The following is a 72,089-nucleotide window of genomic DNA, read 5'->3' on the forward strand; positions in this document are numbered from 1 at the left end:
AAGAAACTAGCAAGAGTGAGGGGTCCCAACCAAGGAGGTATGGCCGTTGCAGTGTCTTCAGCAGTACGTGTGCCCTAGAAATAATGAAATACTAGGTATAGTAAGTGGTCCCTGAAGCGGCCTTGTATAGTTATATGGAAAGAACTCAGTGCTTGTGAGAATATCTGTGGTGCCTCTAGCAGACATGATACTGGTGCCCATAGAATCTAACTTCAACTCTATAGGAAAATTGAACTTGGGTATAAATAAAGCAGTTTCCGTGGGCTTTAGGCCATTTAATTCGTCGGGCTTTAGGCCATTAATTTCGTCGATTATCGTGCTTACGGCTTACCACACTGTATCGATCTATCAATGCCTTTGTAATGAGTAGTTAATATTAAAAAAAATACTCTATAAGAAAAGAAGTTTTTGGACAGTCTCCATTTGTGCCCATAGAGACGTGGAAGAAAGTTTTTCAAGTTCCTTGGTGCCCTTAGCAACTAATGACGAACTCTGAAGATTTAGCAAGGCATCTTCTGGCATATCTGAGAACAAATCTGTCTTTAAGGACTTGGGAGGTTTGTCAAGCAAACCCTTGACTCTTTCTCACAAGAGGTAACATTTGAAAAAGAAGAATAGAAATAGACTTTGATATGCCATTTAATATATCCCAACCATCTACGTAGGCTTTGACATGTTCAACGAGTCACTTCGCCTCAAAATTTGAGTAAACTGTTTCTGCTATGTGTTCTTCTTCAAGGATGTTTTTTGGTGATTTAAGCTAACATTACACGTATGGCGTTAAGTGAGTCAAATTAAAATTTCAGTTAGTTTGTGTCCCAAACAACAAAAGTCATTGAAGTGTGGGCCATTCGCCTCACTTGGAACATATTTGTAGTCAAATAAGATATAACCATCTTTTTGTAGATCATTTTGTAATCTGATGTCGTGGTGTGCATGAGGACAATATGTAGGAATGTTTAATCTAATATGCAAGTTGAAATGTTGTCACCACGTATTCTTTTTCATTTGAAGAAGTCAAAATTCCATGCATAGAGAGATACTAAAAAACATCCTATAGATGATGAGAAATCAACTATGGAGAAACGTTGTCACCACGTTTTATCGATGACATTTTTGAGAGTAATAAACTAAGATTGGCTGGTCAAAACATTCGATGAACTCAAATTGCTACTTAAATGAAACCTAAACAACAAAAGTAAGAAAAAAAAACACTATTAGCGTTTCTAACTAAGCAAGCTTCAAATAGATATGAAGTCATGGTACTGCTTTATGTTTCTACAACTATTTATCGACCTCTCATGTTGGTTTGTGTTAACACATTCATCATCTGGATTCATTCAGATGAAACCCGGTTGCCATGCTAAATGCGGTAATGTTATGATTCCATATCCATTTGGTATAGCAGTGGATCAAGCCCAAATTGGGTGTTCCGTAGCTGGAGTTGGGCGCGGCTTCAGTATAAACTGCAATACAAGTTATGATCCTCCAAAGCCCTTCCTTGGAAAGAGTAACATTGAAGTCTTAAGTATATCAAACACCGAAATTCGTGTTAATCGCCTTATATCTAAGACATGTTATAACAAGTCGGGTGGGATACTGCTGGATGAGGGTTTCAGCGGTTTGAACATGAATAGGACACCTTTTACGTTTTCATTTACCCAAAACATGTTCTCCACAGTGGGTTGTGACTCCGTAGCAATGATTCTGATGTTTGACCAAAATGGTAAGAATCACTCTGGAATTTGTTTTTCAAAATGTTACAAAAAGGAAGATCTGAAGGAGGGGAAGTGCAGCAGTGGCGGGGGATGCTGCCAAACAGCCATCCCGAAAGGGATAAATAGGTATGGTATGATTGTCGACAGCATATACAACCATACAAATGTATCTTCTTTCTCTCCTTGTGGACTTGCTTTCTTGGCTGAGAATGACCAGTACTCATTCTCTGCTTCCGATCTTCTTCAAGGCAAGATCATTTACAGTCTACCTTTGGTACTAGACTGGGCCATAGGGGATAAGACTTGTGCAGAAGCTCAAAAAGACCTGTCTACCTATGCCTGCAAGGCTAATAGTGTATGTAACAACTCCGATAACAATCTTGGATACCGTTGCATCTGCAATAGCGGTTACGAAGGAAACCCTTATCTTAGTCAAGGATGCCTCGGTATGTTCGATTAATTTAATATAATTATTTCATACATTTTCTATCGTGTTAGATATTTAAAATGAGTTGACAGTTTCGTGATGAGAAGGGTGTATAGATGATAACTGCTATAGCTCTATAAAAATAATTTCTATTTCCTACGTTATAAACCTAATACCGGTGGGAAATGGACAGATATAAATGAATGTAAGGATCCAGACAATACACCTTGTAGTGGAGGTACCTGCACAAATACCATTGGAAACTATACTTGTTCATGTCCAAAGGGAAGTTATCTTGACAGAAAAGCATGCATTGATTCAAAAAAAAATGAATTACCCACAACAGGAGTCACTCTTGGTAATATTCCCGAACTAACTAGCACTTCGAGTATCTTACTCTACTTTTCTTTTCTTTTTTGATTTATTAATTGAACTATGTACTATTGTTAATATAGGTATTGATTCGAAAAAAAAGAATTCCCCAGAACAGGAGTAACTCTTGGTAATATTCCCGAACGAACTAGTACTTGAGTATCTTACTCTATTTTTCTTTCCTTTTCTTTTTTTATTAAATGAACTATGTACTATTGTTTATACAGGTATCGTCGGGTTAACACTCTTGATTTTAGTCATTGGAATTTCTTGGTTACGATGGAACTTAAGGAATAGACGGTTAACCAAACACAAAGAGAAACTCTTTCAACAAAATGGTGGTTTGCTACTAAAACAACATTTATCTGTAAATGGAGTAGGTGTGGAATCTGCCAAGATTTTTACAGCAAAAGAACTTGAATTGGCGACCGATTATTATGCGAAGGAAAGAATCCTTGGTGAAGGAGGTTATGGTACTGTGTACAAGGGAACCTTATCGGACAATCATGTAGTCGCAATCAAGAAGTCCAAAGTTGTTGATCAAAGTCAAATTGAACAATTCATAAATGAAGTAGTCATTCTAACACAAATCAATCATCGAAACGTGGTGAAGCTCTTAGGGTGTTGTTTAGAAAGTGAAGTTGTAACACCCCTATTTTCTATATATATATCAAATAAGGTGGGAATAGCAAAACTCTAGGTCAATTTGGGGTTGGGCCTAATATGAAGAGTAAGTTAGTGTGGGCTTGAGCACCATAAAATAGAAATGGGTTAGAAGGAAAACTAGGGCTGCTTGAGTTAATTATATAAAAAGGGGTCTAGAGCTCTTTTTGTAGATCTAGAACAAAACTTAGAGAGAGAAAGAGAAATGGTATTCTTTAGAGAAGATTTTGATGAATAAGTTGAAGAAATCTATGTATTGTTTATGTTATGGTTAGTATATCTTCAACAAGCCACTCTTAGTGAATGAAGAATGGATAAAGAAGAAAAGAGGTAGAGATGGAGTTCTCTAGAGAGAGAAAGAGACATGATTGTGTTCTTAATGTCATCTAAGGCAAAAGAGGTAGATTTCTTATCTCCTAATTCTTTTGTAGGCTTTTTCAATTGATTCCATGATAGGTTTAGTATTGCTAATCACATAAAGTTCTATAAAGAATGATTGAATGATTTAGATATTAGTTCTATCTTGAATTCCATAAAATATCTATATAGGATAATATTTTGGTCTAACTTCAAAATTAGATCTGGATTTATTGGTAACGAATCTAGGTGTCTATCTTATATGGTTGGAAAGGTCTGTTTGTCTACTTTCTAGTGGTTCAAACGGTGAGTTAATTGGAGTTCCGAGCGAGGAGTTACAATAGTTTTCGTACGAGGTGTCAGAACAGTCCCTACTGTATTTATGTCTAGATTAAAAGTAAATCTGGTGTTGATTGGTAATGAATCTCGGTGTGTATCTTATATGGTTGGAAAGGTCTGTTTGTCTACTTTCTAGTGGTTTAAACGGTTAGTTAATTGGAGTTCCGAGCGAGGAGTTATAATAGTTTTCGTACGAGGTGTCACAGCAGTCCCTACTGTATTTCGGTGTAGATTAAAATTAGATCTGGTATTGATTGGTAATGAATCTCGGTGTGTATTTTATATGGTTGGAAAGGTCTGTTTGTCTACTTTCTAGTGGTTCAAACGATGAGTTAATTGAAGTTCCGAGTGAGGAGTTACAATAGTTTTTGTACTAGGTGTCGATACAATCTCCAATGAGCGAATTGATTGAGATAATTCACATGGTTTCTATTCTTTAAGCAATGTATTTCCTAGGTATATGATACCTTATATTGGTGAGTCTATATTTGTTAACTATTATTGTTATTTGTTTGTTTGAGGTTGTGATCCATGTGGGGATCTATCATGAGCATCATCCATTTTGACTAGGTATGTGTTGTTGGCTTGAATGGTTTGGTGAACTTGTTTGTAATTCTTTATTAGAGCATATTTGTGGTGTGATGCTATTATGATTGTATGATGCTATTATGTGTGTGATGCGATGGATGTGATGGAGGGTTGAATGAGTTTATGTGGTTGGTTCGACCCTCTCTACCGAAGGTGATGTAGGTATGGAGCGTATGGGGTCGGCGCTAACACAATGGATAACCTTGTGGGCCACACTCTCATTCGACTTATGTTTGTTGTATGATGCTATTATGTGTGTGATGTGGAGGGTTGTATGAGTTTATGTGGTTGGTTCGACCCTCTCTCCCGAAGGTGATGTAGGTATGGAGCGTATGGGGTCGGCGCTAACACAATGGATGACCTTGTGGGCCACACTCTCATTCGACTTATGTTTGTTGTATGATGCTATTATGTGTGTGATGATGGAGTTGATGGAGGGTTGTATGAGTTTATGTGGTTGGTTCGACCCTCTCTACCGGATGTGATCGAGGTATGGAGCGTATGGGGTCGACGCTAACACAATGGATGACCTTGTGGGCCACACTCTCATTCAACGTGGACACCAACTTGTCATATCATTCGACGAGAGTTGGATGATTGTGTCTTTTGGCATAATGTTTTGTCGACTTAATTGTCAAGTTAGGGTTCTATAAAGGTCTATCTTGGTGAATAGTGTGATCTTTTTATACCTATTGAAAAAGATAAAAAATTACTATCACGAGAGTTATTATTGGATTAGAATACGAGGACGTTGAAAGCCTAATAACCAAGAACATAAATTACTAATTTCTACATGCGTGTGGTAAATCTCGTTGTATTATGTTAGTTATCACGTTAAATTTCAGATAACGCCAATAATGAACATGAATAAAATACTTCCTTGATTGGGGATTGAGTTTGCCTACCCGAGACTTAGGTTTGAGGAAATCTACTGCAGTTGGGTTTTAACCCAGCTATTTCGTTTTTCAGGTATTGATTGTGCACTCATGGTAGGTGTCGCTCGTGGATCCAGTTTGAAGGTCTCAAATCTTCGATTTCAAGGCGGCTTGAGATTTGGGATTTGGGGCGCTACAAAATGGTATCAGAGCTCTAGGTTTAGTGGTCCTAGGGTTGTATTGTGGATTTGATTGTCGACGTTAGACATGTAATTATTAGAAACACTTTGATTAGTGTCTTGCACAACCGGTTGAATCTAGAACATGTATTTTTGGAATTATTTTCTTGTGAAAACTTTAAAGAAGTTTGTTTTGTGTTTTCTGAATCTAAATTGTGGGTGCAATTTTTCATATGAAGGATAATGCGTATTGATGTGATGTGTTTTTGTCTGTTTACGTGTGATCAAATGTCTTATTTGAATGTGATGTCAAACTTAAAGTATGTGATCGTGATTATAGCAATCTATATGTTTATGATGTACACAAGGGTAGTAAAACTCTCTACTTTTATGGGGCTTCGAATTGTTTGAAAGTATGTTGTCGCTAGTGTATCAGTTGTTTATGAATTAGTTAATAATTTGATTGAGTGAGAAAATGTTAACCGGAATAGAGGTCGCCTCGACGTAAAGGTTGATACGAATACATGGCTACTTTGTGGTAGACTATCTAGTGGAGCATTGAGTTGGATGTTTACTCAATGAGCAATGTCAGAAGTTGGCTCGCTTCCTGCTCATAAGAGGTGCGATGACTGTAGGGTCGCATGGTTTATTGGAGAGGATTAAGTCGATGCAAACATGGATAACAAGTGAAGCTATTAAGTGAATCTCGAAATGGGTTATAACCTATCAAAAAGAAAATTGAAATGTACGGATATCTAGAATTGCATAATATATCTGGTTAAAAGACGTTGTTATGAAAGTTTTGATGTCATATGAGTTTTCCAATTATGATGTAGAGATTGTACATCGCTTGTGCCTTGTATCGAGTCTGATAACTTATGATTTGTTGTAGCGAGCTTATACATGTTGTTTGTTTAAACCTGTGGGTACAGAGTGCCTTATGTTGTGTTGTATTTCTTGTGCTTGTATAACATATACGTTTTAGCATTTGGTACACTTGATTACATATTGTTTGTGATTATGGTATGTTAGATTTCGAGGACGAAATCCTCTTTTAGGGTGGAAGATTGTAACACCCCTATTTTCTATATATATATCAAATAAGGTGGGAATAGCAAAACTCTAGGTCAATTTGGGGTTGGGCCTAATATGAAGAGTAAGTTAGTGTGGGCTTGAGCACCATAAAATAGAAATGGGTTAGAAGGAAAACTAGGGCTGCTTGAGTTAATTATATAAAAAGGGGTCTAGAGCTCTTTTTGTAGATCTAGAACAAAACTTAGAGAGAGAAAGAGAAATGGTATTCTTTAGAGAAGATTTTGATGAATAAGTTGAAGAAATCTATGTATTGTTTATGTTATGGTTAGTATATCTTCAACAAGCCACTCTTAGTGAATGAAGAATGGATAAAGAAGAAAAGAGGTAGAGATGGAGTTCTCTAGAGAGAGAAAGAGACATGATTGTGTTCTTAATGTCATCTAAGGCAAAAGAGGTAGATTTCTTATCTCCTAATTCTTTTGTAGGCTTTTTCAATTGATTCCATGATAGGTTTAGTATTGCTAATCACATAAAGTTCTATAAAGAATGATTGAATGATTTAGATATTAGTTCTATCTTGAATTCCATAAAATATCTATATAGGATAATATTTTGGTCTAACTTCAAAATTAGATCTGGATTTATTGGTAACGAATCTAGGTGTCTATCTTATATGGTTGGAAAGGTCTGTTTGTCTACTTTCTAGTGGTTCAAACGGTGAGTTAATTGGAGTTCCGAGCGAGGAGTTACAATAGTTTTCGTACGAGGTGTCAGAACAGTCCCTACTGTATTTATGTCTAGATTAAAAGTAAATCTGGTGTTGATTGGTAATGAATCTCGGTGTGTATCTTATATGGTTGGAAAGGTCTGTTTGTCTACTTTCTAGTGGTTTAAACGGTTAGTTAATTGGAGTTCCGAGCGAGGAGTTATAATAGTTTTCGTACGAGGTGTCACAGCAGTCCCTACTGTATTTCGGTGTAGATTAAAATTAGATCTGGTATTGATTGGTAATGAATCTCGGTGTGTATTTTATATGGTTGGAAAGGTCTGTTTGTCTACTTTCTAGTGGTTCAAACGATGAGTTAATTGAAGTTCCGAGTGAGGAGTTACAATAGTTTTTGTACTAGGTGTCGATACAATCTCCAATGAGCGAATTGATTGAGATAATTCACATGGTTTCTATTCTTTAAGCAATGTATTTCCTAGGTATATGATACCTTATATTGGTGAGTCTATATTTGTTAACTATTATTGTTATTTGTTTGTTTGAGGTTGTGATCCATGTGGGGATCTATCATGAGCATCATCCATTTTGACTAGGTATGTGTTGTTGGCTTGAATGGTTTGGTGAACTTGTTTGTAATTCTTTATTAGAGCATATTTGTGGTGTGATGCTATTATGATTGTATGATGCTATTATGTGTGTGATGCGATGGATGTGATGGAGGGTTGAATGAGTTTATGTGGTTGGTTCGACCCTCTCTACCGAAGGTGATGTAGGTATGGAGCGTATGGGGTCGGCGCTAACACAATGGATAACCTTGTGGGCCACACTCTCATTCGACTTATGTTTGTTGTATGATGCTATTATGTGTGTGATGTGGAGGGTTGTATGAGTTTATGTGGTTGGTTCGACCCTCTCTCCCGAAGGTGATGTAGGTATGGAGCGTATGGGGTCGGCGCTAACACAATGGATGACCTTGTGGGCCACACTCTCATTCGACTTATGTTTGTTGTATGATGCTATTATGTGTGTGATGATGGAGTTGATGGAGGGTTGTATGAGTTTATGTGGTTGGTTCGACCCTCTCTACCGGATGTGATCGAGGTATGGAGCGTATGGGGTCGACGCTAACACAATGGATGACCTTGTGGGCCACACTCTCATTCAACGTGGACACCAACTTGTCATATCATTCGACGAGAGTTGGATGATTGTGTCTTTTGGCATAATGTTTTGTCGACTTAATTGTCAAGTTAGGGTTCTATAAAGGTCTATCTTGGTGAATAGTGTGATCTTTTTATACCTATTGAAAAAGATAAAAAATTACTATCACGAGAGTTATTATTGGATTAGAATACGAGGACGTTGAAAGCCTAATAACCAAGAACATAAATTACTAATTTCTACATGCGTGTGGTAAATCTCGTTGTATTATGTTAGTTGTCACGTTAAATTTCAGATAACGCCAATAATGAACATGAATAAAATACTTCCTTGATTGGGGATTGAGTTTGCCTACCCGAGACTTAGGTTTGAGGAAATCTACTGCAGTTGGGTTTTAACCCAGCTATTTCGTTTTTCAGGTATTGATTGTGCACTCATGGTAGGTGTCGCTCGTGGATCCAGTTTGAAGGTCTCAAATCTTCGATTTCAAGGCGGCTTGAGATTTGGGATTTGGGGCGCTACAAAATGGTATCAGAGCTCTAGGTTTAGTGGTCCTAGGGTTGTATTGTGGATTTGATTGTCGACGTTAGACATGTAATTATTAGAAACACTTTGATTAGTGTCTTGCACAACCGGTTGAATCTAGAACATGTATTTTTGGAATTATTTTCTTGTGAAAACTTTAAAGAAGTTTGTTTTGTGTTTTCTGAATCTAAATTGTGGGTGCAATTTTTCATATGAAGGATAATGCGTATTGATGTGATGTGTTTTTGTCTGTTTACGTGTGATCAAATGTCTTATTTGAATGTGATGTCAAACTTAAAGTATGTGATCGTGATTATAGCAATCTATATGTTTATGATGTACACAAGGGTAGTAAAACTCTCTACTTTTATGGGGCTTCGAATTGTTTGAAAGTATGTTGTCGCTAGTGTATCAGTTGTTTATGAATTAGTTAATAATTTGATTGAGTGAGAAAATGTTAACCGGAATAGAGGTCGCCTCGACGTAAAGGTTGATACGAATACATGGCTACTTTGTGGTAGACTATCTAGTGGAGCATTGAGTTGGATGTTTACTCAATGAGCAATGTCAGAAGTTGGCTCGCTTCCTGCTCATAAGAGGTGCGATGACTGTAGGGTCGCATGGTTTATTGGAGAGGATTAAGTCGATGCAAACATGGATAACAAGTGAAGCTATTAAGTGAATCTCGAAATGGGTTATAACCTATCAAAAAGAAAATTGAAATGTACGGATATCTAGAATTGCATAATATATCTGGTTAAAAGACGTTGTTATGAAAGTTTTGATGTCATATGAGTTTTCCAATTATGATGTAGAGATTGTACATCGCTTGTGCCTTGTATCGAGTCTGATAACTTATGATTTGTTGTAGCGAGCTTATACATGTTGTTTGTTTAAACCTGTGGGTACAGAGTGCCTTATGTTGTGTTGTATTTCTTGTGCTTGTATAACATATACGTTTTAGCATTTGGTACACTTGATTACATATTGTTTGTGATTATGGTATGTTAGATTTCGAGGACGAAATCCTCTTTTAGGGTGGAAGATTGTAACACCCCTATTTTCTATATATATATCAAATAAGGTGGGAATAGCAAAACTCTAGGTCAATTTGGGGTTGGGCCTAATATGAAGAGTAAGTTAGTGTGGGCTTGAGCACCATAAAATAGAAATGGGTTAGAAGGAAAACTAGGGCTGCTTGAGTTAATTATATAAAAAGGGGTCTAGAGCTCTTTTTGTAGATCTAGAACAAAACTTAGAGAGAGAAAGAGAAATGGTATTCTTTAGAGAAGATTTTGATGAATAAGTTGAAGAAATCTATGTATTGTTTATGTTATGGTTAGTATATCTTCAACAAGCCACTCTTAGTGAATGAAGAATGGATAAAGAAGAAAAGAGGTAGAGATGGAGTTCTCTAGAGAGAGAAAGAGACATGATTGTGTTCTTAATGTCATCTAAGGCAAAAGAGGTAGATTTCTTATCTCCTAATTCTTTTGTAGGCTTTTTCAATTGATTCCATGATAGGTTTAGTATTGCTAATCACATAAAGTTCTATAAAGAATGATTGAATGATTTAGATATTAGTTCTATCTTGAATTCCATAAAATATCTATATAGGATAATATTTTGGTCTAACTTCAAAATTAGATCTGGATTTATTGGTAACGAATCTAGGTGTCTATCTTATATGGTTGGAAAGGTCTGTTTGTCTACTTTCTAGTGGTTCAAACGGTGAGTTAATTGGAGTTCCGAGCGAGGAGTTACAATAGTTTTCGTACGAGGTGTCAGAACAGTCCCTACTGTATTTATGTCTAGATTAAAAGTAAATCTGGTGTTGATTGGTAATGAATCTCGGTGTGTATCTTATATGGTTGGAAAGGTCTGTTTGTCTACTTTCTAGTGGTTTAAACGGTTAGTTAATTGGAGTTCCGAGCGAGGAGTTATAATAGTTTTCGTACGAGGTGTCACAGCAGTCCCTACTGTATTTCGGTGTAGATTAAAATTAGATCTGGTATTGATTGGTAATGAATCTCGGTGTGTATTTTATATGGTTGGAAAGGTCTGTTTGTCTACTTTCTAGTGGTTCAAACGATGAGTTAATTGAAGTTCCGAGTGAGGAGTTACAATAGTTTTTGTACTAGGTGTCGATACAATCTCCAATGAGCGAATTGATTGAGATAATTCACATGGTTTCTATTCTTTAAGCAATGTATTTCCTAGGTATATGATACCTTATATTGATGAGTCTATATTTGTTAACTATTATTGTTATTTGTTTGTTTGAGGTTGTGATCCATGTGGGGATCTATCATGAGCATCATCCATTTTGACTAGGTATGTGTTGTTGGCTTGAATGGTTTGGTGAACTTGTTTGTAATTCTTTATTAGAGCATATTTGTGGTGTGATGCTATTATGATTGTATGATGCTATTATGTGTGTGATGCGATGGATGTGATGGAGGGTTGAATGAGTTTATGTGGTTGGTTCGACCCTCTCTACCGAAGGTGATGTAGGTATGGAGCGTATGGGGTCGGCGCTAACACAATGGATAACCTTGTGGGCCACACTCTCATTCGACTTATGTTTGTTGTATGATGCTATTATGTGTGTGATGTGGAGGGTTGTATGAGTTTATGTGGTTGGTTCGACCCTCTCTCCCGAAGGTGATGTAGGTATGGAGCGTATGGGGTCGGCGCTAACACAATGGATGACCTTGTGGGCCACACTCTCATTCGACTTATGTTTGTTGTATGATGCTATTATGTGTGTGATGATGGAGTTGATGGAGGGTTGTATGAGTTTATGTGGTTGGTTCGACCCTCTCTACCGGATGTGATCGAGGTATGGAGCGTATGGGGTCGACGCTAACACAATGGATGACCTTGTGGGCCACACTCTCATTCAACGTGGACACCAACTTGTCATATCATTCGACGAGAGTTGGATGATTGTGTCTTTTGGCATAATGTTTTGTCGACTTAATTGTCAAGTTAGGGTTCTATAAAGGTCTATCTTGGTGAATAGTGTGATCTTTTTATACCTATTGAAAAAGATAAAAAATTACTATCACGAGAGTTATTATTGGATTAGAATACGAGGACGTTGAAAGCCTAATAACCAAGAACATAAATTACTAATTTCTACATGCGTGTGGTAAATCTCGTTGTATTATGTTAGTTGTCACGTTAAATTTCAGATAACGCCAATAATGAACATGAATAAAATACTTCCTTGATTGGGGATTGAGTTTGCCTACCCGAGACTTAGGTTTGAGGAAATCTACTGCAGTTGGGTTTTAACCCAGCTATTTCGTTTTTCAGGTATTGATTGTGCACTCATGGTAGGTGTCGCTCGTGGATCCAGTTTGAAGGTCTCAAATCTTCGATTTCAAGGCGGCTTGAGATTTGGGATTTGGGGCGCTACAGAAGTTCCCTTGCTTGTTTATGAATACATTTCAAATGGGACGCTCTACCAACATATCCACTCTCGAGGGAAGGAAATGACCTATATTTCATGGCAAAGTCGCTTAAGGGTTGCTACAGAGACAGCAGGAGCACTTGCATATTTACACTCTGCAGCCTCTGTACCCGTCATTCATAGGGATATCAAGTCTACGAACATACTGTTAGACGAACAATATAACGCCAAAGTATCAGACTTTGGAGCATCGAGGTTAGTTCCACTGGAGAAAACACGATTTACCACATTAGTACAAGGGACTTTAGGATATCTTGATCCGGAGTACTATAATTCTAGTCAACTAACAGAGAAGAGTGATGTTTATAGTTTCGGTGTAGTTCTTGTTGAACTCTTAACCGGACAAAAACCCATTTGTTTAGAAAGATCTCAAGAACAGAGGAATCTTTCTGCGTACTTCATTACAATGTTGGAAAATAATGATTTCTTTCAAATTTTTGACGATCGAATAGTAGATGAGGCCGACCCAGATCAAATCCTTGCAGCCGCAAAGCTTGCAAGGAGATGCCTAAACTTGAGGGGTGAAGAAAGGCCCACCATGAGACAAGTAGCAGCAGAACTAGAAGGTCAGCAAAAGATAAAAGTGAATGCATGTGATGAACAACCAAACTTTGAAGAGGAGATGGACTTAGCTTTTGAGCCAGTAGATCTCTATAGCATACCAATGAGTTATTCGACAGATATGGATTCTGGAGGGCGCTCTAGCTTGGGTACAAATATATTTCTATCACGATAATTCTGTAACTTTTAAGCTTTCCGTGTTGCATGACTATTACGTTAGTTGTATTTATTCTGAACCGCATGTTTTACTTACTAAGTTAGCTGATTCGAGACTAACCATGTGTAAAGTTTCACAAGTTTCTTAATTTAAGAGAGAATTATATTCTCCGGTCACCTTCTTCGCCATTTCTCTGGCTATCTTCTCCAGTTAGCTTCTCTATACGAAAACTCGTCGAGTTATGAGTATGATAAGTAGTCATAATAAATGAAAACTCGTTGGGTAAACCTTGGCTCTAGGGTGCTCATTGGTGGTTCACTACATCGTTGCTATTACTAAAGAGTCGACGCTGTGCAGTTGCTTTGCTACTTTGCTAGTTCGTCGTGAGTGGGCTCAAAAACTGGCAATGCCCACACGACAGTGTCTAGATCTGGTTCGAAACTGCAGTATAAGAACCATATATATATAAACAGCAGGAGAGTAGAAAATCATCTTTAGATTTATTCCCTGGATTTGAGTACCCACCTCAAGCAGAATATCCTTTAATTTATATCAAGCATAATCTCATCAAAGTTATTCTCCGGCCACTACTTTTACATCAGCGTAACTCTGCAGCACTCAGAATAGGATGGAAAAATCGTATCAGAGAAATAAGTTGCCAACTACATCAAATGTTAAAAAGAAGCCATACACTCATACACTTGCCACTTTTGGAATTGGGTCAGACTTACGAAAACCTTAATTGCTTTCCAAGAATTTTTCCCGAATGCCTATGTGGAAGAAATAAAAATGATAAAGTTGAAAACGGAACAGGGCTAAGCAAATGAAACCTTAATACTGTCCAGGGTAACTTTAACGTTAAGTAGAAGCTTCTTTGTGTCGTAGTTTGCTTTGTACGCACGAACCTAAACACGAATGAAACACCATTAGACAGTTTAGATCTCCAAATGAATGGAGTAATTAGAAAATGACATCAGGAAACGTTTTATAAGGAGATTAATATTACTTGAGGACCATCACCACTAACATCGAAATCTGAAACTTACTTGCTCTCAGCACTAAGTACACGCTTAGCTTCTTTCAATGTGGTTATGTTGTGAACTCCAAGACCTATTTTCTTCTTAATCCATGTCACACTATCAGCGATTCAGCCCTGTAGAATCAACAAAAACAACCATTAATCCAATTATCTTTTATAGTTATGCAAAGATTCTTATGTAGTATATTTATTTATTTTTAGTTCCGCATCTGGAATCTGACTTGTGATTTGAACTTATTTCGTCATGTTTTTTTTCTTTTATTTCCAACTCAGCAAAATCTGACTCATGAAAGTCGTCTGGATCTAAATTACTACTTTATCCTCGACGTGTTTGGTAAATCAATCCCTAATATGCCCGAACTTACTTGGATGGTTGACCACTATAAGGCTTCAGAACTCCATCAATGAAGAAATTCAGAACTCCATCAATGGTTGACCACTATAAGGCTTCAGAACTTACTTGGATTTGTTTGCTTATGAACCTTAGCCGAGCACGACTTCTCCCCTCTACTCCCTCGCCATAGAAGCATACTCAGGAGCAAGGGCCTGGCAATGATCAACAAAATCACGGAAAATTTTCTTCCTTCAACACGACAACATTTCTTTCTTCAACTTTCGGTGGTTTATAATGTTCATGGTTTGCATTTGGAGCACTACAACATTTTTGAGCATGATGATATCAAAGTTTTCTTATATTCATCGAAATTTACATCTTCCTTTATTGATGTTAAAGAGTGTAAGCTACAAAATATGACAAGGAAATGAGAAGACACAGATTCCTCATTTCCTAGTGGTGGATTGGAACAAAAAAAAGAATGTTTGGGTTTCACAATGTAAGAAATATAAGAGCTCTTCTAAAATTGGAATTAGTTTGTTCTACGACGAAGAACAGAACTCCCTGTATATAAATTGTAGTTCAGGCAATACCATCAAACATGAGCAGCAAAATTGAGAAACTTGCGAAAAGAACTACCGATTTTGGATTAACTTGGAAGTCCTGATCTAAATCATTCATTTAAAAATCATCAAAGAAGATCATTGATCATTCAGTAATTTACAAACCAATTTCAGAACAGAGAAAGACTACCCATATTGTGATTATTTGTATATTCTGTATCACAATTCACAAAGCTAAACTTAAACTAACATAGAACTTAGGCACCACCACCACCACCGGATTTGCAATTGCAGTCGGCAGCCCAAGCTGGATCAGCTCTTTCAAGCAACCACTCCACAATATCTCCATAGACCAACTCAACATTTTCTTGAGGTTCACCAACCAGCTGATGCCACATTCCCGGGTAAATTCTTAGAGTCTTGTCTTTACTAGCAGCTTTTTCGTATAGCTCTTCAACACAAGCCGGATCACAGACTTTGTCATCTCCACCATGGACAATCAGTAACGGCACGTCAACCTCGCCAGACCGCCCTTGCACCTCCCTACAAATCCTTAGCAATTCGAGTGCAGTTGCCGCTCGTGGCGGATCATGGGTACGTCGTGGGCTAGCTCTAGCCAGCTTTCTCTTCCATTCCTCCTTGAAAGAAACATTTGGTATCGACCCACGAGTAGGAATCACTGGACGAGTAGGAGCAAACCAAGCTAAAACAAATAAGAAATGTTCTAATGGCCATGGAGGTTTGAATTTAGGGCTTATCCCACACATTGCACCATTTAGAACAATCCCATTCCAAGGTTGACTTGAATTTCCATTTCCATGGCGGAGATGGATCAAAAGGGCGATTGCACCGCCGAGTGATTCAGCGTAGAGGAAAGAAGGAATTGAAGATGGGTATTGAGATCTGAAAGAATCAAAGAAACTGATACAGTCGTCGACGACCGGATTAATATCAGGTATATGACATTGAAGACCTTGTGAGAAACCATGACCTTGATGATCAATTGCACAAGTAGCGAACCCAAATTTGGTGAAATGAATGGCTGTTAGCTGGACGAAGAAACTAGATTCTCCGGTGAAGCCATGGATGAGGGCGACGATACCGATTGTTTTGGTGGGTTGGAGTGGAATCCATGATTGGGTGAAGATTTTTACGCCTCTGGAGTTGGTAATGAAGGAGGAAGAGTGAGATACGTTGTGGTGTGCGTAGAATTCGGAAGGAGAAAGAGTTCCGAAAGGACTCTCCTCGTTGGCTTCTGCTACTGGATGTACCATCTCTCTCTCTCACTAGCTCTGACTCTCCCTCTCTCTCTCACTAGGTGAGTTATAATGGAGGGGAGTTATTGCACGAGGACAGTTGGGGAGCCGGCACCAATTACACAACTAGATGCATTTAGGGGTAATTTAAACCCCCGAGTGAATCTCGAGCTAGGTTGAAGGTAGATAGCAACTTTTAAATGTATCAAGACCTAGATTAGGGGAGAATGGAGATACAAACAATACATCAAGATACTTGAATCTTATACTTATCACATTTGACATTTGGGTAAGAGCATGTCCAATGGGACACTCTAACAAATACTCCATAAATCCTAATTGTCAAGTATCAATAGAAATTCACTTTTCTTAAATGTCAATATAGAGACACTCTAATTTTTGTTGGTCTCCAATGGAGATCTTAAAGTCTCTATACTTAATATACATGTTCATCTTCAATCCAATAGATAAAAAGTAGTTGAAAAGTAAGGTTTTCTGTAATAAATGTGTCCACCTCATATAAGAGTGTCTAACAAAGTATTCCAGTGGAGATGGTTTTTTATCAAAAACTCCAAAAAGTCCACCTCATGTTAGAGATTGAGTGCCTTATTGGGGATGCTCTAGCATCTCCAATGGGACACTCTAACAAACACTCTAAAAGTCCTAGTTGTCAAGGGCCAATAGAGATTCTCTTTCCTAAATGTCAATATAGAGACACTCTAATTTTTGTTGGTCTCCAATGGAGATCTCTAAAGTGTCTATACTTAATACACATGTCCTTCTTCAATTCAATTGATAAAACGTAGTTGAAAAGCAAGATTTTTTATTGGTTGAAATTTAAAAGTAACACTTAGAGTGTCTCAAGCAGACACTCTCATTTTAGAGTTTCTCTCTCTAGACACTCTACAATAAATGTGTCCACCTCATATTAGAGTGTCTAATAAAGTGTTCCATTGGAGATGATTTTTTAACAAAAACTCCAAAAAGTCTATGTGGCACTCTAAGTGTTAGAGATTGAGTGTCCCATTGGAGATGCTCTCCAATGCAACACTCAACAAAAACTCAATTAATCCAATGTGTCAAATATGAGTTGAGTTTCTCTTTCCTAGGTTGCACTATTGAGAAACTCAATTCAAAATTTATCTCTAATGCAACACTAAAAAAAACTCAACATTTACTTTAGATTTACTTTTGGTTCTTATTTTAATATATAAAATGTTGATGTAGACTAATTGAGATACAACAATAAATGTTGAGATACTTAAAAGAAAACTCAATTGTTGAGTTTTCTTTTAAGTATCTCAATATTTATTGTTGCCACATCATATTGAGACTCTAGTTGAGTGTTGCATTGGAGAGTGTTTTTTGTTAAAAATTCAAGTAGTCCTATGTGTCAAATTGAGTTTTGTAAGTTGAGTGTTGCATTGGAGATGCTCTAATACACATGTTTTTTTTCAATTCAATAGATAAAAAATAGTTGAAAAGCAAGATTTTCTATTGGTTGAAATTTAAAAGTAACACTTAGAGAGTCTCAAGTAGACACTCTCATTTTAGAGTTTCTCTCTCTAGACACTCTATAATAAATGTGTCCACCTCATATTAGAGTGTCTAATAAAGTGTTCCATTGGAGATGATTTTTTAACAAAAACTCCAAAAAATCTATGTGGCACTCTAAGTGTTAGAGATTGAGTGTCCCATTGGAGATTAGGTTCCTTATTTCCTTTTACTTCTTTTTTTCTTTTTTTGCAATTACACTAGGTTGATGATAGATATTTGTTGAGACTTATTCTCAACAACTATAGTGTTTTTGATTCTCTGCTATTCTAATAACTCCCACTTAAAGAATTTGTATATAGGTGTTTGGACTCTAGGGTCTTGGAAAGTCATATTTTCATAGTTTGAGAGATATTAGTCAATAGATAGTCGGCCATAATAATGGTACGAAAGAGTTGGTTGGAATTGGTGGAATTTTCTTAACGGTGGTTTGATGTAAGTAGAGAAAAGCGTGAAAGACATGACAAACCCTTTTTTGTTGAAACAAAGGGCATGGCATACCTGCCTTCTTAGTTTATGTTTCATTCTTATGGTTTATTATGATACGATGGTATAACCCGTGTCCACCGGACACGGACAGTTCTATCAAACGTATTACTTGAAGTTGACTATAACTTAATACAGACGTAGGCGTTCCTCAAAGGCTAAAGTTTTAAGGGGTCCATATGTAAATGGGGCGCCTACAACAATAATATGGGTGTGTTTAAGTCTTTTCAAAGAAAAATTGTATCTTTGAAAAAATGTTCTTTCTTATAATCTCAATATTTTGTTGAATTTTAATCAAATCTGAACCCCAAAACTTTAATAGAGTAAATCCCCAACCATTGGAGACAAATATGGGAGAACAAATCTTAGTTATTGGGATGAGAGGGAAAGATACCCTCTTCGCTTAATATATAGATGAGAATGACTTCAGGTCAAGTTTGGATTACTTAAGGTTATATTTGTCTTTTAATATTTGAGATCCAGTCTAAATTGGGCTCATTTCAACAAAAAAAAATCTAAATTGGTCTCCAATTAAATTTAAGATATTTTCTTTTAAATAAACTTTTAATTTATTTATCTAAGCAAAGTTTACATAGAGAAACTAAGGTTATATTCGGAAGGGAAATGATAGAGTGACTTAGAATTTGGCACTTAGAGGATGACATGTTTCCTCATTTGGAAACAAAAGCGGTCCCCACTTTGAAAAAACCATGTCTTTCAAAGAATTCCACGTTATTATGTCATCCTCTAAGTCACTCTAGCATCTCCCTTTGTTATAAAGGAGAAAGAGTGAGAAACATTGTGGTGTGCGTAGAATTCTAAGGGAGAAAGAGTTCAGAAGGGACTCTCCTCGCTAGCTTCTGCTACTGGATGTACCATCTCTCTCTCTAGCTCTGACTCTCTCTCTCTCTCTCTAGGTGAGTTATAATGGAGGGAGTGATTATAGGGAAATGATAGAGTGACTTAGAAATTGGTACTTAGAGGGTGACATATTTCCTCATTTAGAAATAAAAGCGGTCCCCACTGTAGTCAAACTTTGAAAAAACCTTTTCTTTTAGTGATTCCACATCAGCTGGGCACTAAAATGCCCAAAAATTTGGGCACTCTAGCATCTCCCGTGATTATATGGGGACAATTATGGAGCCCCGCCCCAAGTACACAACTAAATGCATTTAGGGGGAGTTTAAACCCCCCAAGTGAATCGGGAGCTAGAATGAAGGTAGATAGCAACTTTTAAATGTATCAAGACCTAAATTAGGGGAGAATGGAGATACAAACAATACGCCCAGATACTTGAATCTTATATCACACTTGGGCAAGGTTCCTTATTTCCTTTTACTTCTTTTTTCTTTTCTTTTCAATTACACTAGTTTTCTCACGAGTGATATTTGTTGGTATATATGATAGATATATTATATATACCTACTGCATACTCGTCTTAGACTGATCGATCAATTACATGGTGGTGTTGAGACTTATTCTCAACAACTATAGGGTCTCTTCTATTCTAATAACTCAACCCTAAAGAATTTGTATAGGTGTTTGGATTCTGGCGTCCTGAAAAGTCAAGTTTTCTTATTTTGAGAGATATTGACCAATGGCTAGTCGGTCATAATAATGGTATGAAGAGTTAGTAGAAATTGGTGGGGTTTTCTTAATGGTGGTTTCATGTAAGTAGAGGGAAGCGTGAAAGACATGACATACCTTTTTTGTTGAAACAAAGGGCATGGCATACCTGCCTTCCTAGTTTCTGTTTTCTTTTTATGGTTTATTAAGATATGAGAATGACTTCAGGTCAAGTTTGGGTGACTTGAAGGTTGTGTATGTCTTTTAATACTTCAGATCCAATCTAAATTGGTCTCCAATTAAATTTAAGATATTTTCTTTCAAGTAAACTTTGAATTTATTTATCTAAGCAAAGTTTACATAGAGAAACAAAGGCTACATCAGCTAAGCATTCAAAATTAAAATGTAAAATCCAAAAACAACTCTTAGTTGACTGCAGGGGAACTTTACTAGGAAATAAAGAACCATAGATAAACAAGATTTGAACCAAAAGACATAGACAAACATAACATATAAGATGAAAAAAGAAACTAAACCTTCGCTGAAAGTTCTGAATTTCCAAGAAGTGGAACCAAAAGGCTCCAGAATTACCTCCCAAACTTCTCTCAAATGAAAAATTATACAAAACCATTTTCTAAAAGAAAAAAGTTTGATACCTGAAATATAGGGTTGCCAACCCGATTCGAGTTTGAAAACTCAACTGGGTCAGGAAAATTAATTTTAAGATGAGAAATTCTATTCATCCCTTCATTTTGATCCCTCCCCCAACCCTAAGCTGATGTGTCGACATATCACTTGAGTGTGGAGCAATTGGAGAGAAAATGGTGAGAAAATGTACTTCAGTCATATGTCGCCACAACAACGGAGGGTTGAGAGATGGACCAAAAAGACGGATGAATAGAATTTTTTTTTTAAAGATATTTGTTTCCTTAATAATAAGACGTGAAAAGTAACTTAAGTGGCTAGATGTCCTCGCACAAGTTTGTTATTTCAAATAACATTTCAAATAATTCAAAAGACACCGCGGAAAACAAAGTAAGATATATTTATATCCATCTTTCATCTTTTTCACACCACCACGACACTACCACCAGAAGGCCAGTCTTGACATTTTCGTGGTCTCGAAACGAGTTCTTCGTATCTGACTCTATACCTTTTTTCATCATAGTGATAGGAATGTAAACAACTACTCATTTGCAACATTTTTTAGGCCTAACGGAGATAAATTGTTGAATTTGAATGATGCAGGCGCATAACACGTAGGCCCACGTCCACGCGTGCCTACGTCCTGGTCGGCCACAATAGTGGTCCTAGTTAGTATAGAATTAGGAAGTTACCGTAAATTGGTATTTCTTTTATTTAGAAGTTTCTATGTTTTAAGTATTTTTATTATTTAGGAATCCTAGTTTGAGTGTATCTAGGAAAGTCTATTATCCTATAAAAGGAGGTCTAGTCTATTTTAATATTCATATTGAAGAGAAAAACCATTGAAGTTAATCAAGTTTTAGTTTATTTATCGTTTTCTTTACAGTTCTTCGTTTATTTTATTGTTCTTATTTTAATTCCGCTGCGTCTACATCAAGTGGTATTCAGAGCCATCAAAATTCTGGAAATTTTTTTTTCTCACAAAAAAAAAATATATATATATACAATAAAAATATCGATGGATACATCTCCTCTTGAATGTCGGAAAAATTTTCCACGTTTATGTTGGGATCCAATTAGAGATACAATTCAATTTTATATGGATCGGAAGGATGAAAGAAAAATTCAAGAAGTTTCTAAAATTCCACTCTTCGAAGGTCAATTCCATATAAATTTCTGGATTCAACGCATGGAAGATTGGTTCAAAAATCAAGAAGTTCATGACAAATATAAGGTTTTTTTGGTTGAACAACATATGTCCGAAAGAATCTACGCAGATTTCAATGCAATGCAATGGAGACTCATTGACCAAGGTAAACAATTCATAGACGATTGGACGACGTTGAAAAGCATCCTTAGGTATGGTTTTCTTCCTCTCGATGAATATTTGCCATGTGTCGAAACGAAAATTGAATCAAGAAGACAATTTTCCGAAGTTACTTCAATCACTAAGATCGAAGATATTGAAGGAGAGGTTCTTGATAAAAAAAATCATAGTTTTTCAATAATGGAGGAAGAAAATTTTGATGAGACGGATAAGGAAGAAGAGATCCAATTGGATAACACAATCTCCGACAATTTATTTGATCCGTATATAATTCCGGGAGAAGAATTAGTTGTTTCGAATCATAAAAATTTTCCTCATCAATTATTTTTCACATCGCCTTTTTCTTTAGAAAAAGAATAAGAAACTCTTGAACAAATTAAATTTGATGAGTTTGAGGTTGATAACCCATACGATGACATTAAAGAAGAAGTTCACAATAAATATAACAAAATTATTTCTTTTACGGAGGTAGAAAAAGTTATCAATGGTTTGGTTACGGTTCGAGACTCAAGTGGAAACGTGAACAAGTCCCATATATTACTCTTGGTCAATGCTTACATGAGGTTCCGAAATTATTACCCTAATGCATACTTTGGTAAATCCCCACAAGATGCTCATATGGAAACCCACCACTGTCTACCTCCATCATTCCTCTCACTTCGTCTTTCTCTATTCCCTCAAACAAACCCTAAGGCCCCAAAACCACCAGACATTATTTCAGTTATAATCGGTAACCGTCTCACTCTTCATAACCGAATCCTCCCTCTTCACGGTTCTAACTATGTAGATTTTCTCTCTCTACATTATTTCCTTACTCAAGCAGAGGCTATACCTTATATTGTTCCTTATGATCTTCTCATTAGTGCTTCTTGTGATAGTAAGAAAACTGATACTGCTCCTAAACATTATCAACAATTGATCACTAATGTTACTTTTACTCCTTCATCCACTACTTTTCGAATCCTCGATAAAGTGTTAGTCGATAATTCCAAAATTGAACACGCTTTTAATGATATGGTTGATGGGTTTTGTGTTCAAGAGAGATTTATAGAAGCAATTGAAGTTTTTAGAAAGATGGGTGAGAAATTTTTTTATCCAGATACTATGTCGTTTAACAAACTAATTGAACAGTTATATAACAACTCAACGGTTTTGGAGGCTGAAGAATTATATAGGGAGCTGAGTAAAAAGGGGGTCAATGTTGAATTGGTGCAACCAAGGAAGGTTGATGAAGCGAGGGTGTTTTTCAATCGGTTGATGGAGAAATTGACACCTAAAGTTAGTAGTTATGAAGCTATGATAACAATTCTATGTGAATCAGGGAAGCTTGATGAGGAACTTAAGTTGGTGGGTGTTATGATGAGTGATGAGAGTGTGGGGTTGAGGTCAGAGACGATGGAATTTGTATCTGTTAAATTACAGAACGAAGGAAGGGAGGTCGAAGCGGAACACCTCAGGTTTGTATGCTTTGCCACTGACGGAATTGACAAGCATATCGATGTTGATCAATCAAATTATGTAAGCTTGTTCTTTGATGTCTCTAACATGTTCGATAAAATGCTTCTTAGAACGATCATTGAGATAGATATTTTCGCTACGCTACCTTCAACAAAAAGAAAACCTTCGGACAACAATATTATTTATGGTGTTATATTGGTTCGGAAAGTGATTCAATTTCCAGGTATTGATCAAGTTGGAGTCTATCAACTTCATGAAGATGAACGTGGGAAGAGAGATTTTTGGTGTCATATCAACGCTACGTGTTTCAATATCGTTAATTTTTTGGGAGTTGGCTATGCTTCTACTTTGGTTCTTAAAGAGGAATCTTGGAAATTAGCTACAATTTCTCTTACTCCAGATTTGCTCGTGTTACTTGTCATTTTTTTGAAAATTATTAAGTGGTTAAGTCTACCGTGGGAAGATGGTGAGATGATTATTCTTGATTCCCTAAAGGTAATATTGCGAGTATCTTGGCAATATATGATTCAACTTATAGTTGGTGGTATGGTCCAGATTTGTCTTCTACGGATTTTCAGCAAATTTTGTGAAAAGTGGGAATTAAGGATCGGTCTGGAAGAATTTATCGTATGTGGGTGCATCAACTTGTTTTCTTCATCAAAATCGGTTCGGGACCTTCTGGGGAACGGGGAGCTGATGCAAGCGCATAACACGTGGGCCCACATCCACGCGTGCCCACGTCCCGGTCGGCCACAATAGTGGGGTCCTAGTTAGTATAGGATTAGGAAATTACCGTAAATTGGTATTCCTTTTATTTAGAAGTTTCTATGTTTTAAGTATTTTTATTATTTAGGAATCCTAGTTTGAGTGTATCTAGGAAAGTCTATTATCCTATAAAAGGAGGTCTAGTCTATTTTGATATTCATATTGAAGAGAAAAACCATTGAAGTTAATCAAGTTTTAGTTTATTTATCGTTTTCTTTACAGTTCTTCGTTTATTTTATTGTTCTTATTTTTAATTCCGCTGCGTCTACATCATTGAATGTTTACTAACTATTTTTTTCTAATCTCTTAAAAAAAATTTAAATATTATTTTATTTCAAAAATTGAAGATTATTTATATGCAAGGCAATCCTTCTTATTTACCCATATGTGTACCAAGTTTTTTTTTTTACTCAAGACATTCTTATCTATGTATCATTTACCAAGTTTTTTTTTATCAAGATAATCCTTCTTATTTATGCATCATGTACCAAGTTCTTTTTTAAATCGAATACTTCAAAGATTGAAGATTATTTTTTTATTTAGTAAAGATAAAGAAAAGATCTTTCAAGGATTGTTTGTCATATTTTCAAAGTTGTTGCTTATAGAGCACAACCAAAATAAATGAAAAGATCTTTAGAGTTTGATGAGATATCGTCACTTATTTGGGACTTTGTCCCGTCAATCTCGGATCTCGTTCTTTCTTCAACATTTTTCTTATGGATTTTGTGTTTTCTTCTATGTCGTAGTAAATTATTCGTTTGGGGTCGGAGAGAGAGAAAGAGAGACTTTTGCTTGGTTTGATTGTGAATATTTTAGATTCTAACCCATTAAAATGAGCTAATTCACAATAAACCAATTAAAATAATATTCGACCAATTAAAATGAGCTAATTCAGAATTGAACACACAAGAAAAACAGACACAACCTAAGTTAAGTAGTTATCGGACTTGTTGGTCTTAAGAGAGAGAGAGATGATTTTGCTTGGTTTGGTTTTGTCGAAGCCCCATTGAAACTACTTTATACCAAGGAAGCACTATAGACGCCTCGTTTATGCTAAAGATGCCTCCTTTACATATGAATCTCGCATGATTTGGATTTTGGAGCTTAAGATATATCGGCGCTCCATGCCCCTGTTCCTTATACTCCTAACTTCCCTGTTTAATTTGCCTTGAGAGTCCACCACCCTTTGGTGTAACGGTTGGACACCCCTCTTAAGACCATGAGGTCGTGGGATCGAGTCTCGGTGGAATCAGTTGTCATCAAGATTTATCCTATGTAATTTAAGCTATGAATAATGTAATAATTTGTCGGGCTTTAGGCCTCTTTCATTCTCAATTTAAATTAAGTTGTTATCGTGCTCATCACATCTCCATGATGCATCAATGCCTTGTAACGACTAACGTAGACCGTAGTCGAATTCTTAGAAAAAAAAAAATTTGCCTTGAGAGTGTCCTAGTAACACTTCTAAAGTAGCTTTTAAAATTTCCCATGTGTTAACGGAATAGGGCTCCCTAACCTGGGTTGGTCTAGAATGAAGGAGACCAACTTGTCGCAGACTCAGGTGCGGCCCAAACTAATAACTGGTGTTTAAGACCTGACCAACCAAATTGGTAAAATCAATCTAGTTCAGAACATTTGTCAGGCATAGAAATCTTATGAAAAGAAATTATGGAATTCAACTTGAGAGGTTTCATTCTAGAGTTAGATTTTCTGGTCTTCAAGAGAAAAAAAACACCCCTTGTTAAGCCTACAACAAATTTAAAAAAGTTTAATCTCTAGAATTTTCTCCCTTGAGTGAAAAGTAACCAATTAAGATTATAGAATCTAATTAAAATCATACCATCAACTAATCATGATTCTTCAACAAAAGATAAAACTAATCATGACTTAAATAAAAGACCCTACCCTTAAAAGACAAGGATTACTAGGCTCCCATATATCCATACCTAACCCCACTACTAATTAGTGTTCTCTTCCAAGTCGCTACAAGATAAATTATCACTATCATCATGTCACTTTATTTAAGAAACTAATAACATATTGTCAAGAAGATAAGGATATATGTATATGCTTGGAATGAAAATCACATTAGTATAAAAAAAATACTATTATTATCTCTGTCTCACTAATGATATCATATATTATCAATTATGTGTGTTACTTCAATATAACACTATTTAATTTAAGTAAAGATTAAAATAGAATTATCAATAATACTTGACAGATGATGAGTTTTGTCTTGTTTGTTTTTTTCAGCTGGATTAAGATAGAATTAGTAAACATAATTATTCCACATAATGACATAAATCTAAAGGAAAAAAGAGAACAAGGGAAGAAAATAAAGACATCTTAATCACAACACATAGATACATTTAAACACAATTCCTTAGAAAATAAAGCAAAGAGCATGGATACAAATTAAACACTTCCCAATCACCTCTAATTATCTACAACTCTATGTGACCATCTTTTTTAACCCCTCCCCAACTTATTCTCTTTGAAGAGATAGAGAGAGAGAAAGTGAGACATATAGAGAGAGAGAAAGAGAAAATAAATGGACTTTTAGGCACACTCTTCTTACACCCTTCCACTATTTTTATTCTTTGCAAACATCATCATCACCATCTAAAGAAGAAAAGATATTCACCAAACTTTTGACATTTTAGTGGGAAGTGCTCCTAAAGGAACCCAAAGCTTTAATTGCTGCAGCCCTCAAGACAAACTGGTGGTAAATAGCTGCAATGGCTGCCCCAATGAAAGGTCCAACCCAGAAGATCCACTACACCACCAAAATTCACCAAATTACCCTTTGATTAGTATTTGCTAATAAAGATTTTATAAGTATTAACAAAGTTAATTATGAAGTACTCGAAATCAATTAACCGAAATGAATACCTGATCATCCCATGCTTTGTCTTTGTTGTAGATAACGGCCGCTCCGAAACTCCTAGCGGGGTTAATACCGGTACCGGTAATGGGGATAGTAGCCAAGTGAACCATGAATACAGCGAACCCAATTGGAAGTGGTGCCAAAACCTAATTATCATACATAATTAACCATTCATTATCTAATTAATTAACACGTACTACTATAGTAATTAGGTATGGCTAGGGTTATTTATGATAGAGTACTTACAGGTACATGGGAGTCTCGTGCGTTTCTTTTAGGATCAGTGGCAGAGAAGACGGTGTAAACAAGAACAAAAGTTCCGATGATCTCAGCCGCTAATCCAGTACCCTTATTGTACCCAGCGGCAAGTTCGTTGGCCCCACCACCAAATTTAACGTAATATGCCTTCTGGAAGGCTTTTACTAATCCAACACCACAAATTGCTCCTAAACACTGAGCCACCATGTATAATACTGCCCTAATCAGTGACACCTTCCTCGCCAAAAATAACCCAAAAGTCACTGCTGGGTTAATATGTCCTCCTGCGCAAGTTAGCAAAAAAAAAAAAACATCACTTAAACATTCATTTTAGTTAAAGGGAGGTGATAAACGCTGCCCTATAATCGTTACAGGTATCCAATTTACACATAAAACCGAAATTTTGTAATAAAAATAGCCCTACAGAACTTATGTCGGGTGCTTTTAGAATTTAGTTTGATACCAGGGAAATATTTATTTATTTTGATATAATTCGACATAATTAAAATTAGGAGAGATCACTTCTATATAACCAGAATATAGTAGTAATAGACAAAATAAATACCTGAAATTCCGGCTGTGCAGTAAACGAGGACGAAAATCATGCCACCAAAGGCCCAAGCAATCCCAAGAATTCCAACACCACCACATTCATCAGTAGCAGATTGACTCTTGTAACCAATGACAGTCAATACTGTAATATAAAGGAACAAAAGGGTAGCGACAAATTCAGCTATTATAGCTCTGTAAAATGACCATTTTGTAAACTCATCCAACCCTAAAAAGGGCACTGGTGGTGGTTCAGTGTAGTCCTTTGCTGAGTAATCACCCTGTTCAGTTGCTTCTATGTCTTTTCCCATCTCCAAACAAATAGAATTGAAGCAGCAGCTCACTGTCTAGACTCTAGAGAGAGAGGTTTTTTGAGAGAGAAGAAGAGATATGAATGTGAATGAGTTAGGTGTTTGGGTGAGTAAGGGTATTTATGGGTGGTGAAGTTTGAGAGTTGAAGAAAGATGGTGATTGATTAGGTTGATTTACTAAAAATATTGCCGCCCCTCTGCGTCTGCCCCTTATCTATTGTCTATATTCTATTTTGTTTCGCTTTCGTGGGAGATGGCTCCCACATGACCACTCACTCACTTTTGTTAACCATGGCCATCAATCATAACCCACCTAATGTCTATTATAATTTCTCAAGGGACACTGTCCCCCTCAAAAAGGTTAGCCATGACCTGGCTTTTGAGTTTTTTTTTTTTTTTTGTTGAGAATAAACGGTCCAAAGCATTACAAAGTCAGATCTGCCCTCAAGGTGTCCGAGAAGTGCCACAGCCTACTGAGTTTGTGCTTCCTACTCCATTTCGCTAGCGTGTCTGCTAGGACATTTGTGTCCCTTGGACTAAACTGGAATTGAATATGCTCGAAGAGGTTCCTGCGGGCCCTAATTTGATCTATGTTGTACTTGGACTGCCAGGAGATGGTGTTACTGCCTTCCTGTATACTTGTAATCAGGTTTTTGTTGTCGCTTTCTATAATAATGTGAGTCAGGCCAAGATCCTCCGCCCATGTGACTGCCGTCAGGATTGCCATACTTTCACACTCTTCAGCTGTCTGTCCCCTGATACTGTCTGCTCTGGCCATTATGAACTCGCCCTTTGCGTCATGGATGATGTTGCTAATGCCTGCCGGAACCAAGAAGGTCTTGAAAGAGGCGTCAACGTTAATTTTGAGAAAAGGGGATGGAGGTGGCAGCCATTGGGGCTTGACGGCGTTGCTTTTCGGCGTTTGCTGCACTGGTAAGTTTGTGGCATAGCTTTGAATCTGGTGAATGAGTTGCATTGGTTTGGTTGGTTTCCTCCCGAAGCATGATTCGCATCTAGCTTTCCAGATGAACCACATGATTTTGGCAAATTTCTCCATCGTGTCATTATCTAGCGTGGACCAACTCATGATCCACTCCGTGACCGAGAATATTTCGTCAATTTTAATGTTGTAGTGGAACCAGATAGCCCTGGCTAAGTTGCATCGGATCAGTACATGAGTTGCGGTTTCCCTGTCGTTGCAGAAGGTGCAGCCAAACTCGTTGCCAATGAAAGATCCTATTTTGTCTTTAACGGGGAGACTGTTTGTGCAGCATTTCCAGAGGAACAGTTTGATTCTGGGGATCGTCTTGATGTTCCAGATAAAGGCCCATTTCTTTGGCTCTGGAGTGCTTGTACCCGTTCTCAAGTGTCTGTACATTGATTTTATTGTGAATTGACCAGATTCTGTCAGAGTCCATACCTGTACATCGTCCGCATTTGGGTGGAGGTTGATGCTAAGGATGGCATTGCATGTCTCGTCATCAAAGTATCTCTGAAGGAGAATCCTGTTCCAATTATTGTTATCAATTAATTGGTCCACCGTGCTCAGCGGGCAATTATTAGGGTTTTGCAGAGGCGGCTCATGATTCGGTATCCAGAAATCCCTCCAGATATTTATGTTGGTACCTTGATTGATGTCCCAGAAGATAAGAGACGATAGTTTACTTATGGGTGCTGCTAATGATTTCCAGACCCAGGAATGATGCTGTTTTGGTGGTAGTGGTTGTGCCGATCTTGGGAAGTATTTGGCTTTGAGGAGTTGAGCCCATGGCGCATGAGGGGTTTTAAGGAGGCGCCATCCCAGTTTGCCTAAGAACGCTTCATTGTCTAGAGCTGGGATTCTGAGCCCTAGACCTCCACATTTGCGAGGGTTACAGATTGCGTTCCAGTTGATAGTGTGGATGGTTTTTGCTTTTCCCCACCAGAATGACCTTTGGATGGTCTCTATGCGCTTGCTGATGCCTTTGGGGATGGCAAAGCATTGCATCTGATATCGGGGAACCGCCGCGGTAATAGTCGAGATGACTACTGTGCGGCCTGCTTGAGAAAGGAGGTTGGTTTGCCACTTTGAGAGTTTATTCTGTATTTGAGCCAACAATGGCTCAAACGTTTGCTGTTTCTTTGCCCCTATGAAGAGTTTTGTGCCCAGGTACTTGTCTAAATTGGATGCTTGGTGGACTTTGAGGGATTTGGTGATAATACGTTTGAATTTTGGATGGGTGTTTTTGGAGAAGAAAATGGTGGATTTGTTGTAGTTTATGATTTGACCTGACTCCGAACCAAAGACTGAGAGGATGGTAATAAGATTGGTGATGTTGTCTAGAGTGTTTCGACCAAAGATGATGCAGTCATCAGCAAATAGTAAGTGGTTGATGGTAAATGTGGATCTCGGGGTGGAGAAACCAAGAAATTTGTGTGGTGAATCCGGGGAGTCAAGCAGACGACTCAGACCTTCCATGGCTAAAGCGAACAGGAAGGGCGAGAGAGGGTCGCCTTGCCTGAGACCTCTTGTCACATTGAAAGCTGGCCCTGGTCTGCCATTGATCAAAACAGCCATCGTGGAGGAAGAGATGCACGCATGAATCATTCGAATCCACATTGTGTCATATCCTAGATTAATCATTATGTCCTCCAGATAGTGCCATTCAACCCGGTCAAAGGCTTTAGACATGTCCAATTTTAGTCCAAAGAAACCTTTCGAACCTCGTTTATTCTTGAACGAGTGGATAATTTCCTGACTAATGATGATGTTGTCCGTTATTTGACGACCCGGGACATAAGCAGCTTGAAATGGTGAGATGATATCTGGAAGAGTGGATTTTAGTCGGTTGGCCAGGATTTTGGTAATTGTTTTGTATGTTGTATTTAGTAGACTGATGGGTCTGTAGTCCGCTGTGGATTGGGGGGCTTTGGTTTTTGGGATGAGGCAAATATGAGTATGGTTGGTTGTGGGAGGGAGAGTGGCAGTGAGGAAAAAGGTGTTGATCATCTGGATGACGTCAGTTTTGACGGTATCCCAGTTTGATTGGTAGAAGAAAGGGGGGAACCCATCCGGACCTGGGGCGGCTTCGGGCTTTAATGAGAAAATGGATGCTCTGATTTCCTCCTCTTTAGGGACCTGAATGAGGAACGTATTCTGCAAGGCGGAGATTTGTGAGGAGAAAAGAGATTGGATACAGCCGTTAGCTGGGGGAGATGCGGTGGTGGATATGTTTTGAATTGTAGTTGAAAAGAGATTGGAAATTTCCGGAATATCCGAGCACCAGGAGTTGTCTTCTCGAAGGATGGAGGATATGTGGTTTTTCCGGTTTCGAGTGATTGCTTTGGCGTGAAAAAATTTTGTGTTTCTGTCTCCTAGCTGGATGTGAGCTACTCTCGATTTTTCTTTCCAAATGCTTTCTTGGAAATTATAGGCCTCCTCCAGCTGGACTGTGAGTTGAAGGATATGCTCAGAAGAGGTGGAGGATTGGAGGAGTGTAGTCAGTTGTTTGATTTTCTGGTCAATGTGTCCGAATACATTCTTATTCCATTGAGACAGTTTAATGGCTAGATGATTGAGCTTTTGTTGGATAACCAGGTGGGCTGGGAGCCAGTTATCCGAGATGAAGTTTTGGCAATCTGGATGGGACATCCAGGTTCTGAGAAATTTGAAGGGTTTGGCATTTAGGTGGGTGGGGGGGGAGTGGGTGGAAAGGAAAATGGGAAGGTGATCAGAACCCACCCCCGGGAGGTGCGTTATGCGTGAGGACGGGTAGGTGGAGAGCCAATCCAAATTTGCGAGCGCTCTGTCAAGGCGCTCTTGAATCAGGGTTCCGTGGAATTGTCGATTGGACCATGTGTATTTAGGACCATTGAACCCTAAGTCATGAAGGCCCATTTCTTGGATGTGTGAGACAATCTTTTTGGCCGTGAAGGAGATGGGTTTGGGGGGGCCGCTTTTATCGGATGGGTGCATGATGGTGTTCAGATCCCCTATTACTAACCAAGGCGATTGGTGCTCCTCAGAGATGTTTCGAATGGCTTCCCAGGGTTGAAGTTTGTCTTTGTGATAAGGGCTTCCATAGAAACCAGTGAGCCTCAAGTGTTCATGTTGGTTGTTCAGGTTTATAGAGACGTGGATCATGTGTTGATTAGTCTGTAGCACTGTAAGATCAATATCTGATTTCCAAAATAGAGCAAGACCGCCTGCTTTGTTAATCGGATCCACAGTAACCTTTTTGTAGGTTTTGTGAAGGTTGAGCAATTTGTCGATGTTCATGTTCATGCATTTGGTTTCTGAGAGGAAAATAACATCTGGATTGTGTTCTTTTAGTAGCGTCCAGAGGTGCTTCCTGTTGAGAAAGCTACCACACCCCCGGACGTTCCAGGCCAGAATGCCCAGAGGGCTCGGGTTCGGGATGGTCTCGGTGGTTATAACCGGGGCTTGGCCAAACGACAGGCTTGCGGAAGCCATACTATACGCCCCAGCCCAAATAAGAGGAACAACAAAATAAAGGCACCACAAACTAAAAAACAGAAAGAAACGACTAAGCAACGGGCCAAAGCCCCGCAAACAAAAGAGAGGGCCCTCAAGCAGACTAAAGGCGCCCTCGCCGAACAAACCCCAAACAGGGGACCCGCCAAACCTGGTGCACGGGGCAAGAGAAGCAAAAGGTGGGGACAGAGCCACCACACTACCACCTACGTGGTCTAACCGACTCTTGCAGGTGCACCAGGCAACAAAAAACTGACTAAAACGAACAAGAAAACAACCGACAAAACAACTAACGAAAAAAACAGAAAAGCTACAACCGGAAGGAAACTAGACAGGTGGTATCGAGGTGCCGTCCTCCTCATTAGCCATGGTTAGATCAAGGGATTGGTAAAGCTGGTTGGATTCCTCAAGGAGGCTACGGGATTCTGCATCTTCTACCAACCGGGCCCGAAGCCTGGGGGATTGGGTGGATTCATCGGATGAGCTGATGGATAAATGGGATGGGCCTGGTCTAACTCTTTTGCCCCTAGCAGTGATTCTCAAACTGATCAAGTGAGTGCCTCGAACAGGGGATGGTGGGGGTGCCCTTAAGATTGGTTCTTCTTCCTCGAAATTCTGTGGTTCCACTTCGTCGTCCTCCATGGGTTCGTAGCTTGAGTCATCATCTTCATCGGAGTGAGGGACCGGAGCTAGTTCAGGGCAGGGACCGATGGGGTGTTCAATGATTCTACAGGTTTGGCAAATCGCTCCTGGAAATTTTTGATAGCTAATATTGATTGAACACTCCCTGTCGGCAAACAGGAAGTTGATGACTGCCAACAAAGGGGTTCTCACATCGTATAGGAAATGAACTTTGATGACCTTATTGTTGATGAATCCTAAACTCCTGGGTTTAATTTCGATGATTTTACCCATACGCTCAAAAATCACATCCAAGTCCTCCTTATTCTGGATTGCCAGTGGGAGTTTGTAGAGAGTGCACCACATGGGTTCATAGAAGAGGTCGTCCACCTCCTCCTCGAGAGGGAGGACTACTTGTTTAAGCACTAGTAAACGACCTCGAATGATCCACGGTCGGCCAGCATTGAGAGTATTGAGAACGAACTGACTCTTCGGTTTGATCAGGAAAGAATTGATTGGCCCCTCCAATGGCGAATAGAAGCAGTCTCGGAAGAAAACCGAGAGGGGGAAGAGCAACCGCCTGATTTGGGCTAGGGAAATGCTTTCAGGACAGCACCATCGAGCTACCCACCCCTCCTGAGTTTCTTGAAGGTCGTGGTTAATGGAGGGTTTTTGGTATCTAAGGGATAAATGACCCCTAGGGGAGATGGCGAAGTGAGTGGCCATTTGGATGGAGATGAGAGTGTGAGGGAGGTACTGTTGATAGAAGAAGGTAGATGACAGTGGGTATGAGGGTTCGTGATTGAGGAGAGTTGGGAAGGATGGGGAGGGTTTAAATAGGAGCTTGAAGAGAAGAATCCAAAAGAAGGCATGATCACCATGCATGTTCATGGATTGGCCGGCACCAACCACCTGTCTCGTCTTACTCGTCGGACAAGACGAGTGACATCTCGAGAGATAGAAAGACTAAGGGAAGAAGAGAAGAGAGAGAAGACGCAGAGACTCCACCGAGAACCGAAACGATAAAAAAGAAAAGAAACCGGCTAAAAGAGAGAAGAAGAAGCAGTAAATACTAGAAGTCGAAGAGGTAATGGAGTTACTAACCTTGGGTTTTGGGCTGTGGCGTGGGGTGATGATAACTCGCGATTAATGCTTCACCTGCCTTGAATGACCTCGAGTTGATACTCCACCAACGAGCGTGATACCGTCTTCAAATCAACTCCCCTTGCATGCAAGCATTAATGAAGAAGGAGGGAGTAGCGCCGGCGATGATTGGTGGGGAAGATAATCAAATCGACTGCTAAAAGATTATTCTTTGACCAGCTAAAAGTATGGTGAGTTCCAAGGGAGATCTTGAGTGATTCTCAAGGAGACTAGACTTACGGCAGAGGAGCAAATTAGGGTTCTTGAGGCTGGATCAGATCATCGGCTGGAGTGGAAAGGAGAGATAGGGCTGACGTCAGCCGGGAGCTTCTCTCTCCTCAAAAAACTCCTCAAAAAACACCTTCCTGGCTTTTGAGTTTGGTAATCGTAACCATTCACTCTTTGGATTTTCCTTCCGATAATTTTATTCTCTGAGTAGGCTAGAGAAATCCGACCGTCCACTTCAATTTTTTACTTGTATTAAAATCCAGTTTGTCAGGCACTTTATAAATGCTTTACAAAAAAAAAATTGATTCACAATATCTACTCATGTGATAGTAATCTAAAGTTGCTATCAAGAAATTTTGTCTTCTCAAATTATGGTGTGTTTGGTTGCAGGATTCCTAAGTAGGATTCCTATCAAAAGTGGAATTTGGTAGGAATCATGAATCCTTGGTCTGTTTGGCTACCAGGAATCCTAGGACTCTTGAATCCTAAGGATTTCTAATTCCAAAATTTTTATTGGACTAAAATCCCACCCTACCCCCTAGGATTTGCTAGGATTTTGGATTAACGAACCTAAATTTCAAACTTAAAATCAACCAAAAAAATATTTCCTTATGCAAAATCATTATTTTTTTCAAAATCATATTTTTTCTAAAGACGTTTAAAAATACTCGAATAATAATAAATCATAGGATTCTTAGTTGCCAAGCAAGCCAAAAAAATATTACTTGGATTCATGAATCCGTGGAATCATGAATCCCAAGGACTCATGAATCCGCGGATTCATGATTCCGCCATCCAAGCACACCATTAGTGTATTTGGTGTTACATATAATTACGAAATTCTGACCTGTGCACACAAAAGTTCTACAATATTATGAGTTAGATAAGTTTAAGAGATTTAATCTTAGTGATCGAAGATAAAGTTTGAGAGTTTTAATCTCAACTTTTAGAGATAAATTATGATATGTAGTTTCAATGTTTAGAGATAAGTTTGTGAGGCGTAATCTTAACCACTAAAGAACAAGAAAAATAACTTTCGTCGTTGTTATATAAATAAAACTACTAAATTATTTTATGAGTATTTGTATTATTCAGCCACAAATTATTATTCTATGTTAAAGTTAAAAGGAAATTTCCACCCGACCTGTCAAATTCCAGCCACAATTATTGTAAATTTTATGTCATGTGGGTTGTAAAAATCACATCATACAACTAATGAAAATTTGATGGGTCAATAGTATTCTACTTTGAAATGCAAAATTATATTATAGGGAGAGGATAAGAGGAAACTTCAATATAGGATTAATCAACGGCAATGATGCTGTGGGCGGTGTAGCTAAACTTCTATGGAAGAGTCTAGAAAAAGAGATAGGGCCCGCTTAGTGACGTATTTAAAATAGGGACCGACAACGCCAGCTGCCCAGCTCCTTGGTTGTGCTTGATGGGGCCACAAATTGTTCTGTTCTTTTGCTCCTAAAAAAGTATAGTCGACCCATATGATTTTTGATCCACATTTAATATTACCATTTAATCCTCTTGCGGGCGGGATTTCAATCCAAAATATGGCAATTCAATCAAATTTTCTGATTTTCAACAACTGGGTGTGATCAGGGTGAAAACTTAACAATCATCATCTATTGCGCTATTGACACGGGACTTTTTCCCTAACAGTAGTCCGTAGATAAGAACATGATACTTGATATATGCTTTTTAGCCTTCTCATAGAATATCCGGGCATTCGTGGCCATTGCTCAAGGAATTAAGGGAATTGACTAGGTTAAGTGCTGCAGCTTCAGATAATTCTGTAGTTCGCAACATGTTTTGCCTTGAAGCTAATCGGTGCCAAACTTGATAGATCGGGTAGGTTCAGTAAATCGGTGAGAAAAACTATTCTTAATGAGTCCTAACTTTAGTACATGGAATATTGGCAATTTGCAAGTGATATGACGTGAAAACAACACACGTGATAGATTGGGTACCTCTTCTATTTTTATCTATATATACCAAATCAATGCCATTTATTTCCACCAAAAATCACCTTCTATCTCTCCAATCTTCATCTTTTAGCTCTACAATTGTTCAAGTAATCAAACAATTACTTAAGTAATCAAGTATTGATTTTTTTTTATTATTAATTTGTTCAAGTATACACTTTTTCATATGATCGTTAATTTGATCACTAAACATCTAGACTACATCTACAACTAGAATCATATTCATTAAGATTATATCTTCATTTAGTTTCTTTCTTTGTAAGGAATTTTATATATTTTTTTCTAAACAAATACTCTTCTCCTACCATCTCATTTGTAGATTCTCCGGGTAATTCAAAAATCTAGTAAGAAAAAATTGGAATTCGATGTATGAAATTATTTTACGTTAGAAAAAGAACAATCAAAGGGGGAAAAATTACGAGGGCACTTTGCTAGTTATGCAAAAAAGATTATGTGGGTGAGCCTTTGAAAGCGTCATTTACTTTAAAATGATCAGAGAGTTGTAAAAATTTCACTATAAAGTATTAAGGTGTAGTAATCATTATCTGATATTTTTCAAAATTTATTCTGAAAATGAGAACTTAATTTTTTTTTATTAACTTAGTTTTAGAGAAAAAAAAATTTTGACTCTGATTGGCCCATCTCTGGTTTGGCGGTTCAAGTCTGGGGCTGAACCAAGGTATAAACTAGCCCGCCCGGCTCGACTCGAAATTCTATTAACCTGCTTTGACTAGGGGCTTTCCCGACCAGATAAGAACCACTAGCCGCAGGAGTAGCAGCAGCAGTCCGGTTATCTTCTCTACCTGAGGCTCGAGTCGAGCTCGTGGTCTGTCCCGGACGGGCTCGGACGCGTCCTACACCAAAGGTCATCTTCCATTTTCTTGCCTCATTCTCCTCTGATTCTTTGAGGCTTCTCCTAGATTCAGTCCAAAGGATTTTGATTGAAGGTCGATTTCTAGAGAGATAACAAGAACACAACAAGTTGGCGATCCTTGGCTACGGCTCTAGGTAGATTCTTCGTAATGTGTTGTGCAAAATACGGGATTGATGGATAGAAAAAGAAAACCTTAAAAAAAGAATACGATCGTTTCAATCTGGTGAGAAACAAAATTTTGATAAACTATATACCAGAAGAGTTCCAAAGATTTCCTGCAGAATACTATGAATGAAAAACGAATTCTTCGAACGAAAAACATAATTGGTTTTGATACATGTAAGAGTTATTGTTCTTGAGAGAAAAACTATAAATGAACCTTAATCAGGTGATAATATACACGATTTATTTCTTGATTCGGGCTCTCTCTTACTGGAAATTATGTTAATGGTGAAATAATGATAAAATCGCACCTCTGCCAGATAATCGAAACATTAAAAGTTTGTCAAACGAAAATGGAAGAAGACAAATTTATTTTGATACACTAGCCCGAATTTATTTTTTGCTCATAAAGTTTTATAAACAACTATATTGTGTTGTGCTTGATCATATATAACGTATTATTTTTATTCATAAGTGTTAAAGATCCACTCCACTCGGTTTATCCGAGTGGATTAGGACGAATATTGAAGCTATAGGAATCCATATAGGATTAGGATTGTTATCATTATCGGATTCCTAATACAACTCCTAATAGGATTATTGTATAGATAAACATGTAATATAGTATCTTATATACTTAAAACTCTTATTATGAATCCTATATATATGGATCAAACTCAATGTTGTAATCATCAAGTTGTAAAGTAATAACAAGGTTTTTACCTAGCTCTCTCTCTCCCTCTCACTCGATCATCACTATCACCACTCGGTTTCATCCGAGTTGCCTTTGCAACAGTCCCTCGATCTTCAACCGAGACGATCATCAAATCGTTCTCGGCTTCACCGAGAATCCCACAGTGCACTCTCGGTTATACCCGAGAGTTACACTGCTCCAGCTCGGCTATACCCGAGAGGAACTTCAAGGGTCACTCGGTCTCACCGAAGTGTTATCTCTCTCGGCTTCTACACATCCGTCTTTCTCGAGTTTCATCGAGTTGTTTACTTCAAGGTTTAAACCTTCTCACATGGTATAAGAGCCTAAAGAATTCAATTTTTTTTTTGAAAGATGACTACTCCCGAATCTTCGGAGATCTCTCAAATTCATCCTAACACTAATAGTGGGTCGTTTGATGTTCACCACTCGGATTCTCCTACTACTATTCTCATCACACCGCTTCTAACCGGTGACAATTACTCCTCATGGTCGCGAGGAATGACTAAGGCCTTAAGGGCTAAAGCTAAACTTGGTTTCGTTGATGGAAGCATTGAAAAACCCACCGATCCTAAAGAATTAGAATTATGGGGACGATGTAATGATCTCGTCTCTAGTTGGCTCATCAATTCCGTTGATCCACCTCTTCGCGATTCAATCTTATATGATGAATCGGCCTTTGATATATGGCACAATCTATATGATCGCTTTCACCAACGCAATGCTCCCAAAATATTCCAATTGAAGAGAGCAATTTCTTGTCTCAAACAAGATAATTCCGACGTTTCTACATATTTTACCCATCTCAAGGCCTTACAAGATGAACTCAATTCCTTGATTATCACCGAGCCTTGTACATGTGGTCATGGTCGTTCTTTACTTGAACGTACTAATCAAGATAGAGCCATGGAGTTTCTTCAAGGGCTTAACGATAGATTTTCATCTATTCGTAGTCAAATTTTGTTGATTGAACATTTTCCTTCGATTCTTCGAATCCATTCACTTATTAAACAAGAAGAGGTTCAACAAAACTTGGTCACTCCTATGACTATTGATTCCAACAATGCGGCACTTGCCGTTGGAAGCAACGAGTACAATCAAACTCGTTTTAACGGATCCGAGAGGCAACGTACTAAACGCCCTCGACCCTTTTGTGACAATTGCAAGATTCACGGTCATGATGTCACCTCTTGCTATAAACTCCATGGGTACCCACCAAATTATGGACAAAGAAACCGGAACCGAAACCGCCAAGACACCATCAACCTCTCGGTTTCGGACCGAACGGGCCAGGGGGTGCCTCCAGCAACTTCTTTCACCAATGAACAATATCAAGGGATTTTGGCACTCCTTGACCGAAATCGGCAAGCCACCGCAGCCCAATCCAACGGTAACTCCAACAAGGATACCCATGTAAACCTAACCGGTAAGTACACTTCTTCTTTTCATCCTCCTTGGGTCATTGATTCGGGAGCCGCTAAACATATATGTTCACATATTTCAAGATTTTCTTCTTATTCCCTTGCACCACCGGACCTATATGTCCGTTTACCGGATGGTTCCTGAGTCAAGGTAGAACACATTGGTACCGTCTATTTTACCAATAGATTTTATTTACAAGATGTGCTTCATATTCCATCTTTTCAATTTAATCTCATATTTATTTCTCAAATATCTAAATCCCTTCGTTGCACCGTCTTATTTGACCGTGATTTGTGTCTTTTTCAGGACCGAACAACGAGGACGGAGATTGGGCATGGTAGTCTTCATGATGACCTTTACTTCCTTCTCATGGAGCGTCCCATCCTTTCGGTTTCAAGTTTAGATAATTCTAGTTATGAGTCTTTTTCTTTATGGCATTCCCGTTTGGGCCATCCTTCTTTTAGTCGTTTTAAATTTTTTAATTTTAAACTTCCATGTTTGAATTTTAAATTTTTATCAAATAAAGTACCATGCGATATTTGCCCTCTTTCTAAGCAATCTTGATTGCCTTTTCCGATTAGTACTTCTTCCTCTTCTCATATTTTTGAGTTAGTCCATGCGGACGTATGGGGACCTTTTCCGGTTCCCTCCACCTCCGGGTGTCGCTATTTTCTTACCCTTGTCGACGATTATTCACGTTGTACTTGGATATTTCTCATGGATTCTAAGTCCGAATCCAATAAATTGATTATGAATTTCTTTCAATATGTCTCCACGCAACTTAATTGCACCATTAAGACCTTTCGTTCGGACAATGGTTCCGAATTTACTAATTCATCCCTACAAAGTTGGTTCCTTGAAAAAGGAGTTGTCCACCAACGTAGTTGTACTTATACCCCGCAACAAAACGGGATAGTTGAACGCAAGCATCGTCACATTCTTGAAGTAGCCCGTTCATTACGCCTTCAAGCTCATCTCCCTCTCTCCTTTTGGGGAGAATGTGTTCTCACCGCGGTTTATTTGATTAACAAATTACCGACACCCACCCTTAATGGTAAATCCCCCATGAAAAACTCATTGGTATTACTCCTGATTTATCCCATCTACGTGTTTTTGGATGCCTTTGTTATGCACGTATCCCTTTGGTTAAAACCAAGATGGACGCCCGCTCCTCCGCCGGTATCTTCCTTGGGTATCCCAATGGCCAGAAGGGTTATCGAATCTACGATATTTCCACACGACGGATCTTCATCTCCCGCGACGTCACTTTTGTTGAAAATCGATTCCCTATGCACCCCTCTTACTCGGCTGCTTCTTCTCATCTCGATCGCCCAACACCCTTCATAACGATCGACGACAATGATACATTCAACTTTCCGGCGACCGAGCGTTCCACGGTCGCCGTGCCACACAACAGCACCACCAATGACAGTGGTGCTGCCCTTCCTGTTTCTAGGAACATCACCGATAATGGTGTTGTTCCTGTTTCCAGGAACTTCGCTGACAGCGGTGCTGTTCCTGTTTCCAGGAACATCACCGATGCAGGGGTGCCTCCAGACACCCCTGCTGAACTGGGCTCGTCTTCGCCCCTTATTTTCCCTCTGTCCGAGGTGCCTTCAGCACCTTCTGCTGCTGCTCCTTCTCCAGGCACACCACCTGCCTCTAGCGCCGAGAATTCCCTCGACGACGACCCGTCTGACTCCCCGACAACAGACGCCACCACTGACCTCCCCGTAGAAATCCTCGGTCGTCCCACACGATCTCGGCGACCACCACCTCACTTGGATGATTATGTGTGTTCCACCTCTTCTTCCGTCAAGTATCCACTTGAAAACTATTTTTCCATCAATTCTTTTTCATCATCTCACCAGAAATTTCTCTCTTCGGTGTTAACTACTACTGAACCTAGCTCCTTCACTCAAGCAATGAAATCTCCTCATTGGAAGGAAGCTATGGCCAAGGAAATCTCCGCTTTAGAAGCTAACAAGACTTGGTCAATTACTACTCTTCCACCAGGAAAGCGACCCATTGGTTGCAAATGGGTGTATAAGATCAAATTTAATTCCGATGGCTCCATTGAGCGATATAAAGCTCGGCTAGTCGCTAAGGGTTATACTCAAATCGAGGGCCTTGACTATACCGATACTTTCGCTCCGGTTGCCAAACTCGTCACTGTCCGTGTATTACTTTCTATTGCCGCCATTAAAGGTTGGTCCCTCCACCAGCTGGATGTTAACAATGCCTTTCTCCAAGGCGATCTTCATGAGGAAGTATACATGAAACTTCCTCCCGGTTTTTCATCTCAGGGGGAGTCTAGCGTTTGTCGCCTTCATAAGTCTCTTTATGGTCTTAAACAGGCCTCCCGCCAGTGGTTTTCAAAATTTTCCTCCGTTCTCACTGAACGTGGTTTCTCTCAATCTAAAAGTGACTACTCTCTCTTCACTTTTCGCTCTCACTCCACTCAAATTTACGTTCTCGTCTATGTAGACGACATTATTATTTCAGGAAATAATGATCATGCTATTTCCCAGTTAAAAATATTCTTAAATACAGCTTTCTCCCTAAAAGATTTAGGTCGTCTTCAATACTTCCTTGGTATTGAAGTATCTCGTTCTTCACAAGGCATTTTTCTATGTCAACGAAAATATGCTCTTGATATCCTCAAAGATTCTGGACTAACCGCTGCACGTCCATCTGAATTTCCCATGGATCAAAAGCTCCGCCTCAGTCCCACCGACGACACTCCTTTAAAGGATCCATCAGTTTACCGACGTCTTATCGGCCGATTACTTTACTTAACGGTCACACGACCGGACATCACGTTTGCAGTAAATAATCTCAGTCAATTCATGCAAACACCTAGTCAAGTACATCTAGACGCTGCTCATCGCGTTCTACGATATTTGAAAGGCACCCTTGATAAAGGAGTCTTCTTATCAGCAGATAGCTCTCTCCATGTCACAGGATACTGTGACTCAGACTGGGCTGGCTGTCCTAAAACCCGTAGATCAACTACCGGGTATTTTACAATGATGGGTGATAACCCACTTTCTTGGAAATCAAAGAAACAACCAAAAGTTGCAAAATCATCTGCGGAAGCAGAATATCGAGCTCTAGCCATTCTCACTTGTGAATTACAATGGCTCAAGTATTTATTACTTGATTTCGGAATTAATCACACGGACCCGATGACAGTTTACTGTGATAATCGGGCCGCTCTCCACATCGTAGATAACCCAGTGTTTCACGAACGTACAAAACACATTGAAATAGATTGTCACATCGTTCGTGAGAAGATTAAAGACAACGTCATTGCCACGCGCTTTACCACTTCAGACAACCAGTTAGCGGATATCTTCACCAAGCCACTGGGAGCAGAACCGTTCAAGAACATTATTGGCAAGTTAGGCGTTACTTCCATTCCCGCTCTAACTTGAGGGGGAGTGTTAGATATCCACTCCACTCGGTTTATCCGAGTGGATTAGGACGAATATTGAAGCTATAGGAATCCATATAGGATTAGGATTGTTATCATTATCGGATTCCTAATACAACTCCTAATAGGATTATTGTATAGATAAACATGTAATATAGTATCTTATATACTTAAAACTCTTATTATGAATCCTATATATATGGATCAAACTCAATGTTGTAATCATCAAGTTGTAAAGTAATAACAAGGTTTTTACCTAGCTCTCTCTCTCCCTCTCACTCGATCATCACTATCACCACTCGGTTTCATCCGAGTTGCCTTTGCAACAGTCCCTCGATCTTCAACCGAGACGATCATCAAATCGTTCTCGACTTCACTGAGAATCCCACAGTGCACTCTCGGTTATACCCGAGAGTTACACTGCTCCAGCTCGGCTATACCCGAGAGGAACTTCAAGGTTCACTCGGTCTCACCGAAGTGTTATCTCTCTCGGCTTCTACACATCCGTCTTCCTCGAGTTTCATCGAGTTGTTTACTTCAAAGTTTAAACCTTCTCACAATAAGGCATGCCAAGAAACCAAAAGTTGATTTAGGAAGAAAAACAATTTTCAATTTGAGTTGAAAAACAAAATAAATTTTGTCATACTGCTAAGTGCTATGATCATTCATAATAAATTATGAACAAATCATAAGGTCATGAGAATTCAAGAGATTTTACAGTTGCAGAGTGTTTTGGTCAGAAAAATCAATTTTAGACCTCCCGTCAATTATGATTTTTTTTCTAATAATTTTACTTAAAACTAAGATTAATTTTTGTAAAACAAAATGGAGGAAAGATCTATTTTTTATCTGAGTCAGGGCTAATTGGCTATTTCACCACTGAATCAAATTTAGAACTTTTTTTTCTTTATAATTACTAGTGTACTCAAGTGACTCCTTAAACTTGATCAATACATTATCTTTCTTTTGTAGGAAGTCCATAAAAACAAATTATTGTACATATAGAAAGTGTTGTATGAAGATGTAAATTCAGGGTGCAAGACTCTAGTTTTGTTATCCAAATTTTCTCTATTTCACAGTAGTCTATATTGGCTTTCTTGATAGAAATCAAACAATATTAAAAACTTAGAACTAGCTTAATCCAATCATTGTAGAGATGAGGTGTTAATGTGCAATACCGAACAATATTCAATAACTTTAATTTATATTTATACAGTTTCCTCTCCATAAATCATTAGTTTAGGAAGAGTGATAATCTAAATTAGAACATACTTAATTAAAATTCTTGGTCGGGACATCATTCAGTTGTTTTATAATATGAAGGCCACAAAATTGAAGTATATTAATATCTCTAACTTTTTAAAACCTTATCTTTGAACAATATATATATATATATCTATTATCTATTATATAAAACAGAAGGGAAAACGATGACTGGGACAAACATCCTTTTATAATAAAGGATATTGTCTAGAAGCCCTTCTCAAAATTTATAATATAGTCCTTCGTAGAAATAAAGTTACCTATTTAAAAAAACAATAATCGTTTCCTTCTTAGAAATAAAAATTCTAATGTAAGAAAAAAAGAAACAAAATAAATAATGACTAATTTAAGAGAAAGTAAACAAAAAAATAATAACTAATAAAAATCTCTCTCTCTCAATAAAATATAACAATAAATTTCGTAACATTTGATTGATACAAATGTCCGTGCCCTAGGGCACGGGATATACCTTAGAAATAAAATAACTAATTTAAGAAAAAAAGTAACAAAATAAATCTCAAGGGTTAAAAAACAAATTAAAATCTCTCTCTCAATAAAATAATAACTAATTTAAGAGAAAAGAAACAAAAAAATAATAACTAATAAAAATCTCTCTCTCAATAAAATATAACAATAAATTTCGTAACTCTTAATTACAAGTGTCCGTGCCTTAGGGCACGGGATATACCCTAGTATATATATATATATAATAATATATATATATAATATAAATGATATTTGTGACATGTCATAGGTTGTATCAATAAATTTTGATCACGATTCGAAAGGATTACTTCTTTTGAGTGAATATGGCTCCTAATTTAAGTGAAAATGATAAAATTAAACTTTATGATCATAATGAAACTGGTGGTGACGAGTTTAGTGGTATTAGGAAACTGGGTTGAAGACTAAATTTTAGGCCAGCGCTTTGGGGAAAGCTAAATAGTTTCTAGAGTGTGAAGACTTGGTCAAAAATTGGTCAATTTTGTTTGACAATTTTATTTAGGGGGAAAGCAAAATACTTCTCTACCTCATCTCTCTCTCCACCTCACCTCTTTATCTTCTCCGATTACGTCGCCGACCGGAAAATTTTCTGGTCGGCGACCATGAAAAAAAAAAAATTTCACTCACTCTCTCTAGAAACTCCGGCGAAGGGGTTTCCCTTCGTCGGAGTTTCTAGAGAGAGAGAGAGAGTGAAAAAAGCTTCTTTTTTTTTCATGGTCGCCGGCCGGAAAATTTTCCGGCCGGCGACCTAATCGGAGAAGACAAAAAGGTGAGGTGGAGAGAGAGTGAGGTGAGGTGGAGTGTTTTTTTTATTTCTCCCTACAATTTATTTCCCCGGAAATTTCTAAAATTCTACATATTCCCTTTAAAATGTCACACCCCGAAAACTATTTAGCTTTCCCCAAAACGCTGGCCAAATTTTAACTTTTTTTTAGTTAAAAAGACATGTTATATTTTGTTTCGTTAAAAATTAGAAATTTGTATTTTGTTTAGTTGAAAACTCAAATTTTGTATTTCGTTTAGTTAAAAACGTAGTATCTTTTGCAAGTTGTTGAAAGTTGCTGCAAGCTTGTTGCAAAGATGTTGCAAGTTGTTGCAAACCTCTTGCAAGTTGTTGCAAAATTGTTTTAAAGTTGTTGCAAATATCTTGCAAGTTGTTACAAATTACGAAAATACATAGAGAGCTGAAGATTATTAAAATCTAGGTGAAATATTTTCACCAAAACAAAACATTTATAAGGAGTCTTGACCAAATTTTCCGTCTAGTAGTGGGTTGATGGTGGTGAGGGTGGAGTGGTGGTGGCGATGGGGAGGTGATTGATGGTGAAGAGGAAGAAGATAGCCGACTTTGAGTTGGAGATATTGATGTAGAGAAAGATAATTTTGTTTAAGTTTGTGGCCATCCAACTCAAAACCAATTGGCCATGAGTGGAGAGGACCTATACTTTATATTCTTGGTTGCTAGTTACCTATTCTCCCATGTGGGACTATTCTCACACGTCCCCTCACGTGTGGCGTTCTTTGAGCCTAACCCGTGTGTTTTTTTTATTTACGGGTGACGTGGAGCACGTGTGATTTTTAAGCCTATCACGTGTGGGCCCATCTCTGATACCATGTTAAGTTTGTGGTCATCCAACTCAAAACCAATTGGCCATGAGTGGAGAGGACCTATACTTTATATTCTTGGTTGCTAGTTACCCATTCTCCCATGTGGGACTATTCTCACAATTTTATCCAAATTCGCAAGTGTTATCCAAATATTGATGTAATCCAAATATTGATATAATAACGGGGTTATAAAGTTTCATTTGAGCATTTTCCCTCTGACATGATACTCCCTCCGTCTCATATTAAGAGTCCCACTTTGGAACTCCAACTTTTTTTCATATATTTTGTTCTTCCAGTTGTACCCTTATTTATTGTAGAAAAAGAGTCTTACTTTGAAGAGAGTCTCATTTTCCCACCTCACTAAACATCAAAGTGCCTTTATTGCAAATACTAATTCCAACAATTATAGTTGACTCAAGGTAAAGGACATTGTAGGAAGTAGATGAATTTTATATGATAAAAAAAGAAGTGGGACTCTTAATATGAGACGTCTCTAAAAAGAAAGTGAGACTCTTAATATGAGACAGAGGGAGTATTACATTTGGGATCTCAACAATTCATAACATAAATAAGCATTTTATCTTTTGGTTTCTGTTCCAAAAGCAAGTGCATAACTTCATGTAAAATGTGCTTCTATAGGCATCATTTATGATTCGTAAAATTCATCCCATTGTACTTAGTTATTTTTTTCCAAGGATAGACCATCAAAAAATGGATGTATTTTTTTAAGGCACCACCCTTACAGTTTACAAACTCCAGTAGCCCTTCAAACTTGTATACAATTTGAATGGCCAAAATAAACCACTGCAGTTTGTAACATATGTGGTCCATAAAAGCACTTGAACGAAAGGAATTCTCTAAGATATTATGGAGGCGTATATGATACTTGGGTCCCAGGAGGGGGACGATGTAAGAAAAATTACCAACTTGACCCTCAGTCCGAGTGTTATATTTGGTTATTTACTAAAATCGCCTTTTGGGGGAGAAGCATGGATTGTTAGTGTGGACGATTTAGAAGATATAATTGGAGGACATGCATGGTTAGGTTCCATTTGTATACTTGGTGGAATCTGGCATATCTTAACCAAACCCTTTGCATGGGCTCGCCACGCACTTGTATGGTCTGGGGAGGCTTACTTGTCTTATAGTTTAGCTTCTTTACCTGTCTTTGGTTTCATCGCGTGTTGTTTTGTCTGGTTCAATAATACTGCTTATCCTAGTGAATTTTACGGGCCCACTGGGCCAGAAGCTTCTCAAGCTCAAGCATTTTGTAGGCTCAATCAACTTCAAGAGTTTTTCTCTCAACAAAAAAAAAAACTTCAAGAGTTTTTTTAAAAGAGGACAAGGAGCTAGCTTGGGCAGAGCTTCACTATCATAGGAACATACTTCTTAGCAGTGCCGTGCCTGAGAATTTGAGGGCCCAGTGCCAAAATTTAGTTTGGGCACTCTGTATAATCAAAATATAAATAAAATATACACAAAACAATAAACATGTTCAAAATAATTTGACCATGTAAAGATAATTGATTGTTTATTTATCCACTCAAAATGTGTTTAAAAGGCATTCGAAACAAAAAAAATTACTTGAAATTTTTCTCCTTATATTTTTTATAGCGAAAACATCAACTAACGGTTCGTAATCAATCTTGTCTAAGAATCCACTTTCAGTGCTGAGCAAAGCTAATGAAATAATTGTTCCACTCACAATTTTTAAGAAAAAATTAACTATTAAGAACTCTAACAGACTAATTAATCTGATAAGAAATTTAGTCGTCATGGAAATAAATGATTTTTTTAAAATGGAAAGATATGATTTGTAATAAGAAAGGAGAGAAGAAAAAACAATATTGTAATGTGTAATAATAATAATAAAAAGATTGATCGAGAACAAAATATGATAAATATAAAAAGCCCAAGAAAAACTAGAAAGAAAGTTTCTAATACCAAAAGAAACTACAAAGTAGAGAAAGAGAAAAAAATTTAAGGGAGAGGCTGTAGGCGCCTCCCAAAACTACTGTAGGGGCCTCCCCTCTTTAGGCGCCTCCCAAAACATCTATAGGGGCCTCTTGAGCACCTCCATCTTCTTCTTCTCTTCTTCGTTTTTCTTCTTTCTCTCTCTATTTTCAATCTAACAATCAACCAACTAAAATCCATTAATCTTCAAAAAGATTAAAAACAAGATTAAACCCTGAACTCTAAACCCGTTTTCAATCGTTTTCGGCTTCCTTCTCTCTCTACTTTCTTTATCTTAAACCAACTCAAAAACATAATGAAAACCCTAGATTTTGCCAGCCAACTTCGAAAGCGTGATGAAGAACCCCTAGATATGTTGTCCAACTTCGAAAGTGTGATGAAGAAATCCTAGATATACTGTCCAATTTCAAGTGTAATGAAGAACCCCACCATTAATGAAGATCCAAACCATTAATGAAGAAACCCTAGATCTACTTTCTCTATCTTCTCTCGGACTGATCAGTCCCAAGTCTAAAGGATGGCCTCGGCTTGGGCCAGTCCTAGACCTATCGGACTGGACAGTCGGACCTATTTCGGACTGGGCCAGTGCGAGGCAAAACTTTGAGCCTCGGACTGGTCAGTCCGAGTGGGGGGCGCTTATAGGTGTCGGGTGTTGACTACGGTCAAACAGCAATTGGAGGCCCCTATAGCATTTTGAAGAGGCACCTTTAACGCGCCCAAAATTTAATACTCCTAAGTTTTACCCTAATTACTTTACCCTAATGGTTGTAAAGTGGGGCCAAGTGAGTTTACCCAAATTTAATTGCTGAGCAAGATAGAGAGAGAAAAATTGAAAGGGACTGTCAGACATGGTTGTAAAGTGGGGAGATTTAAACCCTCCTTACTGAATTTACACCTTAAGAAGAGGTGGTCAATTGTTCCTCGTTTTCGAAACAAAATGCACAAAGTTTGGTTCCGATGTATTGAATTTCATTGATATAGCCTTCACTGGTATTGCAATGTTTACGACTCTCCATATGAAACAGAGTACCCTTGGAGCTAAGCTTTGAATTTGCCAAAGTTTACACCATGGGAAGGCTGCATTAAAGCTTTGTTGATTGAAGGCAACGCTTGCTCGTCGATTCCAACTATGAGTGTCCTGATCAATAAGGTCGGATACCCAAAATACTGTTTGGGCTTCTTCATCAATTAAGTTCCTTCTTGGTTTGAAGTTTAAAATGGTGGGTACCCATGGGTCACTCCACACTTTTATATCGTTTCCATCACCTACAAGAAAACATCTCCCTTTTTCAATGTAGCTTCTCATACTCAGCATACTCTTCCATGTTTTAGTAGCTAATGATGGGCTTTTATGTTTCCAGAAGTTCTCCTGTTTTAGGTATTTAACCTTTAGCAGTTTGACCCAAATTGCTTGAGGTTCGTTTAAGAATCGCCATACAAGTTTTCCAACCAAAGTCATGTTAACACTACTCAAATCCCTGATTTCGACCTTGTTTGAAATTCTTCTTTAATTTTTGCCATCCTACATAGTGCATCTTACTTTGATCAACATCATGCCCCCACCAAAAAGATGTTGGTATTTTTCTAATTCATCTAGTACCTTTTTAGGCGCTATCTTGGAAGAGAGAAAATACACTAGGATGCTTGCTAATTAATTCTTCAATAAAATTGTTCGTCCTGCATGAGATAGTGTATTACGCTTCCATCTTGACTGTTTGTTCGATACTTTCTGGATAATAAAGTCGTAAGAGCAACACAAGTGTTTCGACTTCAGCAAAAAATGTCCCAAATACTTATCTGAGTCTAACATTTCTGTAACTTCTACAATTGACATGATCTGATTCTTCTTGTCTACAGGAGTATTTCGGCTAAAATGGATTGCTGATTTATGGTAATTTATCAATTTTCCAGAATATTCTGAATAACTCTCTAGTATTTTCTTCAGCTGCATGATATTATCTTTTGTTGCCTGCCCAAAGAAAAATAGGTCATCCGCAAACATCAGATGACTAATAGGAGGGGCGTACCTGTTAACTTTTAGCCCGTTATATATCCCTTCATGTTCTGCTTTGTCTATTAATCTGCTGAGAATTAGGTTAGGTTAATTATGTTAGATGACATTAACATGACGTTTTTTAATCAAGAATGTTGATGAGGCCACAAAAATTTAGTTCGTACTTTGAACCACCGAAAACTCAGGACCGACCCTGACCGCACGCTTCGAAGTCAGCTACGTATCCACACCTTTTTGGCAAGAATGAATATTCAAACTACTTATCATCCTTGAGCTATATATGCATTCCTCCGATAAGAAAGCAGAGCACATGTTCTACTTCACATTCTTGTCACAAAACTCACAAATTATATGCAATGTGGGATGTTATGATCTCACCCACCCACTAGATCGAAGAACAAATTTCATACATTCTACAACTCTATCACGTACTAAACCACAACTTGATCGCCATTTTTTCGATTATATGTCATTTCACATAATGATAATAATAATAATAATAATAATAATAATAATAATAATAATAATAATAATAATAATAATAATAACAATAATATTTAACAATTGTCTATCAATACCCATAGATATTTAAATACTACGTATATAATGATTATCAATATCCACTACAAATTTTGTTTGTGGACTCAATATCTTGAAATCAACGAGACATTTGTATATGGATATGTCTTGAAATGTCTACAAGACATTTTGTCTACGGATGTTGCGTCTATAAATACATAGCTTATGGACAAATATTTAATCTATAAATGTCAACAAATGTCTCTATCCATAAGCTCTTCCAAGAACATCAATTAAAATTTGGAACACGTCTAAGGACCAGATGGACCTAAAGGAACCACTTTCGACTAACGTGTGGTACTTAGCTGCAATTGCTGCCCCAACGAAAGGTCCAAACCAGAAGATCCACTGCACCACCCAATTTACCAAATTACCCTTTAATCAGTATTTGCTAATATAGATTTGATAGGTAATTAACAAAATTGATTCTGGAATATTCAAAATTACTTAACCCCACTGAATAAATACCTGATTTCCCTCTCGGACTTTGTGGTAGATAACAGCAGCTCCGAAACTCCTAGCCGGGTTAATACCGGTACCAGTAATGGGGATGGTAGCCAAGTGAACCATGAACACAGCAAACCCGATTGGAAGTGGTGACAAAACCTAATTATCATCCTTAATTAACTATTAGTTATCTAATTAATTGGTCATGGATTTTAGTTATGAGGGTTATTTGTGATAGGGTACTTACAGGTACATGGGAGTCTCGTGCGGTTCTTGTAGGGTCGATGGCAGAGAAGACTGTGTGAACAAGAACAAAAGTTCCGATGATCTCAGCCGCTAATCCTATCAACTTGTGGTATCCAAGGGCAACTTCATTGACCCCACCACCATATCCAACGTAGTGTGCCTTCTGGATGGATTTCACTAATCTAACACCACAAATTGCTCCTAAATACTGAGCCACTATGTACCATCCTGCCCTTTTCGATGACACCTTCTTAGCCAAAAACAACCCAAGAGTCACTGCTGGGTTAATATGTCCTCCTAGGCAAGTTAGCAAAAATGTCACTTAACCATTCTTTCTTGTTAAGAGATGTGGCTTATACGCCACCTGGTCAAGGTCATCCCAGTTCGATTCTCATGGAAGTGAAAACAATTAGTTATTAATTTTGAACATAAAGAAGGTAGATTTATGAATAAATGGACACTCGTGCCTCATAGAAAGACCCTAAAGGTTATTACATGATTTTTAGAGTCCAATATGTCTTTCAGATAAGAGCCATTATACTAATTCAATTCATGATGCAATAGTACTCATTGTGTATTCATACCGTGTAATGATGAACCTATATCAAATAATAATTATAATTGTTAAGTTTCCAATTTACACTTTCTTTTTGATGAAAAGTTTCCAATTTACACTTGAATCCTCTTTAGAATTTGTTTGTAGAAAAATCACTAATTTTGCCAGATTCTTGCACTTAATTTTCACATCTTTATTGTTGTAAAGGATCATCATTTGGCTGGTCTCCTTCTGTTTAAAGATCAAAAGAACTATACTTTTTTCTATTTTAGGAAATTGACTACGATATACCGATATACGATAGTCATCACAATGGCGTTGATACATCAAACATGTGATAAGCGCGATTACTGACGAATTTTAACAAGAACATGCCTAAAACTCAACTAAACTATAGCTTAAAGCTCAACTACATTATTTATACCCTGATAATCCCAAATTCAATAACCCAAAGATCCCACTTCCTCTCGGGATTGAACTCGGGACTTCCAGGGACTTTTGGAGTTTATGTCAACACTTTAAACCACTTGGGCAACCAAGTGTTGACAACATAAATATTTTTAGGTACACTAGAATTCCATCTTCCGTGAAAGATATGGACATGTCACTACCTTGGATAATTAGATGAAACCAAAGTCTAAGTAGATGAGACTAGGGGTGGGAATTCTACCCGAAAGCCCGATACCCGTCACGTTTACCTGCGCCCGACAATGTCCATGGACGCCCGCGCCCGAAGATGGGTACTACCCGCCCAACCCGATGATTTTTCGTGGGCGGGCTCGGGTGAAAAGCTATGCCCGCCACCCCGCCCATACCCGAGCCCGATATGCTCACCCGACGGGTGCCTATAGATGCCAATCACTTTGAGTGTCGATTATACTTCACTATAAAGCCCAAACTAGATTTAAGGTTTCTCCCAAGATATATAAACTACACATTGAAGCAACCCTAATAGTTTACCACATTGAATCTGAAAAATTCGGTAGCATAAAGAGAGAAAAAGAATCTACGTTGTCTCTCTAGTCGTTTCTCTCTTATTTACTAGACCTTCTTGTGCCAACCTTCTTCTCTATTAAATAAGTTATTGGGATCATCTTCCATCTCTATGTAATGGTCAAATTTTAAGATTATTTTGATGTGAAGGAAGAACAATGAAGAACTAATGGAACATACAAAGACAAGAAAAAAAAGTGGAAGACAACCAAGTCTCATGTTTGCATATATAGATCTATATAAGTTGTTGATTTCTTATGTTACGGAATCTGAGTATTTCTTTTATTCTTGCTTTATAAGTTTTGTAAAGATTTGGTATCAATTTGTTTAGAGAAGCTTATTTGAACAATATCAAATTTCTAGAGTTTCCTGATCTGGTAGAAAAATATCAGATAAAGAAACCCGATGCCCGATTTGCCCGAAGCCCGACTTGCCCGATGCTTTAGTGGGCTTGGGCGGGCTTTGATCATAGGAGATTTCAGAAAAGCCCGCCCGAATCCGCCCGAGAACCCGAGTGGGCAGAGGAGAAACTTACCCGACCCGCCCGAGCCCGACTCAGAATTACCCGCGGGTGCCCATACCCGCCCGATTCCCACCCCTAGATGAGACTAAAAACATCTCCGTGGGACACTCTAAGAAAAATTTTTAAAGACCCAAGTGTCAATGAAGATTCTCTTTCCTAAGTGGAAATATAGAGAAACTCAAAGTTTTTTAGTCTCCAATTGAGATTTCTAAAATATCTCTACTTAATACATGTCATTCTTAAATTCAATATGGAAAAATAGTTTTAAAAAAATGAATTTCTATTGGTTTAAAGTTTTATAGTGTGAGTTGGTGACACTAGAAAACTCAACAAGACACTCTAATTTTAGAGTGTCTCTATTGAAACTCTCTATAATAAATGCATCCACCACATAATAGTGTGTCTAACAAAGTGTCCAATTAGAGAAGGTGTTTTAACAAAAACTCTAAAAATCATGTGACACTCTAAGTGTTAGAATTTGAGTGTCCGATTGGAGATGCTCTAAGTTTGATAAATTAAACTCAAAACAAATTGGCTAATCATGAGTTAAAAAATTCATCTAGTCTAATCTCCTTGTATATAAGGGAGTTTAGTCTGTGGATATTTGTCTACTGCCATTTTTTTTGTTAAGGATTTGTCTATGCCATTGAGTTTTGGAAACTAAACATCTACATGTATTATTTTTCATAATTCAATCTGATCTGTTATAAATATTCACTTTATGATAAAAGTAGGGATCTAATTGGAATCACTATAGAATGCTACTTTGATATAACTGTTTGAACTGGAGTCGAATTTATCTCGATCGACTTGCCAACATCAAAACTAGAGTGAGACGTTAGATTCATCTCATCAAGCTATTAAGTTTAGAATCAAGAATCACTTAAATCTGATTCCGGGTGAATGACATATTTAAGTTTGAAGTTTTTTGACAACGTTCGTTAAAATAGAAGCTAAAAACGTAAACGGAAAAGCTACGCGAGGGTCTTTTGTGCACAAACTTAACGCCAGGATATGACGGCTGAGATCATAGTCAAAAGAAATAATTTGAACGCTCTCTTGTTATAGTTTCCGGATACTTTGGGGCATGAGCGCGATCCTATGGATTGCGTTTTCTTCGCCCTTTAATTCTCGATCTGATGGCCAAGATGCTTGTCCTTTCTGGACCTTTTCGAGAGGGCCTTTAAATCTAACGAATGGTGTTCCCTCCTATTCTCTAGACTAACGGCTTTAACTCGTGCTGGCACTTACTATACTTGAAACGTCACGTATCTTGTGACAACAGTAACAAATTGCCAACATACACATCCCTTTGCAGCCACCTACTCGTTTCCTATAAATCGAACCCAATACAACTCCAAATTCTATTCCATTTTTCATGTGCTTTTATCAACTAAAGCTCTATATTCTTGTGTGAAGAATATCAACTCTATGGAAAGAACTTGGAGCATTCGACTGTGCCTAGAATAGCACCTTATTGGGAATGTGATTTCTCATTCTCTTCTGAATATATCAAGCATTCTACGTGTGTTTGGAAAATAAGCCTTGGTTCAGCACATGGAAATCGGGAGCATGAAATCGAATCATTCTAATATCTTCAATACGTAATCGAGAACATTCTAGAATGTTTAGAATCTAGAAACCAGAGCATTTTATTGAATCGAAGATTTGGACTGCGAAACATCAGATTGTGCCTAGATGACAAACCAAAGTCAGGACTTATCTTAAACCAAAACCGAGTTAGAAGTTATCTAGAAACCAAGTCAAAAGTTGCAAAGGTCAAGTCCAAAGAATTCAAAGAGTTCATATTGCTTACGAAGACTTTCCCGCTTTCAGAACTGTGAAGCACCATCACAACCCTAAAAGGAATAGTCATTGTATCCTGGAGGCATACACTCAAACTGCTGGTGCTGTTACAGGGGTGTAAACTGAAGGATATGTCCTTTAGGTCTGAAGTAGATTTCCTTTTGAAGGAGTTTCCTTCGACCAAGATGACAATGCACTCAATTTACCGAATAAGATTATGATGACTTTATGTAGAAGACAGGGGCGAGCCCACATAGGGGCCCGTGGGGGCGCAGGCCCCCACGACCCTAATGTGACTCGCCTATGTTATACTTCATGTGCTACTATATTATATATGTGTATTTCCGTTACAAAATATGATCCTTTCTTAGCTTAAGTGGTGAAGCAGTGGAGTTTCATTGCAAAGGTCAAGGGATCGAAAACCATGCAAACCACATTTTTTTTCTAAAATTTCTACCAACACATTTTTATCTAGAATGCCTACTACTTAGATTAGTTGAAATTGTTCATTAAAAATATATTATGAAGGGCATGTTCCGCTTAAAGTTGGTTCTAATTAATTGAGATAACTCAATTTTGACCTACTCAAATTCACCAACTAAATAAAATGGCATCCAAGAGATGATGAGTATTTTAAACAACCCCTTTAATATTGATTTTGTGTGATTTTTTCGTGATCGGTATTTTGGACTTCAAAATTGTCTTTTACATTTTTTTTGTCATAGTAAATATGTTAATAGAAAGAAAACTTTTTCTTCATCTTTTCTTCCATTACGATCACTTCCTCTTCATCATCTACCATCGTTTCTTCTTAATCTTCACCAATATCTTTTCATCCCCTCCTTTGTTTTTTATTTCAATATCTTTTGGGAATCCAGTTGGGGGAAGATCCTTGAACCATATTGATGAGAAATTTTGAGATTGCTTGTTATGCATCAAAATTACTATAGAATATCATGTCGAATTTGCTTTCCGGTTCTAGCTTAATCGCGTACTATGAAATTCTTTCATTAGCTATAACAAAAAGGTGCCCCCACTCATAAAAATTTCTGGCTTCGCCACTGGTAGAAGATGATCTAGTCCAGTCGAATTAGGAGTCGTAATGCTTAGCTAAAAACCAACTACGATCAGCGGATCACTTCAGCGATTCGCAGCTAACATCGACTGGTCCCTACAGTGGGTTATACCAAAGAGTGGTGGCTTGATCGAAGAGGGTTGACTAGAGGAACAAGACAAAAGGTTGGACTAGATCCAACTCAATAGGCCCAAAAAGTTCGGATAGGATCCAGATAAAGATAGGAAGAACCGGGTCCGAAGGGGAGCCCAAATCAAGCTAAAGGGGTCAGTCATGTGATGGCTGACTGGAGTAATGGGTCAGTCAGGCCAAACCCACCAAGGGGATGCCCTGGCCGGCCACATCAAAGAGGAATCCCAGATAGAAAGAACTTCTATCTTCGAATCCCACTCAGAGTAGGACTCCGAGTCTTATTTTTTTTGGGTTCATTCTTAAATTCTAATTGGAATATCATTCTAACTTTAGGGTTCTCTTTATAAGGACCATTATTGAACAGAAAAAGAGTGGAATTTTCTCTAAAGAAAATATATCTCTACAACCTTCAAGTAGAGAAAGATTTTGGAGAAAATACTCCCAACCTATGTATCTAGTCAAAGAAGAAGAGTTCTTCATCTCAACCTCCTGATAGGGTCTTAGCTGACTCTAACGATGGGAGATCAAGTCACTTGATCGGGTGTCTCAAGTAAAGATCTGCAATTTGGAGCTCTCATCTTCGAGATACAGGCATCGAATTTAGTTCAAGGAAAAGCGATTCAGGTAACTCTCTTTCTGTTCTAGTTCATCTTTAGTTCTTGCATGTGATCCTGAAAACTAGTATTAGACGTCTGAGATTCCGCTTAGAACACTAGGTGACACCATAGTTCAACATAAAATGTCTTAGAAAAAGAGAATTATTCTCACGTCGACTAAAATATTCTTTTTCTAATCATCCGATATTTCATTTTTTCTTTCATTTGATTTCCAAAATCAGAGACATTCTGAGTTTTGAGTCAAGATGTGTATTGGCGTTAAAGTAATAAGTTAGAAAGTACAGAAGAAATACAGTTCCTCTTTCCAATCTTAAATCGATAGTGAGATTCGATTACGAATCATTTGTTTAGGATAAGGGACACTAATGGGTGAAATACGAAAGGTATTGAATTGTTTTCTTCCTTAGTCTATCTTCGTTAACTCGGAAAAGAAGTGTTTTCCGTTGATTTACTAATAAAGTCAAAGTAAAATCTTTTTCACTAGTGATTCGCTGGGTTAACTATTTGAACCGGTATGCCGCAAACAACATTAACAACATCATAATAACAATAACACACATACCAGAAATCCCGGTGGTGCAGTAAACAAGGACGAAAATCATGCCACCAGAAGCCCAAGCAATACCAAGAAGTCCAACACCACCACATTCCTCATATGCAGATCGACTCTTGTAACCAGTGATAGTAGATACTGTAATGTAAAGGAACAAAAGTGTAGCAACAAATTCTGCTATTATAGCCCTACAAAATGACCATGTGTTTTCTTCATCCTTGGCTAAAAGTGGCACCGTTGGTGGTTCAGTGTAGTCCTCTTTCGGTTCAGTTTCTTCAATTTCATTTCCCATGTTAAATGTATGTGTAGGCGTTTCGGTGATTTATTTAGAGCGGTTGGTATATATGGGTGGAGTCTCAAAGTTCAAATCTTCAAGAGAGATATTGATGAACTAAAATTGTCCAAGCCTCTCTCTTTATATCATTGTCCCTTCCTTATACTTCGTTTTTTTTTTTGGTCCACACGTTTCGTCCTCTTTAGCTATCTATTACAAGTAACTGTCCATTCTATGTTGTTATAGCTCTATTACGAGGACGGAATATTTATTATGGAGCAGTTGGAAAGCTAGAAACAATTAATTATTCGAAGAAATTAGTCGGCAGCAGGGACGTATCCATGTTAGGGCCAGGAGGGGCCATGGCCCCCCTGGCCCTTTATAATTGCCACCTATGGCCTTAATGAACTTTTGAATTTTTTACCTTAAAACTAAGTGGGCCCCCTTAACCAACCAAATTCAATGTAAACCTATCATAACCAGTCCGATCCAAGGATCTAAACAATCTATAATGTCTAAAATACTTGACCTTGTCATCAGACACATCACCATAATTAATCAAGTTTCTAACCTATTCCTAAATCCTTAACAAAAAAAAATATCTACTTCTAAATCTTCCATCTGAATTCTTACCAAAAGAAAAATTATTTCTGAACTTTTCATCACCCTAAATTCCAAACCAATCTGTATTATTTTAATATCTTAATGACTAATTGATTGGATCTCTCTATCTCTCTCCCTCTCTATGTTTCCCTCTCTTATAAGTTTCAAATTACTGAATAATTTTATATGTTTTTGTAAGTAGACATTAATCTACGGTCAAAAAAATTCTCGTAAGTAGGTATAACGAATTAAATTGCTAGTGAAAGCAATCGAATTACTAATGACGGTCCAAAAGGGGCATCGAAAAATGTTAGCCTGCTTTTTTTTTTTTTGAGAAAAAACCTTTAATTAAACCAAAATGAAGTTACAAATTCATCCACAACATAAACAAACGTTAAATGCAGGACTAAATCTACGAAATTTTTATGACTTAATTGTTATTTTTATGTATAATTTTGAACGAAAGTGCCATATAAAATTTTCGAACTAGTTTATGATTAGAATGGTTCGGCCCCCTCTCAACAAAAGTTCTGGTTCCGTCCCTGGTCGGCAGGGTATGTCAGTTGTCAATTCATCAATGACGCTTCCAATCACTTCAAAAATTTCACAAATGAAGAAGAGGTGAAGTCGCGCATGACTAGTCAACTTCCGAGTCAGATTAAGTGGTCTAAACCAAAATGGGATTGTTTGACAAACTCAATTGCAGTGGAGCATTCTGATATCAATCTGCTTGTTTGGAAGGATAAGTAAGGAGTCGTTTGGCAGCACAAAAATGAATAGCAGCTTGACTTATGTTAAGAACAAAATAAAAAATAAAAAATAAAAGTTAGTTTGGGAACGTGAAAATGTTTTCATAAACTGTTAGAAGCAATGGCAGATTTATTATGGGACTAGGGGGGGTCTATAGACCCCCCTCAACCTCTAAAAATATTGTATAATATTAAATTCTTGAAAAAGAAAAAAAAAGCAAATACTCAAATAGTATATGTAAAGGGGCGTTCCTATTATTATCAACTCTTGTTGATGGCTCAATTGGTTAACTATTTGCTACCTTGTCATTGTAGTCAAGTCTAACCTTCTAAAAAAATTTTAACTTTTTTTGGAACTTATAACAAACGTAAGGCCACAGTTTTGAGGAATAAAGAAAATTCTCTGGGGAATAAAAACTTAGTCAATAAAAATTAATTTAGAGGGTATATTCTTCTTTTAATCCAAAAATTAACTTCATCAAACATTGATCCCTAATCTTCATCTTCTCTCTCTCTCGTCCTCTCTCTCTCTCTCCCTCTCGTCCTCTCTCTCTCTCTCTCTCTCACCATCTCTTTCACTCTCATTGACTTTCTCTTTGTCGTTCTCACCCCTAGATCTTTCTCTCTTTCATTATAGATCACTCTCATCCCTCTCGTTGTAGACATATCTCTTTGTAGATTAATTTTTCTTTTTTTTTTTTTCTGTCGCAGCCTCTATCTCTCTTTCTCGCAGCCTCTATCTTGTTCTTTCTCTTTCTCTCTTGCAGTATGTATAGATCTCTCTGTGGAGATCACAAAGTTCGTGGCCACGAAACGTTTTATAGCCACGAAACGTTTTGCAGCCATGAAATGGTCATTACAAAACGTTTTGTATCCACGAAATGTCAAAAACCCTCCTCGAGGTCTGGTTCTGACGAAGGGAACACTTCCCTTCGCCGGAACAGTGTCTGTATCCCTTTGACGGAACAGTGTCTTTATGTGAGAGTGGGAGAAAAAAGAACAATGAGAGATCGATCAAGAGACAATGAAAGATTGAGAGAGAAACAATGAGAGATCGAGAGACATAGATAGGGAGATCAATAGAGGGAGATACCGAGAGAGAGAGGGTAACAGTAAGTGAGAGAGGAGAAGAAATGAGAGAGAAGAGGAGGAAATGGTAGTCAAAATGGTTGTAGTGAAAAGTTGTGGTGGTAATGGTGATGGAGAGGATGAAGATTAGGGGGCAATGTTTGATCAAGTTAATTTTTGGGTTAAAAAATAATATTTCCTCGAGAATGTACAGAAAAACATGAATTCCCTAGAAAATTTATTCTCCGGAGATTATTCTTTATGCCCCAAAGCCGCGGCCCAAACATAATATCCGTCAACACTCTCTTTGAATTGATTTTAGGCACACAAACTAATGAAATGCAATTGATAAAAAATAATTGAAAGTGCTTTTAGCTAAAAATTACTAAAATATTAAATTAGATAAGATTAAAAACACATGCTGATATAGAAAGTTTAATTAAGAATCAAATTTGTGGCATAACTTACTTCTGCAATAAGCTTAGTTTCTAATTTCTTCACCTTTTGCTACATTAGCGAAAATAGACAATAAAAAAGAAATTAGTCCTTCGTATTAGAAACATTCAAGTTATGTATTATAAAGATATTACGTATTGCGGATGAAAATGAAGTTGAACTTGCAGTTAATTTTTTTAGCCAAAAAAAACCAAATTAATAAACACTTTAGTATTAGCTAAAGCCGGTCTTTTTGTTGATTTTAAGCTAAACTAGATGCGGCCAAAGACTATTTCATAAAGTCAATGACTCAGTAATAATGTGTTTGTATACAATTTATATCTATGAAGATTGATAATAATATAATTTTAGAAAACCTTCTAAGGAATGGAAACTCGTAGAGGTCAACTATGAAATATAAAAGTATGAAATCTATCTGAAATATTAAATTTTTGAATCCCTTAGTATCAAATATTAGTGGCTACTTATTTTACAAAAATGTCTTATTCTTAAGTTTGTACGGTTGTAATTGTTGGAATTGACATAGTAGTTTTGAGACCTCCCTGAAACTAAATTCTGGATACGCCACTGGTTAGAAGTGTGTGAAGTTTTAGGAGACACAAAAATAATTGGAACATAAGTAGTTTCCACTAATGATAGATTACAAAAGAATAAAAACTAAATAAAAAATTACATTGAATAATATTTGTTGGATCGCACGTTATCTTCAGCCATTGGATCTTGATGGAGAGTTGGCCCTCAGCCTGACCGGTTTGGGGTGGTGGTGCCCTAGGGGCACCCTCATTCGTCTAATAACCTCCCTCCGTAATTGGAGGGTGGAGAGATATGACACAAGGCCAAATTGGAAGCTAAACAATGTAAATTGGTCAAATCCAAGAGGATTGGTAAAAATGTCGGCAATTTAATCAACAGATCTGAGATGCGTGATTTGTATGATGTAACTTTTCATAGAAGAAGTGGCAATCTAATTCGATATGTTTCGTACATTCGTGAAAAACAGGGTTGGCCGCAATGTGAAGGGTGGCCATGTTATCCCAGTTGCCCACGAATGGTCTCCGAAAAGAGATATGAAGATCTCGAAAGACATACTAAAGCAACTAGAGGTCTGCCGTTAAAATAGCCAATGCACGGTATTTGACCTCAACGAACGAGTGGGGTACGGTCAGTTTCTTAGTTTCCAAGAGAGCGGAGATTGCATAAAAGTATACCATGTTCAATGGATCCTTTCAATTAATGAAAGACCCGAAGGGCATCGTCCATATGAGAGGAACGCAGAGATTGCATGAATTGGCAAAGATATTCTTTAATGATATCCATTTATTTTTCTTGGCAGAAAAATATACCTTTTAAGGAGCGAGATAATTCAATACGCAAAAAACATTATAAGTGACCTAAATTTTTAAGTGAGAAACGACGTTCGAGATGAGATTTTAAAGCGGCAGAAGAGTCATCATTTCTAGTGATGTCTGTAGGAATGAGAGCCGATTTTGACTCGACCCGACTCGTCAAACTCAGAAATGGAATGCACCAATTTCGTCTTGTCGAACTCTTCAATTTAGAGCCAAGAATCACTCAAATCCGATTCCGGATGAATGAGAAATTCAAGTTTAAAGTCTGGACGAAGATCGGTTGAAATAGGGACTGAAATGTCAAAACAAACAAAGTTAGATTGGGGACTATCTGGGCGAAGCGAGCACGTCCAGATCTAGACGGCTCGCGTTCTACCCGAGTTTCTGAAGCGACATCTGACGGCAGCGCGTCCTATGGTTCGGGACAACGGTGGGACGCAACCAGAAGCGTTGGATCCGCAAGATCCAACGGGTCGCGTCACCTCCGCGTCGGTCACAGTTCGTGATAAGTATTCCCAGGATCACATGCATAAGCCCATAATAATACTAAGCAAAACTAAAAGATGAATACCTTATTCGCTAGTTTTTCCCTCGAACCTTTCTAATTACTTTTGAGAAGATCACGAGCTTCAAACGTAGCTCCTCTACTTGGGACACGAGCAATCAACTTGATCTCCCACGTTGTTGTTAGCTAGCACACCAATGGTGGTTGGAAGAAGAACACCTTTCTTCTTTGACTAGATAGATAGTAATGGGAATTAACTCACTTTCTCCTCTCTACTTGATGTGGTAAAGTAAGAAAGCTTAGAGAGAAATTCCACATCTTATTCTCTGCCCTAAGAGTGTTTATATAGAATCCTAATAAGAATCCACCTCCTTTTATGTTTCCTAAAACACCCTTTAGAATAAGATTTAGGGAAATTATCGAAAATAGAAACTAGTTGATATTTTCTCAATTCCCTAAGGAGATGACGTCCAAACCCAGCTAAAATTGGCAGATTTAATGTTCATAACATAAGGAAACGTCCCTCCAAAAATCAGCCCAATCCGAGCCCTAAAAGTGCCCGAATCGGTTTAGGCTCAAAACCCCGTTTTTGGGCTTTTTGTACTATCTTTGCCTAAATCAACCGGACTTGATGATCTTCTTCATCAATTGTCCTAGCCGACAAATTTGTCGCATTGCCACCTTGGTCGAAGGACATCTCCTTCAACTCCTTCAATAAGTCCAGATCCTCATCTAACGGTTACTTTCTTGATCTGTTGGGAGAAATTCGGGCTGCATCTTGCTCCATCCTACGGTGGGCGTTCCACCCGAGTATTTGAGCCCAATCCAACGTCCCATATCTTAACCGACTCTAAACTTGATTCAGACTTCAAGTTTAGTCCCTATATTCCGAACAATTATGTCCTTTGACCCCAAAAGACATTATATACCCATTCAATTCCTATATAAATCATCGAAAACCATTCCAATTCACATCAATTCATTCTCTTCTTCTCTTCTCTTCTAACAATTAGCATTCTGGTGTGTCTAAAATATCTAATTGGGAAGTAATTCTAGTATATCTAGAAAAAGGAAGAAATAAGTTTTTTGAGTGAAGTGATAATCTTAAAGCATCTAGAAGATCGAAAATCATTCTCTTCTTCTCTTCTCTTCTAACAAACAGTTTCTGATTTGGGAAGTACTCTAGTATATCTAGAAACGTTCTAACAAACAGTTTCTAATTGGAAAGTATTCTAGTATATGTAGAAAAGGAAGAGAGAAGTACCCGAGTGTTTATAAGATCTATTTGCCTCACGAGCTCATATTATCCGAGTGTTTATAAGATCCAACAAACGTTTGGTACTGTTACGGGGGTCTAAAATGTCTTAAGGAAAGAGAATTTATTCTCGCCTCGACTCCATTATCTTTTATTTATCTCAGATAATCTGAAAGAAGGAATTATTGATAAAGTCGATATTCGCTTATCGTTTATCTCTCTATAACTTAGAGAAAGGAAGTTCCCTACTTCAACCCAGACTCTGGCTTAATCAAGACTAGACAGAGTTAAAGTGAACTCAAACCATAACCAGAGGAACAACAATGTCATCAACGTAAACCAAACTATAAATGGCTAAGGAGCCATGAAAATAAGTGAAGAGGGAGTAGTCAAAGGAAGACTGCGAGAAATCCTCAACTTTCAGACCTGATGAAAAAATTTTGAACCACTGTCAGGAGACATGTTTGAGGCCATAAAGTAATATTTGAAGACGACAGCCACGAGTATCGCCTTTAGTGAGAAGCCCTAAGGAATGGTTATAAGACCTCCTTATCTAAATCGTCTTGCAAGAAAGCATTTTTCACATCAAGTTGATGGAGTGGTCAGTCCTTAATAAAGGCAGTAGATAGTATGCAATAAGAAAAGAATTGGTTTCACGAAAAAAGAAGTCCTTTTCGCCTCTAAGGGGGCTCTCCTTATATGGCGAATTGATTTCTCTCGTCCGGAGAAGGGGAGCAGTCATCTTATCAGAATCAAGATCCAAGATAATGAATAATCAAACTACTTCTCATCCTTGAGATGTAAATGCCTCCTGTCGTAATAAAGCAAACCACATTCTACTTCACGTTATAGTCACAAAGCTCAAATTATAGGCAATGTGGGATGTTACAATCTCACTCACCCACCAGAAGAGGAAATTTCCTAGATCCCACACCACTTTACCTATATCTTCTCAATTTCAGCTCCTACTCATGGCATTTTGTTCCGGTTGGAGTCCTAGAAAAATACCAGACCAAATTCTCCAAAGGCATCGGGGCTACTGAAATTCAAGTTGCCATGAAAAGGACCAAACTGTTATAAATTCTATAAGTAGTGTTCATGAGACAAGTTAGCAATTCAAAAATTCTCATGAACACACAAGAATCTAGGGACTCATGTTTGTCACAAAATCAATATGGAAATATGAACATATGGTAATTATCAACATGAAATAATTACATACCTTTCTCCATTGTAGAGATTAAAATAACTTCTTAATAGAACCAATATAAGCTCCTTATAACCAATATAAGCTCCTTACTTCAATAAGCTTAACTTCTTAATTCTCTACTTACTAGAAGATGAACTTGTATACTCTTTTCTCTTCTATTCTTCAAGCACTTGTGATGGAGAGACTAGCTTGAACTAATGAGCAAGTGCATAGCTTTCCATCTTATTCTCCATCTCTATTTATACAAGTCTCTAATCCATCATATAGTTTGTACAAGTTACTACATGGGTGTCATGTGTCCCCTTATGTGTCAAGCAACAAGTCCATTAGGTGTCATTAGGTGTCATGAAACAAGACAAGTGTCCCTTATGTGTCAAACCACAAGACCATTAGGTGTCAAGACACAAGACAAGTGTCCCTTATGTGTCAAACAACTAGACCATTAAGTGTCAAGACACAAGACAAGACAAGACAACACACCTCATGCTTATAGCTAGATGGGCCTTGTTGTCAACACATAGTTAGTGTCCAGAGATTCAATATATGAATGAGTTTTATGAGCCCAACAAACCTTTAGTCCAACAAGTGTATACATGGTCTTATTGTATGGGACATACTAATGGGCTTTGTTCATGAAAATTGGCGAATGGGCCTTGCATGAACATAGCCCATGTTTACATTCTCCCACTTGGATCATACAATTGAAAACAAAATTTTAGGTTTTTAAAGATCATTTAAAACTTTTAGTAAATGAGTTGGTTAAGGTTTAGGCTCAAAACATACACGCGCGCATTTTTAAAATAAATAACTCCATTCGTATCTAGTGAACACAACCTCATTAACAGGTAGGCTACTAATGCGAGTCATAGCGGTTACATGTCTTAAAGCGACACATTTCCTTCCATGTACCACGACATTAGCAACTTCCTGACATTACCATTCGTTGGAGATTAGATACAAAACCAAGTACATATGTGGTTTTGTTTCAATTCAGCTATGTCTGATTAAGACTATTCCTGTCTAATCAAGACTATTCTTGTCACTTTCACCCATTTCGATTATGCACATATGAGTAAACAAGAATTTGGAAACATAACAACCATGAGATCTCAATTAGTATTTGTAGAAACTTACATACATATCAATCCACTACGATACAAGGATTACTAAGACTCGTCGTTGCAACATGTTCCTTAAAGGTCTTAGATACCAAACCCTTAGTTAGTGGATCAACTACCATACACATTGTACTAATATGTTCTACAATTACTGTATGTTTCCGAACCTCCTCTTTTACAATAAGATATTTGAGCTCAAGCTGTTTGCTTCCTCGTGAGTTCGAATACTTATCATTTTTAGAGAAGTATACTGCGGCAGTATTATCACAATAAATTCTCAGCGGCTTGGCAATAGAGTCGACAAGTCCAAGTCCTAAGATAAAATTTCGCAGCCATAAAGCATGAATTGTGGCTTCATAACATGCCACAAACTCAGCCTCCATTGTGCAAGATGCATAAATACTTTGCTTAATGCTTCTCCATGATATTGTTCCTCCAGCTAATAGGAACACATATCCAGAAGTTGATTTTCTACTATTAGTACATCCAGCAAAGTCGGAGTTTGAGTAACCTATTACTTCCAGATTATCTTTTCTTCTGAAAGTAAGCTTATAGCCTTTCGTTCCTTGTAAGTACCGCATCAACTTCTTTGCTGCTTTCTAGTGAGTCATCCCTGGGTTACTTTGGTAACGATCAAGCATTCCTACTACGAAGCTAATGTCTGGACGGGTACAAACTTGCGCATACATAAGACTTCCTACTGCAGAAGCATAAGGAATACTTTCCATTTCTTTTCTTTCCAAGTCATTCTTAGGACATTGCATGAGACTTAACTTATCTCCTTTCTGTATTGGTGTATCAGTCGGTGCACAATCTTTCATGCCAAATCTCTCTAAAACTTTTTCGATATAGCTCTTCTGAGACAAACCAAGTAGACCTTGTTTTCGATCTCGAAAAATTTCGATCCCGATCACAAATTTTGCCTCATTCATATCTTTCATTTCAAAGTTCTTAGAGAGAAATTTCTTGATTTCATACAGTAGACCAAGATCATTAGTGACTAGGAGTATGTCATCCACATATAAGATCAAAAATATGAACTTACTCCCACTGACCTTCTGATATATACATTGATCAACAATGTTTTTTTTAAATTCGAAGGTCACAATGGTATCATTAAACTTAAGGAACCATTGTCTTGAGGCTTGCTTAAGTCCATATATTGACTTATTCAATTTACACACCATATGTTCCATACTCATTTCTGAGTAACCTTCTGGTTGCTCCATCTAGACCTCTTCCTCTAAACTCCCATTTAGAAAAGCTGTTTTCACATCTATTTGGTGAAGTTCTAGATTATAATGAGCCACCAAAGCCATAATGATTCTAAATGAGTCTTTTCTTGATATAGGCGAAAATGTATCATGATAGTCAATGCCTTCTTTCTGAGTGAAATCTTTTGCAACAAGTCTGGCTTTATATCGTTCAACTTTGCCTTTAGAGTCGAGTTTGGTCTTGAAGACCCATTTACACCCGATTTTCTTACACCCTTCAGGCAATTGAACCAGATCCCAAACTTTGTTCTGTTTCACAGATTTCAACTCTTCATTCATTGCATCAATCCATGTAGAAGAATTATTGCTATTTACTGCTTGTGAAAATGAAACTGGATCTTCTTTACTTGTCCCAATGTCATATTCAGATTCTTGAAGATATACTAAATAATTAGAAGAGATCGCAGACTCCCTTATTCTCTGAGATCTGCATAACTCTACTGGATCATGAGATTGTGGGTCCAGCAATTGTTGTTCACTATCAACAGTTGGATAGTTTTCATGAGGAACAACAATATTTTCAATAGGTAAGGGTATGGGAACAGTTACCCTTACTTCTTTAATAACCACATTTCGTGATTCAGTACTCCCACTATTCTCATGATTCTCAAGGAATCTTGCATTGCCAGTTTCAACAATTCTAGTGGTATGGTTAGGACAATATTATCTATACCCTTTGGATTTATCAGGGTATCCAATAAGAATCCAGTGATAGTTCTTGAGTCCAATTTCTTTTCTTGCGGGTTATAGATTCTAGCTTCTGCTGCGCAACCCCAAACACGAAAGTGCCTTAAACTGGGTTTCCTACCAGTCCATAACTCAAAAGGAGTTTTAGGAGCTGACTTACTAAGAACTCTATTTAAGACATATGCAGCAGTTTTAAGAGCTTCACCCCATAACATAATGGGTAAATTAGAGTTGCTCATCATTCTCCTAACCATATCCATTAGAGTTCTATTACGCCTTTCAGCAACACCGTTCTGCTGAGGCGTTCCTGGCATTGTATACTGTGCACAAATGCCAAGCTTTTCTAGGAGTTTAGCAAACGGACCAGGATGTTGTCCCGATTCGTCATACTTTCCATAATATTCACCACCTCTGTCTGACCTGATGATTTTCACCTTTTTATCTAATTGTCTTTCAACCTCAGTGATAAAAATCTCAACAACAGTTACTGCCTGAGATTTATCATGTAACAAATAGATATACCCATAACGTGAAAAATCATCTATAAATGTGATGAAATATTTCTCTCCACCAATACATGCAATGGAGAGAGGTCCACAAATATCAGTATGGATGATCTCAAGAAGTTCTCTGCTCCTTGTGGTTCATTTTTTGGTGTGTGTTGTTGTCTTTCCTTTTATACAATCGACACACATACCGAAATCGGTAAAGTCTAGGTTTGACAAAATCTCATCCTTCACTAATCTCATAATTCTTTCTTTGGAGACATGCCCCAATCTTTTATGCCACAAGTTGCTAGAATTGTCATTTATTTTATGCTCAATTCCAAAACTTACATTAGGATGCAGACTTAAAATAGATTCAGCAAACTGATTATCAAGACTGATTTTATAAAGTTTATCATATAAAACGCCAGAACCTATAACACTTTTATTTTTATACAAATCAAAACGTTGATTCCCTAAAGACAGTTTATAACCCAAAAGGTCTAGTTGAAACATAGAAACTAGATTACGAGATACGGTTGGAACAAAAGGAGTATTATACAAATCCAAAAAACAACCAGTATCAAGTTTTAAACGATAGGTTCTAACAAATAAAACTTTAGAGGAAATCTAGTTTGCCATAAAAACGAAACGTTCAGTCTGACTTGGGGTTCGGCTTGAAACAAAGCCCTGCATCGTTTTAGAAACATGAACATTAGCGCCCGTGTCGAGCCACCAAGTGTTAGAAGGAATTTCAACAAGATTTGATTCGAAACATACAAGAGCTAACTGCTCACCTTTCTTTTCGAACAAAGGCTTACGCTTTGGACAATCTGCCTGAAAGTGTCTAATCTTTCTACAAAAATGGCATCTGAATTCCTTCTTCTTAATATGAACCTGAGGAGCTAAAGCAGGTTCATGATTCTTTGGTGTGACAACTTTCTTACCTTTCTTGGGCTTCCAATTCTTTCTTTTAACTTCTTGAGTAACAAGATTAATAGAGAAATTTTCTTGTTGTCTTAACCTTGTCTCCTCTTGAACTAACATACTAGATAGTTCATTCACATTCATTTGTTCCTTAAGTGGATTATAATTCCTCTGGAATGGTCCATACTGAGGAGGCAAGGAATTCATAATAAAACGAACGAGAAAAGGCTCCTCTACATTCATACCAAGTCCATTAAGTCTCGCCGCAATGTTAGTCATTTCAATTAAGTGCTCTTGCATACCTCTCACACCGTCATACTTTATGGTAGTGAGTTCAGCCATTAGCGTGCCAGCTAGAGACTTATCGGTTGCACGAAATCTCTCCTCAACTGCATTAATGAAGTCTTTAGCATTATCAGTTTGAGGAAGGGATGACTTTATATTGCTTGCAATAGTCATTCGCATAAACATCATACTTAGTCTGTTTGATTTTTCCCAAGCGTCAAAAAATTTTTTCTCATCAGTGCTACTTGATACGTTTAGAGTAGCAGGTCTATTAGACATAAGGGCTCGATCCATATCAAGAACACCTAATAAAGTGAACTTGACATGTTCGCTCCATTCTGAAAAATTTGGGCCAGTAAGCAAGGGAACAGACGCAGCTTGCGAATGTAGGGATATCGTGCGCAGATACTGCAAACATTTAGACAATATACTATAAGCAAGTTAACTATATCAAAATTTATCCTTTGGGTCTAAATTAAGATATGTACCATACCATTCATCATTTAAATACCATACATAAATGAGTCCATTAGTGTATCGTCTAACCACAAAAGGGTTCATCGCCTTTGGACAATAGAACCAAGTTGATTAGATGGTACAAAGCATTAACAATAATATTCAATCAACTTATAATTCTGCTTTGGAAAAATTACACGTTATCGAAGTAGTTTAATGCAAATTACTCGATATAAGTTTGAACGTTAATTAATTAACCTTCTTAAATATGTATTATTAGTTCAAAAGTCACTTTGGCAACCATTTTCACTAATTATACATATCATGGTTAAAAAATTTCTCTTATGTCAAACTTTCATTTAAAACTTAGATAAAAGACAACTTACATATACTTCATTATTTGACTATAACAAAACTTCAATTAGCCAACATAATGAACTTTAATATTGTCTTCTTAGAAGTTCTAAAATTAACCTTTAGGTAGTTTTTATCGAAAATTCATAAGGCGATAAAACACATAAAGAAAGGTTCTCTTAAATCAAAACCAAAATCCATTAGTGGTTTTTAATAACTTTTAACTCAATTAAAAGAACTTTTATGAAACTACATGAGTTCCTTAATACCAAAAGATTTTAAGTTTCAAAATCAACTCATATAGCTTCTTATTTCCAATATGGCAACAAAACATAGATTAAAATTCGATGCCAAAACGATTTTGAACAAACATGAAGTCCACACCCATAGCTCTGATACCACATGTTATAAATTCTATAAGTAGTGTTCATGAGACAAGTTAGCAATTCAAAAATTCTCAAGAACACATAAGAATCTAGGGACTCATGTTTGTCACAAAATCAATATGGAAATATGAACATTAGGTAATTATTAACATGAAATAATTACATACCTTTCTCCATTGTAGAAATAACTTCTTACTAGAACCAATATAAGCTCCTTATAACCAATATAAGCTCCTTATTTCAATAAGCTTAACTCCTTAATTCTCTACTTACTAGAAGATGAACTTGTATACTTTTTTCTCTTCTATTCTTCAAGCACTTGTGATGGAGAGACTAGCTTGAACTAATGAGCAAGTGCATAGCTTTCCATCTTATTCTCCATCTCTATTTATTCAAGTCTCTAATCCATCATAGAGTTTGTACAAGTTACTATATGGGTATCATGTGTCCCCTTATGTGTCAAGCAACAAGTCCATTAGGTGTCATTAGGCGTCATGAAACAAGACAAGTGTCCCTTATGTGTCAAACC

The 72,089-nt window shown here is 37.6% G+C and overlaps 5 protein-coding genes across 6 annotated transcripts in view; 1 reads left to right on the top strand and 4 right to left on the bottom strand.

Annotated features, from left to right (window-relative positions):
• Positions 1-1,251: 1,251 nt before the first annotated feature.
• On the top strand, positions 1,252-13,310 carry LOC147550134 (wall-associated receptor kinase 5-like). The gene is made up of 4 exons (XM_086668425.1): positions 1,252-2,164; positions 2,339-2,503; positions 2,745-3,152; positions 12,393-13,310. The coding sequence occupies exons 1-4, from the start codon at positions 1,252-1,254 to the stop codon at positions 13,178-13,180; spliced, it is 2,274 nt and encodes a 757-aa protein (XP_086524551.1). The 3' UTR covers positions 13,181-13,310.
• Positions 13,311-15,177: 1,867 nt separating this feature from the next.
• On the bottom strand, positions 15,178-19,752 carry LOC147550135 (caffeoylshikimate esterase-like). Of its 2 annotated transcripts, none has more exons than XM_086670159.1 (2): positions 19,688-19,752; positions 15,178-16,609 (listed from the first exon to the last, which is right to left on the bottom strand). In XM_086670159.1, the coding sequence occupies exon 2, from the start codon at positions 16,370-16,372 to the stop codon at positions 15,356-15,358; it is 1,017 nt and encodes a 338-aa protein (XP_086526285.1). In that variant the 5' UTR covers positions 16,373-16,609; positions 19,688-19,752; the 3' UTR covers positions 15,178-15,355. The 2 variants fall into 2 exon arrangements, with proteins under 2 accessions (XP_086526285.1, XP_086526286.1); XM_086670160.1 differs by lacking the exon at positions 19,688-19,752 and adding an exon at positions 19,271-19,288 and having other exon boundaries at positions 15,178-16,374.
• Positions 19,753-26,486: 6,734 nt separating this feature from the next.
• Positions 26,487-28,463, bottom strand: LOC147550136 (aquaporin PIP2-2-like). The gene is made up of 4 exons (XM_086665751.1): positions 27,869-28,463; positions 27,292-27,587; positions 27,051-27,191; positions 26,487-26,934 (listed from the first exon to the last, which is right to left on the bottom strand). The coding sequence occupies exons 1-4, from the start codon at positions 28,161-28,163 to the stop codon at positions 26,818-26,820; spliced, it is 849 nt and encodes a 282-aa protein (XP_086521877.1). The 5' UTR covers positions 28,164-28,463; the 3' UTR covers positions 26,487-26,817.
• A 22,685-nt stretch (positions 28,464-51,148) lies between these two features.
• On the bottom strand, positions 51,149-58,601 carry LOC147550137 (aquaporin PIP2-5-like). The gene is made up of 4 exons (XM_086665752.1): positions 58,129-58,601; positions 51,866-52,161; positions 51,640-51,777; positions 51,149-51,519 (listed from the first exon to the last, which is right to left on the bottom strand). Exons 1-4 carry the CDS (start codon positions 58,409-58,411, stop codon positions 51,376-51,378), a joined length of 861 nt encoding a protein of 286 aa, XP_086521878.1. The 5' UTR covers positions 58,412-58,601; the 3' UTR covers positions 51,149-51,375.
• A 10,984-nt stretch (positions 58,602-69,585) lies between these two features.
• Positions 69,586-72,089, bottom strand: part of LOC147550138 (uncharacterized) — a 3,920-nt gene continuing 1,416 nt past the window's right edge. Inside the window, exons 1-2 of the mRNA XM_086665754.1 lie at positions 69,950-72,089; positions 69,586-69,842 (exon numbers count right to left, since the gene is read on the bottom strand). The exon at positions 69,950-72,089 is cut by the window's right edge and continues 1,416 nt beyond it. Coding sequence (XP_086521880.1) covers positions 69,808-69,842; positions 69,950-70,658 — 744 coding nt within the window. The 5' untranslated portion in view covers positions 70,659-72,089 and the 3' untranslated portion in view covers positions 69,586-69,807. The remainder of the gene's footprint in view (positions 69,843-69,949) is intronic.

This window comes from Eschscholzia californica, unplaced genomic scaffold, assembly GCF_041429995.1.
Source record: "Eschscholzia californica isolate CP2 unplaced genomic scaffold, dmEscCali1.0.p SCAF_3, whole genome shotgun sequence".
Classification (NCBI taxonomy): Eukaryota; Viridiplantae; Streptophyta; class Magnoliopsida; order Ranunculales; family Papaveraceae; genus Eschscholzia; species Eschscholzia californica.

Excerpts from the sequence above, each read along its gene's own strand:
- LOC147550136 (XM_086665751.1), bottom strand. The coding sequence starts at position 28,163 with ATGGGAAAAGACATAGAAGCAACTGAACAGGGTGATTACTCAGCAAAG. Across the intron at positions 27,192-27,291 it reads CACGAGACTCCCATGTACCT|GTTTTGGCACCACTTCCAAT; the intron begins GTAAGTACTCTA and ends TATGATAATTAG. Across the intron at positions 26,935-27,050 it reads ACAAAGCATGGGATGATCAG|TGGATCTTCTGGGTTGGACC; the intron begins GTATTCATTTCG and ends TTGGTGGTGTAG.
- LOC147550135 (XM_086670159.1), bottom strand. The coding sequence starts at position 16,372 with ATGGTACATCCAGTAGCAGAAGCCAACGAGGAGAGTCCTTTCGGAACT.
- LOC147550137 (XM_086665752.1), bottom strand. The coding sequence starts at position 58,411 with ATGGGAAATGAAATTGAAGAAACTGAACCGAAAGAGGACTACACTGAA. Across the intron at positions 52,162-58,128 it reads CTGCACCACCGGGATTTCTG|GAGGACATATTAACCCAGCA; the intron begins GTATGTGTGTTA and ends TAACTTGCCTAG. Across the intron at positions 51,520-51,639 it reads AAGTCCGAGAGGGAAATCAG|TGGATCTTCTGGTTTGGACC; the intron begins GTATTTATTCAG and ends TGGGTGGTGCAG.
- LOC147550134 (XM_086668425.1), top strand. The coding sequence starts at position 1,252 with ATGAAGTCATGGTACTGCTTTATGTTTCTACAACTATTTATCGACCTC. Across the intron at positions 2,165-2,338 it reads TCTTAGTCAAGGATGCCTCG|ATATAAATGAATGTAAGGAT; the intron begins GTATGTTCGATT and ends GGAAATGGACAG. Across the intron at positions 2,504-2,744 it reads CACAACAGGAGTCACTCTTG|GTATCGTCGGGTTAACACTC; the intron begins GTAATATTCCCG and ends TTGTTTATACAG.